Raw genomic sequence first — 72,089 nt, 5'->3', positions numbered from 1 at the left:
CAGTAGAATATGATAATGTCAGTGCAGTGCGTGATATAATGTCAGTGCAGTGCGTGATAAAACCTCGTCACATAGCATAACATACAATCATTATGAATCCCAATGTAGATAGTGCTAGATTGATAAAAATTTTCTGCAGAGTTGTGCACTCTAAGCATCAACCTTGGGGTTGTCTGATCATTTCAGTAAAAGGCACCAGGAATGCTAGAATGAAAGCACAGAAATCCCCCTTTCTCGGCATAAGATATCCATTCTCTCTCAACCTTTCCTTCCATGTTTAATCTTTTTAAAATGTTGACATAGGTGACAGGTGCTCCTCATCAGCTAGCCTCATTTGAAGAACTCTTTAGGAAGATGAACCCTTTCATTTGAAATCACCTTTACACGACAGGTAAGCTGAGGGCATCATGGATTGGAAGTACTTTGCACTCCCAGGCCTTTCCCGTTCAGGTGTGGCTGAGAAGTGGCACGAGAGAAGAAGCAGGAGTGATAGTTAAGGTCTGTCAACCTCTCCTGGTTCACTCTAGAAGGCATTATCCTCATGTAGTGCCTGGCATCCAGCTATTAGGGTACTCAGTGTTTGGGAGTCCTCACGGGATAACATATGTTGTGGCATGCTGGAACCATCATCACAATGTAAGAAGGACATGGAGCAGCCTCTGGTAAGTGATCAGTTGCTGTGTCCCAGGCCACTTACACACCAGCAACAGTGACAACAAGCAAAATAATCCTAACCAAACATGTGACAGAGTCTAACATATCAACATCTGGTATCAACAGTTGGCTTATTGTAGTCTTCCAGCCAACCGGTGGCTGGTGTGCCAATTGCTAGTATGTGTTGTGAACATGTACAATGTTTTTCCTTAGGGTAATTGTGTGTTTATCCAAGAAATTATTTTGCAAGAGAAAAAACATATTTCAGGATAACAGATCTGTCTCTCTTCCAACGGAATGCTTTTGGAGGGATAAACCCAGGGTGTCCAGGCACCCTGCCGGGATAGCAGAGGTACCTGGAATAGGAAAAGACATCAAGGGAGGGAAAACTCGAGAGGGAGAGAAACAGGGTTGAGTGGAGTGATCAGCCATTGGCAAGATGTTGTTTCAGGAATAGGGACTTTAGGTCCTTCCTGAAGGGAAGAATGAAGGGGGCAGTCTCATCTACGTTGGAATCTTGTTTCAGCAATAGAATGCATAGTTGTTTCCCAGCGGCCGTTTTTTTTTTCCCTGTCTGGCAATGTAATGGCTTTGGACAGTGTGCGGGTCTCCAGAGATTGGGCGTTTCTCAGACAGGTAAAGTTATGTTGTTGTACTTTGTGGCAGCTTGGAAGGTGATGCGGCTGACTTGGACATGAAGCATACTTCAAGGGTTAGCCAGTGTGGCTCCCAGAGGATAGGGCAATATGGTCGATATTGTGTAGACCTGTAAAGAGGCATGTTGCAGCATACTAGACAGCATTCAGAGTGGCCAAGGTGGCCTCAAGGCCGCCTTCAAGTAAGGTGTGTGTGCTGCGCAGGTGTGAGATGTCGATGGCTTGGACAACTGTCCAGAAACCCAGGGTGGCGATGCAAGGCTGGAGAAGCTGATGCCATATTGTTTGTGTCTTCTTGGCAAAGTGTTTTTGAATAAGAGGTCACAGTTCCTGGTAAAGTTGTGGGGCTTTGCACTGGATAACTTAAGGGATGCAGACTATAAATCAGATCAGGTGGAATCCAAGAAGGGTGGTGGTTTTACACACAGTGCATTGCATTTATGATTGTCCCCAAGTTCAGTGACAATGGAAGAGGTGGAAAGCCTCAACCTCAGACTATCAAAACCTTTAAATACACATATAGTCTGAGCTCAATTTGAGCGTTTCAAAGACCACCCCTTCTACCATGGTACAAAGGGTTACATTTAAAGCTTGTCTCTTGGTCAGCTGGTGGTAAAGTCAACTTGTTTGAATCATCTAAAACAGAAGGAAATAAACCTTACATTTCCTGCAGACCTGGAAAGTCTAGGACATGGAAAGAAAAGCCTGCAACATGGGGTGGACCTCGGCCAAAAACCTAGAATTGATGGCCCATGTCATGAGGATGGCAACATATCACTTTACCATGAGTGTCATGAATCCCACTTTGTCCCTTTCTCTCTGCTTGGTCTCCCCATCCTGGCTTCTCCTTTGTTCCCTTCATCTCAAAGCCTCCTTTTCCTTAGGCTGAACTCTCAGTTATGAACCTTGGCCTGATTTACTTTCCTTGTCTGCTCCTGCATCTGGTAAATCTTAGCTGGCCGCCCCCCTGGTACATTTACTCATTTCCTGCACCCTTTGTGAGTTTTGAGTACTATTTGGGGTTGCTCTCCCCTGAATGTTTGTCCATGGATTGTTCTTAGGCCATTGCTGTTGCTCACATTTTTTAACTGTGTTTGAACTCCACCAGGAACTCTAAAACTGTTTTATTTGGGAGCTAGACTCTGGGATGCAGAGGCTTCTTAAATTGAAATCATACTTCTGGAATGCCAGCAGACATTATTGGTTTTCCTTTTTTCTCATCATGCCCATGTGCCGGCGGGTAGATTAGGTTCAGTTGCTTTTTAGTTTGTATATGTATTTATTTTATTTGTTGAGAGCTTTTGTCAAACCGCTTTACAATAAGTAAGTAACACACAGTACAATTAAATACTTAATGATAATTGTTTGCAGTGAACTATGCAGAAGATAAAGAGAGAGAGGAATATGAGCTTTGAGTTGAGAACGGAAAATGTTATAAGTAGAAGACACAGAAATAGAACGTGGAAGGGTATTCCAGTACGTTGAAGCAAGAAGTGAAAAAGAACGGAAACAGGAAGAGGCACAACGCGGCTTTGGAACAGAGAGAAGAAATACGGATTCAGAATGGAGAGAACGGGATGGAAACTTAAGCGACAGAAGAGAGCAAAGATATAAAGTAGCCAGACCATGTGGGGCTTTGTAGACAAAACAAAGACAATTAAACCTAAGATAGAGATCAAAAGAAAGCATAGAGGCTGAGCAAAGAGACACAGTCACAGAAGTACGAGAAGGTAATAAAAAGAAAAGATGAATTGCAGAATTGAAAACCTAGCACAGTGATCTAAGGTGAGACATAGAAAGACCAAAAAAGAAGATGGAACAATAATTAAGACAGTTAAAAAAAAGGGTAAGAATTGGTAATTTAGTAGACTGAAACGATAGAAATGGCCAAGCATGCCGAAGTATATAGAGGTGAAAATTAGCAATATGAGCAGTGTTCGAAATATGCAAAGAGAAAGAGAGAGAAGAGTCAAAGAGAACACCTAGATTACGAGGGGAGGAAGAAAACGGCAGAAGAGAAGGAGGAAAAAGAAGACCAGGTGGAGGAGGAACAGGAGAAGGAGGGGGAAATGGGAAGAAGAGTACTTCTGTTTTTGAGGGATTTAAGTGAAGAAATGGGGAAGACATCCAGGACTTAACAGTGAGTAGATAGGAAGAAACAATATCATGAAAGAGGAAGCTAATTAGAAAAAGAGAAACAGATTTGAGAATCTTCATCATAGAAGTGACAGAACAGACCTAAAGAGGAAATGCGATCTGACAATGGAATAGTGTATAAAGAAAACAGGAGAGGACCTAGAACAGAACACTGGGGAACCCTTTAAAGAACTGGATAAGTACAAGGGCACTGACTAGCCAAAGAAACAGAATAGGTATGGTCAGTCAAATAAGATTTAAACCATTTAAGCACAGAGCCAGATAACCCCAATCTAGATGCAGAAGAGAGTAGGATAGTGTGATCAACAGTATCGAACGCATCAGCTAGGTCAAACAAAATAAGTATTGAGGTCAATTTGTCATGCCTAGCATAAAGTAAATAATAGGAAACATGTAATAGTGCAGATTCAGTGGAGTGGGCAAGACAAAAACCAGATTGTGATGAGGGAGAAGAGAATGTAGATGGGAGGGAGAAGAGAATGTAGATGGGAGGGAGAAGAGAATGTAGATGTAAAAAGAAAGTGACCAGAGCATATACCACGCGTTCAAGAAGTTTAGATAGGAAAGGAAACAAAGATATAGGACGGAAATATGAAGAACGAGAAAAATCAAGTGTGGGTTTTTTTAAGAATAGGGATAAGAACAGCATGCTTATAGGAAGATGGAAAGGTAGCAGAGACAAGTCACATGTTAATCTACACCGTAAGATAAAAAAATTAAAGGAGGGTAAATAGAAGAAATCAAGGCAGAAGGAACAAGGTCTACTGGAGATGCAGTAGGATGAGCCCTCACGAAGAATAAGGAAGTGGCAGAATCAGATGGAAGAGTAAAAGAGGAGAATGATGGGGAAACCGAAGAAGAAGAAGAAGAAGAAGAAGAAGAAGAAGAAGAAGAAGAAGAAGAAGCTAAAAGAGAAGGATCGGGAGAGTGGAAAGATGCCCAAAGTGATGTAATTTTTAATCTAAAGAAATCTGCAAAAACATTAGCAAAAAGAGGAGAGGAAACAAAAGAATCTGTGGAACTAGGAGAGAGGATAGAGCATAATAGTTGAAAAAGATGTCTAGGATCGTGAGAGAGAGAGAATGAGTAAGAGAAGAACAGTATTGTTTCTTTGCAGCCAAAAGAGTTGACTCATAGGGAGAATGGAGTAAAGATAAAGTATGAAGGTCAGCATTAGTATGAGATTTCCTCCACCGCCGTTCAACCTTGCGCAGGGCTGAGCGAAGGGAATGAAGAGCTGAGAAAACCCATGGTTGAGAAGGTTTTTTAGAAGGAGTGAAGAGGCAGGAATGATGTAGAAGATCAAGCATTCATTGAGGATACAGCTGAATTAAGATGAGTTGATGCAGAGTCAGCCAAGAAAGAAGAAAATTGATCAAGAGAAGAGAGTTTGGAAGAAAGGGAGGAGGAAAAAATAGTTGAGATAAAAGAACAAAGGTTATGACGTGAGAGAGATATAGAAGGAGGAGAGTTAGAATAAGTGTCAGGAAAAAGAGGATAGAATGACAACAAAAAAATGATCAGATGAGTAGGTAGGCTGAGCGGCCACAACAGTGTCTGGTGAGAAAGAGGTAAAGATTAAATCGAGTGAAGAGCCCAAAATATGGGAAGGAAGAGTAAGAAGCAGAGTTTAGATGAAACAAGATAAGAAGAGGAAACAAGGGTGAAGATGCATGAATAGAAGAAAGATGAAGATTAAAGTCACCAAGAAGTATAAAAGGAGAGGGAAGTGGGAGGAGGGTGGATTAAAGAGAAACAGGATCAGCCAGAAAAGATGAATGACGACCGTGAGGATGATAGAGAATAAGAAAAGCAGTTGAGCAAAGTGATACTCAAATGAGGAAAAAGATGGGAGTAAAACTGTTGGAGCAAGAGACCAAGAAGAGTGAAAAAGAATGCTGGTACCACCCTTACCATGAATACGGGGGAAGTGAGAAAAATTTGTAGAGGAAGCATGAAAGGAAGCAGGAGTAACACTGTTGTCTGGAGTACTCAATGTCAAAGTATGACATAAAAATTGGAAATTAGAGCGAAGAAAATTATCGAGAATAGATTATGACATTTGGCAGGCAGAGTGAACGTTCCAGAGTACAACAGAAAGTAAAAAAGAATTGCTGTAAAACAGGGAAGGATAGAGCAAGTTAGTTGGATCACGAATGTGTGAAGAATGGGAAGCGGTAGTATGGGCAGTGTGATGAACAGGTATGCTTTGGGGCATATCTGCTAGGAGAAAGCAAAGGCACAATATGCTAAGTACAGGCAAGGAGCAAGCCATGACTAAAGTCTAAGAATATGAAACGTCAGTGCAAACATCCAAGACTCGCATAGGCGAACAGGGCAAACAGGAATTAAAAAAGCCCTTCGAAAGATACCCTTTGATTAGGACACCTGGGCTTAGAATGCCCAAGGGCACTTCCTGAAATAGCAGTCACGTGACCGCTCCTGCACATACAGGGGGCGGGGCCAAGCACCAGAGCCCACAGTAATGTTAGTGATTGAAAGTGCCAGTAGATGTTTCTTCAGTCCAGTGCGCCAGGGACAGGGGCCAAGCAACAGATGGAAAGGTGAGAGAGCAGTACACACTGCAGGCCTAAACCGCATAACACACAGCAGAGCACCCAGGGAAGCTCCAGGGCACTTTCTGAAATAGCGGTCACGTGACCCTCACATGACCGCTCCTGCACATCTAGTGGGGCTGGGCCAAGTACAGGATCCAGTGCACGTGAATTGGGGGAAGAGTGATGGACTTGGGTTCAGTTACCTTGTCCGTGCTTGATGTGATCCTGATGATGGCTAGAGAGGGCCAGCGTTTGCCTCTGCCTTCTAACTAACAAACAAAGCGCACATTTATCTCAATTGACTAGGAGAATGTGAATCATAGTTGGGTGACTGAAGCTGGCTAACACACACTAAAACAACCACCATAGACAACAAAGGGAGGCACATCGATTTATCATTTCCCCCAATTCCTGCAACCTATTCATTATTAGTAGACTACAAACTAAGGGGGTCTTTTCAGAGTTAGGTCATTTTTTTTTGTTAATGGAATACTGCTGGAGAAATTTGCCACTTCCGCAAGTGGTATTTTTTGAAAATGCACCCTGTTCAAAGTTTAACACCAGCAGAGGTGATATTTATGAAATGGAGCTATTTCAGAAATACCACCTCAGTTGGTGGTAATGTAAAACATTGTTTTAAACATTTCCTACAGCCATTTTTATCATCGATGTGACAGGAGAAATGGATTATGTGCAGTAGTAGCTCCCAAACACTACTGTACTTTTATGCACTACATTGGTCAGGTGGTGAAAAGAAAGGGGGTGGGGGGGACATTCTGAAAATCCCACATTTTCACAGCCTTGGCATAGCCCTTTCGAAAAACGTTTTTTACTGTAGTTGAAGTGAACACTGCAATGCAACACTGCAACCTGCAACGTTGCCTATCTAAATACTGTCCCTCACAAGCCCTCCGCTCATCTACCTCCAACCTTCTGCCAGTGAGCCGGTTCTCCAAGCAGAGGTTTCGAGGGAGATCCCTATCATCAGCAGGTGCCTCCCTCTGGAATAGCCTTCCTGCCACCCTCTGTCTTGAGCCTGATCTTCTCAAGTTCCAGAAATTCCTCAAGACCTTCCTTTTCTCCTCTTCCTTCGCTCTGCCTCTAGCCTGCTAACCTAGCCATGAACTCCAGCCATCCAGTAAACACAGGGGCAGTACGTTTCCCCCATGATCTGGCTATAAGGTATCTTGCGGTTACCGTGGCCATCCCCAGCAACTTTTTCTCCCCGCAGGGGCCCTGCCCAACCAGCGCCGAGAGCCATAGTTCTGGTGTATAAACCCATTTTGTCGATAACATTACTTTCATAGCTTCCTCAATCCCATTGCGGAAGGGCCGTACTCATGGACACTCCCATGCTACATGATGAAAGTTGGCTGCCTCTTCATTGCATTTTATACAAGAGGAGGACCTTTCAGCGGATATTCTATGTAGCTTGGCTGGAGAATAGTAAACTTGATGGGGAAATGTGTAATGGATTAGCCTAAACCTATTATTTATGGACAGGTTGCGTGTTTGCATGCAAATGAGTTTCCAGTGCTCCTCGCTTATTTCCTCCCCAGAGTGACCTCCAAGTTAGTCCTATACCACTCTCTTACCCCTAGTCAGTTTGTATATAGTGGACACCAGTTTTGATAGTGGCTTGCAGGAGGGGGTGGATGGTGGGCGCCTGGCGAAATTCAGGCCATTTAGATCTTAGTTCTTCCCTAATCCTATCATACATAAGCATGGTCACTGCCACCCACTCCCCCTTTGTTTGTAATGTTTCCCAGGCTATAAACTTTCCTTCATGTACTAGGTCTCCTAGCCCTTGGATCCCCAGCTTTTGGAAGTGGGTCTGGAAGGAACTCTTCTGTGTAAGTGGGAGCCTGTGTATATTGTATATTGAAAAGTCCGGGGAGGAGGTCACATCTGTGTTAGTCAGCGGAACAATCTGTTCCCAGGCTCTACACGTCACTGTATTTGTATTTTATTTTTTATTGTTTTATATAGCGCCTTAATCCAAGGCGCTTTACAGTTAACAACAAGTAACACATAAAACATGGAACAGTAGAAGCAAAACAGTAAACATGAATCAAACCATAAAATCGGTATTTAGAACAATTTGCAAGTAAGACGGGAGAGGAGAGGAGGGGGGGTGAGAAGGATCGAGAGGGAGAGAGTGATGAGTGAAGTGAGCAACAAAAGAGAGGAGATCATAGGAGAGACAGGACAGATAAAGATAAGGAGAACAGAGAGAGTATAATAGAAGGAGGGAGGGGATAGAGAGAGAAGGGCAAGGTATCAGGGAGGGGAGTGAAGAAGAAGTTCTTTCAGTGAGGAGCAGAAAGAGGAATAGGTGGGGAGGAGCGGATAGAGAGAGGTAGGGAGTTCCAGTGTAAGGGAGCAAGAAGCTGGAAGGAGCGGAAACGAGAAGAAACACATGATGGTGGGAGAACAGTAAGTAAGAAGAGATAAGCAGAACGAAGGGAGCAAGAGGGGGTATAGAATGAGGGGAGAGAAGAGAGGTAAGGAGGAGCAAGGTTATGAAGACTGCCGTCAGGAGGGAGTGTGGGAGGTCTGAGGTAGAGGGACCCATTCCGCTATGTATTGTATCTGAGCTGCCAGGTAGTACAGGTATAGGTCTGGGTACTCCAGCCCACCCTGTTCGAATGGCTGGGTAAGAGTTTCATAAGATATCCTGGCGTGTTTGCCCGCCCAACCCAGTCTTATCATTAAGCTTTTGGTTCGAGCGCAGAAGTTTTGAGGGGGCCAGATGGGTAGATTATTAAACATATAAAGTAATTTGGGCAGTATGACCATTTTGGCTAGTGCAATGCGTGCAGCTTGAGATATGGGCTGGAGTATCCATGATTCCACTTTATGTTCCAGCAGTTCTTCTGTTTTTTTGTAGTTGCCCGTATAGAGATCTCACACTGTGGTGGTTACCATGACTCCCAAATAACACATTCCCAGGGGGCACCAGCGGAAGTCCAGACTGATATCAGCCTGCTGCACCTTTGGAGTTAATGGTAGTACCTCAGATTTAAAACAATTAATTCTTAGTCCTGAGAATTCGCCAAATGTACCTATCTCTTGTGTCAGTGGGGGGAGGTTTACCCTTGGATATTTGATATACAACAGAATGTTGTCTGCATATAATGAGATGATATTAAGGTGTGATTGTATTCATACGCCTCGGTGGGCATGCAGTTCTCTGATGTGGCAGGCAAGCGGTTCCATCACTAGCGCGAACAATATCAGTGAGAAGGGGTACCCCTGAGGTGTGCCTCTCATTTGATAGATATAACACAATGCTATCCCATTTGTATACACCACTGCCTTGGGCGCTGCGTACAGGAATCAAATCCACCATATAAAAATTAGTCCAAGCCACGATCGGTGGAGTACCTCAAATAGGAAAGGCCACTTGACCAAGTCGAGGGTCTTCTCGGCATCTAATGATGCTATCGCTATGAGGACATCAGGATTCACATGATGCATGAGTTCAAATAGACGCCTCAAGTTATGTTGTGTTGAGCTACCAGGGATAAAGCCTGCCTGGTCCCAGAGGGCCAATGCAGCCATGTGTGGGAGAAATCTATCTGCCACTATTTTCACAAGGATTTTATTGTCAATGTTAATTAATGATAATGGTCTGTATGATGTACATTTCTGGGGGTCCTTCTCGGGCTTAAGAAGCACTGTTACTAGTGCCGTTCTTGTGGATCCTGGGAGGATTCCAGCCGTTAATGCATTCTCATACGTGTCATGTAGGCTAGGGAGCAAAAGGTCTAGATAGGTTTTATAGAATTCTGCTATCATGCCATAGTTTCCTGGGGCTTTGCCATTCGGAAGGGAGAGAATTACCTTATGAATCTCCTCGTCCGTTATGAGGGCATTTAGTTCTCCCCCTTGCACCAGGTCTATCCATCCCAGAGTCACCTCATCCAGGTATTGCATCATCGAGTCATGACCTGCGCTTGTGTGGGACAAGTATAACTGCTCATAGTACTCTTAGAAAACCATATTGATACCTGCCAAATGTTTAACAAGATGGCCTGATTGATCCTTGATTTCCAAGATGGGGGTTAGTTGTCGTTCATGTTTTATGGCCCATGCTAGCGTTTTACTGGGACGATCTCCTTCATCATACCTTGCACTGCTCTTGGATCCCCTTTAAACCTTTCATCCCTAATTGCCAGTTGGCGTAGTTCTTCTCTCTACTTTCTAAGTGAATCTCATATGTTCTTGGTATCCCATGTCCCCTGCTTGGTTTCCAAGTCTTTAATAGTTCCTTCCAGTTTCCAAGTCTTTAATAGTTCCTTCCAGTTTATTCATGGATCTACGTAGGGATGTCAGTACTCCCCCTTCTTTGGACATACAACATCCCCTAATATATACTTTACAGGCCTCCCATACTATGCCTGTGTCCGGACCTGAGAATACGTCTGTATGTCTTGGCAAAGTTCCTAAACCTCCAGCTCAATTGTCGTGGGGGACCCATCGGGCCTGCCAGGCGGCCTAGGACCAGTGAGTGGTCTGTGAGTGTACGGGGAAGTATTTCCGCCTCAACTACATTTGTAGCCACGGTGGAATTAGTCATAATGTAGTGAATTCTAGACAAGCTGCCATGGACACTTGAGCAGAAGGTGTACTCCCTGCTGGTTGGGTACATTTCTCATCATATGTCATGTAGGTCATAATATGCTGCTATACCTGGCCACGTTTGTGCAGCGCAAGGCAGGGATTGCTGTACAGTTGAGGATCTAACTTGTTCTAGCATGAGGACATGGCAAAGTCCCTGACCCAGATGATGTCATACCCCGGGAATTTGTATATATGGTTGGCACATCTATGAAAGAACTCGGGAGAGCCATTATTTGGTGCGTAAATGTTTATCAGCAGGAGTTTTAACCCCCGGATTTCCACGTCCAGTATCATACATCTCCCTTCTTCGTCACCTATTCCCTTGTGTAATCTAAACTCCAGGGAGTAATGTATATATATTTGCACTCCTCTGGAGTGTGTAGTATAGGAGGAACCGTATCAGTGTATACCCCGTCCAGGCAGTCAGGGAGGAGGTGCTTCTCAGGCTAGATGTGCATCCTGTATGCATAATATATTCATGTCATGGCTCTTACTGTAGTTTACAATTAGCCGGGATTTCTTCTGGTTCGTGAGACCTCGTACATTCCAGGACCTTATTGACAACAGGTTATTCAGTTTCCCGCTTGTGGTGGATGTACCTTTTGTATGTATTTAAGGATAGGTGGTGCACTTTTTTTGTTTGTTTGTGCCCCAACTGTAACGCTCACCTGGTATCCACGGGGACGTCACTCAGCCTGTTCTGACCTCTTACGACCTCAAACCCTTACCTGGAGTCTACTCGACTGGAGACTGGGCCTGAAACACAGGATTGGTATAGTTTAACTCCCTATTGTCTCTGTGTGCTTGAACCCCTTCTTCCCCGCGGTCCAACCCTTCCCTTCGATCTACAGCTCACCTTGTTTTCTTGGAAAGTGTGCTCCCCATCGTGCTTTCAGCGCAGGGGCGCGTTGAGTGATGCAGGCTCGTTGCTGCCTAGTTACTTCACTGGCATGAATCCGACAGGTAAGTATAATGAGTCTTTTGAACAGTTCTCTAACTTCGTTCCTTTCCTTCCTTAGATGATGGCCAGCGTCCGGGGATGGCGACGTGCTGCTGAGATGAGTAGCGCTGAAGGTTAGTGAGAGCGTGATGTACGATGCAACTCTTTCGTATTTGTATTGAACTGAGTTCTTTTTCTGTGTCTTTTAGGTGCCGCAAGGTTTTCAGCGTGGATGCCGGTTATGAAGAAGAAATGCGGTAAGTAAGCCCGATTTGCGGCGCCTCTAGATGTTTCCACGCTAAACTGGAGTGTCTTTTCCCTCTTGCAGATGGATGAGAAGTTCCGGAGACAGAGTTCCGCCCAGAGCAGCTGGGATTCAGGTGAGCGTTTGAAGCTCGTACAGTCTTTTAAAATAAGATTTTCTGAATGCTTACTAATGCCTTTTCTCTGTTCTTTTCCCTTTTCCTTAGGAAGCGGCGTGCCGGGATGGGAATGACACCGCCGAAGATGCCCGCAGAACAGAAGGCGCGATGAATGATGGGCAGAAGTGCCACAAGGTAAGGCTGTTCCCTAACAGTGTTCTTGTTCTTGCAGGAGCTGATCGCAGAAGAAAGATGCAGGCCTACTGGAGACCGATCCGAACACGGTGAGTGTCACGCTGCAGGTGCAGAAAACACAAAGCATGTGTCTCAGCCTGGGCGTGGCTTAAATAGTCTTTGGATATCCCAGGTGTCTCTGGGCTGAACCACACACAAAAGACTAGACTGCACATGCGGTTCTGGGAACTGAAATATGTGGGGCCATCCATCTTGTCCCCATCAAAGCACTACAAGTCCAATCCCTAATGTTATCCTATGGGAGTGAGTGGGTCTGGTGCCACAAGCGCTAAGTCTCACTCCAGGTGGGTCTTTGGAGGGATGGAGAGGCCATTGAGCCATTGAGGGCCATGTAGGTGATCATGGCCTGGCTCCAGCCTGACATCTTGGAGGGCTGGGGACATGAGGGCAGGAATCATGACAGCACTCCCCCCCAAGGCCCCTCTCAAGGTGACTCTTCTGTCTGGTCCTGGTTTGTTTGGATGGTTTTGATGAAATTGTCTAAGCAAGCGAGGTGCATGGATGTACTCACAAGGCTCCCATGTCCTGTCTTGTGGACCATACCCCTTCCAGTCTACTAAGTAGTATAATTTGGTTCTGATGTACTTTGAATCCAGGATGTCCTTGACTTCGAATTCTGGCTCCCCGGCGACTACTACTGGCTGTGGTGACATTGCTACCCGGGTCCCAGGTTGAACATGATTAAGGAGAGACACGTGGAACACAGGATGAATCTGCATGTTTGACGGCAAAGCTAGTCTGACTGCCACAGGATTTATCACGAAGGTGACGGTGAATGGACCCAGGTATCTTGGACGGAAAGTTCGGGTTCCTTTAATGGACACATGTTTAGACGCCAGCCAGACTTTGTCTCCCACTTGGTAGTTGGGGGCCTTTGCTCGGTGTTGATCAGCAAACTTCTTTTGGCGATTCTAAGCTTGAAGTAGGTGTTCAGCTGCCCTTTTAAAGGTTTGAGAAATGGTTGTGTGCAAGGTTTTGACTGCTGGCATTTCCAGGGTTGTAGGACGTCCTACTCAGAAGTACGTGGGTGCCTGCCATACATGGTATAAAGGGGTGTCTGCCCAGTGCTGGTGTGTAGGGAATTATTATAAGCATATTCAGCTATCCATAATAGGTCGAACCAGCTTCCTTCAGCTTGGTGTAACATTCAACGGAGATACTGCTCGAGCGTCTGATTTGTCCTCTCAGTTTGACCATCCGTTTGGGGATGGTGACTGGTGGATAGCCGGATGTCGATCTGGGCCATAGAACAGCATTTTCTCCAGGAGTTAGATACAAATTAAGTACCTCGGTCTGAGACTAAAGCTGAAGGAAACCCATGGAGCCGTACAATGCCTTCAAGAAATACCTTTGCCAGAGTGGAAGCATTTGGGAGCCCCTTAAGAGGAATGAAATGTGCCATTTTTGAAAATAGGTCCACGACCACAAGAATAGTGTTAAACTCTTGACTGGGTGGTAACTCAGTAATAAAATTGAGGGACAACTTGTGCCAGGGTGCTGGTTGGATTTCCAATGGTTGTAATAGCAAAGCCGGTTTCTGCTTGGATGACTTGTTTTGAGCACACACTCCACAAGATAGGATGAATTGGATAATGTCTTTACGCCACGTGGGCCACCAATAATTTCGTTTTACCTTGGCTAGGGTTTTAGCGATTCCGGGTTGGCCCTCGATCAAAGAATTGTGATAACCGGACATGACTTGTTCGCGTATAACAGAGGTTAGGAGATCTCTTCACTGGCTTCTGATAGAAGCCCGGATGGTCTTCAGAGTGCTGGATATCACTTTTAAGTGTAGGCAACAAGTTGTGGCTATATACCTACAGAATCACATAAAAGAGAAATCTAACCAACGATCCCTCAGATCAGGAACACTTAACCTGATTGTGTAGCCCAGAAGCAGGACTGCTAAGGCAGAAAATGGGGCTTTCAACGTTAGGGCGCCTTTTCTGTGGAATAAACTTCCTGTCAAATTAAGGAGTCAGAACTCATTGCAAGTCTTTAAGAAAGAATTTAAAACACATCTCTTTGCTTAATCTAAATTAAGTGAATTCCTCGATATGACTTCTCTCTCTACCATTACCTAGTACCTGCGATTTGATCTCTAGGGTTGACCCAGCTGTACATACTCTGGCTGTCCCCTTATGCCTCTTTCCTTCCCGTCTCTGAGAGTAAGATGTGTTTTGTGTCCTACTGTTGTATATTACTTGTCTTTGTCTTGTCTGCGCCTTCATGCCTGAGGGGCAATAGTGCGCATTACAAATGTAATGTAATGTAATACTGATCTCAATCTTAGGCCTTGGGGATGGCTTCCTTCTAATTCACGCAGGACTACAAAATGTTCCCTCAAACTTGACTTAGCCTCAGGCATTCTCAAATTATAATTAGCCTGTTTGGCGAAAAGATAGCTTGCTTGTAATTCGTCAAAACTTTCTTATATGAAAGCAAAGTAGCAGAACAAGGATTCTATCACCAAGCACGTTCATAAACTCATTTCACTTTCCTATGCGTGATAACTTCAATAGTAAACCACTTATTTTTGTTTGTTTCGTCTTTTTTAGTTTTCCCGCACACTAGCGTAAGAATGTCAACAGCCTCCCGGATAATCAAGTTGCTAATGTCAGAGGTTGGGGACAATCTAGACACTGCTGTAGTACCACAGGTGCGAGCACATCCAGTGTGATTTAAAAAACAAAACCTAAACTTTTTAATTCTTCTGAGAGGAGCGTTAAAATGCAGTGGGATTGTCGGAAGTAGTAAAATAAAAGCGATTAGATAGTCAGCTCAGGGACAAGGGGTGAGTATATGGGTGAGTTTTCAAAGTTATGGGTCCAAACCCAAACGAGGATATTACCTTCTCTATGTGTAGCAGTCTTAAGATGCTGAGAAATACCTAGTGCCCCACAGACACTCATAAGAGATACTGTAAGTGGAACCAATTTGCCACTGTGTCTAACAATAATCTAACAATCGAATAATCTAATAATCTAACAATAATAAATACTGATGAACAGGTTTAGGAAGCTATGAAGCAACATTCCTCATCCATGCCGCCGCCAGGTATGACAACACCCATAATATCTTTTCAAAAGGTTTCTCTCTGGTTTAATGATAACATTGTGCCTTAGTTGCACATGTCTGATTGAATCATCTAGTACATTCGGAGCCGCTTCTGGAAATTTAGTATGAAGCACTATATTTGAATGTGCATTCGTTATTGTCGCTGCTTTTGCATTCTTAATTTTTATGAATTCCTCAGTTTTACTCATCTATGAAGTCTTCTGTATTTATGCTTCTCTTTATTCCTTCCTGCCTTTTTCTGTCCCTTTCCTGGTATTTTCTTCTTGGGCTCCTGTTCACATCTTTATTTCCTCAATATGCTCTCCCTTTACTGATTTGGTTCATGTGCTGGGTTGAGGCTATTTTCTCCATCTGTGCATTCTCCATTTCATTCTTTACACCATTTACTTCTTTCTCTGCACCTAATTTGTTTAGTTCTTGGGGGTGCTGTTGCATGGCTGTCAAAGATGGCCACTGCATGAGAAGCTCCGGCGAGGGCATAAATATCCTTTACAAATTACTACTTCTAGCACAACAGACCAAACCCGGGGCCAGCAGTGTGGTCATATGAAACTTCAAAGCATACTCTGATGTATTGGTGACTCAAGAAGTGCCTCTGGTAAGAAGCTACAAGAACGGCGAGGTGGAGATCCTCTGTGCAGGCTGAGAGAGTGGAAGAGGGGCTGCTTCGATTTGAGGCATGGGCGTAATTTTAGGCGGGGTCGGGGGTGTTTGTCCCCCCCGACTTTAATGACACACCATTTTGTCCCCATTCATTTGGCTGGGGCACCTTTTCTTCAGATGCCATGTCCCCCCCAACATTTTCAGAAAAGTTACTCCACTGATCGAGGTGGTGAAATCTGCAGCAAAAGGAAATACCAGCCCACAGGGACGCCAGCAGCGACAGAGACAGTGCACTTCCCTCCCTTCTTCCACACAGGAGAGAATGGTGGAGGGCGGCGTAAGAAGGTCGCACCAACGCCTCCCACCAGAGCTGCCCTTAACCCCATGGCAGAGCTGCTTGCCTGAGAACCAGTAACCAGTGACAGGCCAGGATTGCAGGGAAAGAACAGCTTCACAGACGATGCTCGGAGTAAGGAGGTGAGTCCTCCTCCACCCCCGCTGACATCACGCAGAAGGAAGTCACGCAAGCCAATGAACGCTGCCTGTGCAGTGCGGGGGAGGGGGACACACCCTCTACGTGTGCTGCTGGACAACTCCCGAGTCAGAGGCAACATCAGCAGCTGGCGTAACAAATCTGGCGGGCCAGGACAGGAGACCACGTCAAGCCCATAAGGGAATTCGGGCACATAAAAACATGTGGAGACCACACAAAGAGAAGGGAACCCCAGCATGAACCTGCACCTCGGGGACATCACCCACATAAACCGGGAAAACCCGAAATAAGGGGGCGACATCCAACAACTCAAGACCCTAAATCTAACTGTCTGGGCTGACGTGGCCCCACGGCAGTTAGAGATGGTCTGACACCTCTGAAAGAACACGCTGAGACCGCAGTGATAGAGGCCTAAGCAATATAAGAGGGCCTCAGTAACACAGAGTGTGTCTGTCTCCCCTCACATCTCCCAATACGAACAGAGCTAAGTGCACTCCCTAAAACACTGTGCACAGTGGTGAACTGCCAGCGACAGAACCCCGGTCTCAACCAGGCAGAAAAGACAGGGTGCAGGGTGTCCCCCCTAGGCACCCAGAACCCCCGCAGTAACAACCGCTGTGGTTCAGCATAACACTCTACCCCTCTGGCCGATATAGAACCCCGGGGCAGTCCCCTGTGGACTATGCTGAAAGCTCAGAAATGCTCTTAAGAGCCCTGGTAGCAAAGAGGGAATGACACAAAGAAATAAGCACTAAAGTGAATGGCTGTAGTGGGAGACTGCACCAGAGACCTCAACTAGGGATTAAACCAGGTGGTTCCAAGCTTTGTATGGGAAACAAAATCTGACAGGCGGGTCTCCCAGGCCAACCATAATATCTCCCCTAAACCAGACCAATAATCCCAAGGCAATGCAGTGACCAGCAACAATCACACAGGACCGGCCAAGCACAGTTGAGACTCCAGGGCACCCAGAAAATACATTACTGGCCCGGAAGAACCATGGTCAGTTGGGTAGGGGACTCTGGGCACCTTTGCGGCCGAGGCAAGAGCCAGAGTCGCACCTACCATCCATAATCAGGAGCCTCAGCAGTGGATGTGAACAACTCCCCCAGGCAGTGCAGGAGGCTGAGGCACTACTGACAACAGCACACAACAAGGGCAAGACATTACTCCACGTAAAGTCTGAGGTACAGATTCAGTAATAGAATGGTCAACCCCAAAAAGCAAGTGAAAATGGACCAGTTCACACATGCCAATCAACGCAGCCAACCACATCCCCTCAACGGAACCAATCAATGGCCCAAGTGGACATGACGGCCCTGAACCAGATGTTGCTGGCTCTGAAGATCAGCACCGACAACTTGGGGGTGAAGATTGACGCACTCACATGCAAGGTTGATATATATCTGCAATACAAATTGACAAATTGTGCGAGTGGATGACAACGGCAGAACAGATAATCGGAGAGGGCGAAGACAAAGTGGCTATATTGCAGCACGAGATGGCGTACCTACAACAATATGTCAAAAAAAGTAATAGCAAAGAACAAGGACTTAGAGGGGTGCTCCAGGCGGAATAACTGTTGTATTCTGGGAGATCCAGAGTCAACGAAGATAGAAAACATGGAGAAATTTGTGGAGCAGTTGCTAGTTGAGATCCTAGAGAATCCACCTCTTTCAAATATGTACATGGTAGAAGGGGCTCACTGGGCACTAGCAGCGAGGCTGCCCCCAACCATGGAGCCCTGGAACGCCCTATCATCGCAAGAATCTTCAATTACAGAGACAGGGACACCCTACACTGGGCAGCAAGGGAAAAGAAAGAACTGAAATGGGGATCATCCACGATTAGACCCTTTCCCTACTTCAGCCCGTCTGCCCAAGAACAAAGGAAGACCTTCCAAGCCATCAAAAACATTCTTCGTAAAAAGGAAGTAAGATACTCAATGATGTACTCGGCAAAACTTTGAGTACACCACAACGGCTCAACAAAATTTTTCACCTCCCCAGAAGCAGCAGAGCGTTTGCTACAAATATTCCAGACCCGGGGGATCACCAGGACACTCACCCTGGGGTCACTGATATATCCTTTACAGTAAATGCAACAATGTAATCTGTACTAGAGCCTAACTGCATGGGGACCCAGAGCACTAGACGGGGGCGTGGACCGCTAGACAAAGGCTGTCACAATGAGGAGTGTACTGACCGCCTTCAGTGCCACATTTCCCGCATACACTGCAGACCTGTTAAAACATGTTATTGTGGGGAAGTTATGGGGGGGGGGAGGGAGACGGTAGGTTACTGTTTCTGGCATAGGAGGGGACGGGTGGGAGCTGGGGTTGAGATGAAGGGAAGTTCACAATGTTCCGAGACACAGGAATTCAGGGGAACAACTTGACGACACATGCACAACGGAGGTATCTTACTGACATTCTGATAGATTACACTGTAAGGTCGGAAGAACTGCACACAGTTGGTGTCATGATTCCTGCCCCTCATGTCCCCAGCCCTCCAAGATGTCAGGCTGGAGCCAGGCCACGATCACTACTGGAGCCAGGCCATGATCACATACATGGCCCTCAAGGGCCTCTCCATGCCTCCAAAGACCCACTTGGAGTCAGACTTGGCGCTTGTGGTACCAGACTCACTCACTCCCATAGGATAACATGGGGGAATGGACTTGTAGTCCTTTGATGGGGACAAGATGGATGCCCCCACATATTTCGGTTCCCAGAACTGCATGTGCAGTCTAGTATTTTGGGTGTGGTTCAGCCCAGAGACACCTGGGATATCCAGAGACTATTTAAGCCACGCCCAGGCTGAGAAACATGCTTTGTGTTTTCTGCACCTGCAGCGTGACACTCACCGTGTTCGGATCGGTCTCCAGTAGGCCTGCATCTTTCTTCTGCACTCAGCTCGTGCAAGAACAAGAACACTGTTAGGAACAGCTTTACCTTGCGGCGCTTCTGCCCATCATTCATCCCTTCTTCTGTTCTGCGGGCATCTTCGGCGGTGTCATTCCCATCCTGGCACGCCGCTTCCTAAGGAAAAGGGAAAAGAACAGAAAAAAGGCATTAGTAAGCATTCAGCAAATCTTCGCTTATTTTTAAAGACTGTACGAACTTCAAACGCTTACCTGAATCCCAGCCGCTCTGGGGGAACTCTGTCTCCAGAACTTCTCATCCATCTGCAAGAGGGAAAAGACACTCCAGGTTAGCATGGAAACATCTAGAGGCACCGCATACCGCGCTTGCTCACCGCATTTCTTCTTCATAACCGGCATCCACGCTGAAAACGTTGCAGCACCTAAAAGACACAGAAAAATAACTCAGTTCAATACAAATACGAAAGAGTTGCATCGTACATCACGCTCTCACTCACCTTCAGCGCTACTCATCTCAGCAGCACGTGGCCATCCCCGGACGCCGACCATCATCTAAGGAAGGAAAGGAACGAAGTTAGAGAACTGTTCAAAAGACTCATTATACTTACCTGTCAGATTCTTGCCAGTGAAGTAACTAGACAGCAATGAGCCTGCATCAATCAACGCGCCCCTGCGCTGGCAGCAGGACGGAGAGCACACTTTCCAAGAAAACAAGGTGAGCTGTACATCGAAGGGAAGGGTTGGACCCCAGGGAAGAAGGGGTTCAAGCACACAGAGACAATAGGGAGTTAAACTCTACCAATCCTATGTTTCAGGCCCAGTCTCCAGTCGAGTAGACTCCAGGGAAGGGTTTGAGGTCGTAAGAGGTCAGAACAGGCTGAGTGACGTCCCCGTGGATACCAGGTGAGCGTTACAGAACACAAAGCCTCACATCAAAATCCACCTGGGCGTCATGGAAATGTCAGAAACCAACCAGTTAGCCCACATGTTGGGGCAGCTACGTTCCGAAGTACATGGAGCCAGACAGGAGACCAACACCCTGAGGAGAGAGCTGATAGTAGCCAAAGAACGCACTGATGATTTAAGCCGGCAACTTCTCCAGTCACAAGCAGGGCATGCACCATTGCTGGGAAGCGTGCCCTCGATGCCAGCACCATCAGCCAATCCCGTTCAGATAACCCTTCCTGGGGCAGTTCCCTTGGCCCTGCCCGAACGATTTACGGGGGATCCCAAGAGGTTTGCAACATTCATGAACCAGTGCCGCCTGCACTTCCTTTGTAGACCAGGGGCTTTTCCGAGTGACCAATCACGGGTCGCTTTTGTGCTATCCTACCTGAGTGGTAGCACCACGGACTGGTCTGTACCCTTTGGGCCCAAGACGATCCTTTGCTGCATGACTTCAGGGGCTTTCAGCAGGAGATGGAAAAGCTGTTTGCCCGTCGTACTCATGGGCAGGCATTAGACAACAAACTTCTGTCCCTACGCCAAGGGAATCAAGACCTATTAACATACATAGCCACGTTCAATAGACTCGTAGTTGAAGCAGAATGGCCAGTGGAGAAGAGAACCACGTTATTTCATTGGGAGTTACGGGGGGAGCTCAAGGATGTTCTCGCACAAGTAGTGAAGCCCCCGAATTACTGCTCAGAATTCATTGACCTTGTTGTTCAACTGGATCATAGGCTGCAGGACCAAAGAGCAGATTGAACCAGACCGGAGCCTCGCCCTATGTATGTGTGTTCAAAGGACAATATTGCCCGCACAACGGAAGGTTCAGGAGAACCAATGCAAATCGGGGCGGTCAGATCCCCCTTGACTAAAGCGGAAAGGGATAAAAGGAGACAGTAGCAGTTATGTCTGTACTGTGGAAGGTCAGGTCATTTCCTTAAAGAGTGCCCTGTGAAGCCACCGAGGAGGACGGTAGGGGCCACGGACAAGGAAGATACCATCAAGGAATCGGAAAACTCCCCAGCCCGGCAAGTGTAGGGATCCACTTGTCGAGCGAAGAAAGTGAACTACAGACCTCCCATTTTGCACTATCTGTGGTCTTCATCAATCACCAAAATCCATCTCGGATGCACGCAGTAAGAGCGTACATTGACAGTAGAGCCGTTGGGAATTACATCAACCAGGATCTTGCGGCAAAGATGGGGCTTCTGTTACACCCTAAATCAACCACCGACACTGTTACCACTGTCGACGGCACGGAAATAGCTTCTGGTCCAGTATTACAATGCACTGCAGCTTTAACTATTCTGTGCCCGAATGGACACCAAGAATCTATTGTTTTCGACCTCATTAAGGCACCACAGTTCCGGTTGATTTTGGGAATGCCATGGTTGGTAGCTCACAATCCTCGAATCGATTGGCGAGCAAAAGAATTGGCTTTTCCCGAGACTTGTGCCCACACATGTTATCGCCAAGAGAAGCAACCAATAGACACCAGAACCTCCACGCTTGTGACTGTGGCAATCGGCACCCTACCAAGTGAATACCAGGACTTTCAAGATATCTTTCAGAAAGAACAGGCTAATACCCTGCCACCGCATAGACCATACGATTGCCAAATCGACCTGATACCCGGCGCACAAATCCCTTGTGGGCGAATTTACGCACTCACGGAACCAGAAAACCAGCACCTGAAGGCCTATCTTGACCAATACCTGGCCAACGGGTTCATCCGTCCCTCGAAGTCTATTCTTTGTACTGAAAAAGGAGGGGGACTTGAGAATGTGCATCGACTATTGCGCACTGAACATGATTACTGTAAAACATCGCTACCCCTTGCCACTGATCCCTGAATTGCTTGATCAAGTCAAAGATGCCCAAATCTACACCAAACTAGACCTGAGGGGAGCATATAACCTTGTTCGCGTAAAACAGGGGACGAATGGAAAACCGCTTTTCGCACCAAATACGGCTTGTACGAATATCTAGTAATGCCCTCTGGCCTTTGCAACGCGCCTGCTGCATTTCAATATTCATGAACGATGTCCTACGGGAATTGATTGATGTCTGTTCTTTAGTGTACATCGACGATATTCTAGTACATTCAGCATCAAAGCAGGACCACGTTAAACACGTCCGATCCGTATTGGAGAAACTCTGTCAACACCAGCTCTATGCCAAGCTCGAAAAGTACTCATTCCACGTCTCCGAGAGGGAATTCCTGGACTTTATTCTCAGCCCGAATGGAATCCGAATGGATGTACACAAAGTAGATGCTATCCTGAACTGGCCATCCCCAAATCATTCAAGGGGGTTCAAAGTATGCTGGGTTTTGCAAACTTCTACCACCGGTTCATCCCAAGATTTTCGCAAATCGTGCATCCCATCACGTTATTGCTAAGGAAAAGCAACAAAAAGTTCCAGTGGACAACAGAAGCCGAGGAAGCTTTCCAGGAACTCAAAGCAAGATTCACATCTGCCCCAATCTTACGCCACCCTCGCCCTGATCTCCCATACCTGGTGGAAACGGATGCCTCAAGCATGGCTATGGGAGCTGTCCTCTCACAAAAGGACCCCGAAATGGGCCAGTTACACCCTGTTGCCTTCTGGTCACGTAAATTCACACCCTCTGAACTCAGTTACGCTATCACAGACAAAGAACTCCTGGCCATTAAGTCAACCTTTAAGGCATGGCGGCACTACCTCTTGGGCGCCAGACACACAATCACCGTAATAACAGACCACCGGAACCTCCAGTACCTAAAAACGGCAAAGGCCCAATCCTCACGACAACTACGTTGGGCTCTTTTTTTTGCTGAATATGACTACGTGATTATATTTCGACCAGGGGTGAAAAACGGGAAGGCCGATGCCCTTTCCCGTATGGGGGTGGAATAGCAAGGTTATCAGACCCCTGATCCAATAGCAATCATCCAGAGTGACAAGCTCCTAGGAATCACAGCAACCATAACTCAGAAAGAATTACATGAAGAAATCCAAAACCTGATGAGTCTGGAGCAATTACAAGCGTGGAGTGCACAAGGAGAACAGTACATGATAAAAGATCAGTTGCCCTACTTCAAGAATCGTTTATTCTTACCAAATCAGTGAAGATATCTCCTAACCTCTGTTATATGACTATACTTGGGGAGTCTGAGGACTACTCTGAGCGACGTGTAATCTGCGTAATTCGAGTTGACTAATGCCTAGCAGAAGACTGCAGCAGTAGTCCAACTTTGCCCCAATTATTGCCCTGGGATAGTCTTGGCGCATTCCATTTGTTTTTGGTAGAGGAGAGATGAGGTCATCTCCTAGTTTGAAGGAGCGATATGCTATATCAAGGTTTTTTAGATCCCTTGAACTACCAACGATCAGAAGCTCTGTCTTGCTACGGTTCAGTGCAAGGAAATTTTCCAACATCCACTTTTCAATTAAAGTGAAAATTCTATTTACCTCAAGCTCGTCCCTCTCGTGATGTCCTGTTAATGAGATGACACATTGAGTGTCATCTGCATAATTTGAAAATATGACCCCCTCTTCCTCAAGCATGAAGAAAAAGGGTGCCATAAATAGGTTATATAGACAAGGTGACATGCTCGCCCCTTGGGGAACTCCATATAGCACCGATATGGGAGTGGCTTCTGCCGAGGCCGAGCAAACTCTACTACTTCTATGCTCCAGGAAGGACTGAACCCACTGAGCTGCTGAGGCCGAGAGATTGGCCACATCTTGTAATCTAGGAATAAGAATATAATGTTAAATCAAATCAAAAGCTGCTGATTGATCTAAGGAGATTATTAATGACAAACTCCTTCTATCCATATCTCGCAAGTGTTTAGTTTTAAGCTCCAAAAGAGGTGTTTCAGTCCCAAATTTATTTCGAAAACCTGACTGCTTAGGGTGGAGAATGGGGTATTTCTACAGGAGTTCTGCCAATTGGCCGTATGCCACCGTATCTAAGATTTTCAATAGAAAAGGAGTATTGGATGTCGGTCGAAAATTAAGTGGATTGTCCATTGGCAGGCCCGGCTTTTTGAGAATGGGAGTGACCATAGTGGATTTAATCTCGTCTGGAACTGTCATGATCTCTGCTTCCAAAAGGTCAGGGTTTTCCCAACTCCCTTGGAAGCAGATCCATAACCCAGGTTCCGAGTGCAAACCAGTCCCAATTGGGACCTTTTGGACCCAGTCCTGGCGCCAGTGGCACCAGGCTCATAAATATGCCCAGTCCCAGCGCTGGAAGCGCCGGGCTCATAATGCTTGGGTGGACTTACCTGCAGCAGACCATGCTGCTTACTTGCCTGCCAGTTGAGCCTCTGATCCTCTTCTGTTTGGAACTACTTTTCCTGTTGGGTGGGGCAGGAGCCACTCCCTAGATTCAGAACACTGGAACTCTTCTGGAAAGCAGGAACTCTTTTCTTACCTAGGCGTGGCTGTGGAAGGAGACACCTAAGCACTACAGGAGGCTATTTAAACCACACCCGATGGATGAATCTTGCTTTGCGTTATTCTGCATCCTCTGCAGCAGAACGCTCATCGTGTCTTCTGCATCTGATCCTGGGCCTAAGGAAAAAGGCTTACCATCCTGAATCCAGTCTTCAGCAACATCTATAAAGACAAGAAAAAACAGGTTAGCATTACGGTCTTCAGTGACAGCTCTTCACTTACCTGGTCCATCGGCTGTCACCGACGCCTCGCGCTGCATTCCGGCATCTGAAAGACAAAGGCTTACCTACTCTTCGTGCGCTCCGGAGGTCTTCACACTGCATTCCGGCATCTGAAAGACAAAAGCTTACCAACTCTTCGCACGCTCCGGAGGCCTTCGGCGCTGCATCCCGCATCTGAAAGACAAAACAAGGTGCGTTTAAAGACATTGGGGAACTTTAATACTCACGTGCCATTACTCCTTTCCACATCTAACCCAGTGGGTATTCCGGCACCCTGCAGCCGCTCCGAACTTGTACCTGCAAAATAAAAAGACAGTTAGAGCGCATCGTGAAGCAGGCAACAAGCGCTTACTTACGTGCTTCCAGGCGCTTCTATTCATCACACGGGCTCCATCTTCAACTCACTTCAGCCCATCATCCGCCATCGCCGGAACCCTGCAAAACAAGAAACATCATTACTAAAGACTTTAAAGACATTAGAATTACTCGAAACTTACCGTTCGTGCAGTAGACGACGGACAGCAGTCCTCTGAAGTCAAGAGGCCTGCTCCCCTTATCCAGTGAAGAAACTGGTTACAGCACCCTGCCCCGAGGCAGATGGAGAGCACGGCGTTCACTTACCTAAGGTGAGAGCGTTAACCTTTGGGGTTCTACAGGAGAAGAGAAAGAGAAGAAGAGAGAGACATTCAATAACCCAGTTCCTTAATCCCATATTTTCTATCTGCAGACATCTTACCCTTCGAGTCAGACATACAGTGCACAGAGGTCCAGCCCAAAGAACCAGCCGTGTGTTACACATCACCTTTGAAGATACGGTATACGCCCAGTCAAGACGGGCGCCTCTACGGGAATCAGGTGAGCGTTACAGGAACGCTATTTTCCTTTAAGTAAGTATTTATGAATATACATATTGGGACAAGGAGCCGTGGTGGACATGTTAGCCGGTCAAGTGGCACAGCGAGTAGAGCGCTTGCTTTGACAACCATGCAGAGCCTGCTGACGCAGGTTTGAATCCCGGCAGGGCCAAACTCAGCCTTTCATCCTTCTGCGGTCGATAAATGAGCACCACACACTGTGGGTAAATAATAAGCAGCACTCAGATACTTGAGGGTTCGTAGCAATATATAAATTATTATTATGTCTTTATGATCATCGAGGAGCAAGAATCTCCTCTGCATTGAGAGGATTTCATGTGTTCGATGATTTTTTGAAGCTCACTCATCGTAATGGGATAAAAGTCAAATTGAGGTATCGATGGATCATGACTGAAACCCATATTAGAAGCCTTACATACTGCAGTGGAGGATTTTTTTTTCTAACATTGTCGTTTGAGTATTGTGTAGCTTATTAAATAAGCCATCTTGTATTAATTGCCACCATATAGCGTTGTCTTTCGCTAAGTTGCCTAGGGGGGCTGGGGTACATTCTTGTCCTTTTAGTATCCGAAAAATTTCCCTTGTGTTAGATTTAGCTGTATTAATCCGGTTGTTGTGAAATTCTCTTTTTGCTTCGAGAATCGATTGTTTATACTCATTTACTAGGTTCTTATACCTTACTAGACTTATGGAGGTGCATTCCTTTTTCCACACAAAGAATGCTTTACTAACTTCGTTTTTTTTTATCCGTAGCTCCTTTGAGAACCAGGCCTTACTTTTATGTTCAGGAGACTTTATACTTTTTAGCTTAAGCGGCGCTAACTTCTCTGATATGTGAGATACATTATCTATCAGAATTGTCGCCATGACCTGAGGGGACCGTTCTGTATGAATATTGAGAAGATTGTTGTTAAGCAATGGGTCAATATTATCTAACGTAATACGTTTAAGGTTCCTTAGCCATACTTTGGGTGGCTTACTCAAAGGTTTTACTGGAAAGGGCACGTGCAAGGTGAAATGCACAAATGAATGATCAGACCAAGGGCAAAGGCTGGCAGCAACATTGCTGCAATCTATATTTAGGCTTCCAAGCCAGTCAAGTGTATGACCAGATATGTGGGTTGGCATTGTCATAAGTTGGGAAAAACCCAAGTCATCTCGAGTTTGTTTCATTTCTATGGCATGGAGATCCGTATCTACTCCCAACCAGTAGTTGAAGTCACCCAAGATTAAAAATCTAGTAGCTGGCTTCAAAAGAGGTAGGATGTAGGAGTGCAGTCCCTCGGCCAAATGTAGCTTTTAGGATGGTGGAGGATATAAGAGCAAGATGTTTATCGTAGACTCAGAGTTCATTCCAATCTTCATGTCAATCAGTTCAATACCTTCAGTTGAAAGGCCCGGTGTTTTCCAGACAGTGAGAGAGTCCTTTAGAATTATTGCGACTCCCCACCCCTCTACTATCCGGTCTATCTTTACTCAACAATACATAACCAGGTGGTATAGCTAGGTTAAGTGATGGGGAAGAGGCACAAGAACTCCAAGTCTCAGTTAGAGCACAAAGATCAAGGTTATTTGCTTCAATGTAGTTAATTGTTGCCAGTCCATTCAAGATTCATTTACAAGGGAATATCTTGTCACCAGCGATCCATTAGCAATTGACAACTGCTTCTGGAGAAAGCTTATTCTTCTCTAGTCGCATCCTTGGTGTTCTTAGGAGCGCCCTTACAGAGAGGGAAGTACTCACAATTGTGAGGGTATGAAACCCACTACCTGCTTGGGAGACTCCTGTCTGACTAACATTACCAAGGACTATTTAGACTTCCTTTTAACATGGATCACTAGCATTGTCAACATATCCTTTTCTGAGTCTTGTGTGCCTGACAACCTCAAGAAGGCATGGATCACCACCCCCTCCTGAACTGCTAATAACTTGTTACTTTATCCGAGGTTCAAACTGAAAAGGTTTGTGGCAGTCAGATTTGACTCTTGGGGGCCGATTCATGGAACAAACGTGCGCCGAAAATCCATGCGCAAGCAGGCGCAAGGGAGCGCAAGCGTGAGAAACGCAGCGCACGCGCACGTGTGCGATTCAAGTAAGACGCTGCGCGTGTTTCCCGCTGTCCATGCGCCCAATCCAGCCATGGCGCACGCAGGCATACACCGCGTGCGCTACGCGCACAGCAAAAGCGCACATAGCTCGGCGCACATAACCAAAGTGGGCGGAACAGTGGGCATAACACGCGGAATGGGGAACAACGCGTGAAAAAGAAGGCGTAACTGGGGAAGTACTGCAGGGAACTACACGGAACGCCCACACGCACGCGAACAACCCGTATTCATGGATCCGAATACGGGAAACCCGTGCACGGCAAAAGACGCACACAGGCGTCAACGCGTCCGCCACACGAAGGCAGGCGGAAGCGTCCCCGCGCACAGTACAAAAATACGCGCAAACAACAAACACGTATATACAGCTACGATGAATGCCCCATTTGTCGCAGCACTGATCGTGGGACACCGCAGGAGGAGGAGAATAGCCAGGGCACGCATTTTCGCACCACGGACAAGCCTTTTTGGGATGCCTGACGAACGGGTCTATGGCAGGTATAGGTTTCCACCCCACATCATCCTAGACCTGGTCAGGGAGTGGGAAGATGACCTTACATCCCCCACCCTTTGCTCCCAAGCATTGAGCCCCTTGGAGAAGGTGCTCAATGTCCTGCATTTTTTGGCCACTGGGTCATTTCAGCGGACTACTGCCATAGTGGGGGGGGGTCTCACAGGCCACGCAGTCACGCTGCCTACACCAGGTACTGGCAATCATGACAGCGCGCCCCTCAGTCCGCAGGCACATATACATGCCCAGAACACCCGCAGAAAGGCAGGCCGTTGTCCTGGATTTTTTCAGGGTGGCACACTTCCCCAAAGTGCTCGGTGCCATAGATTGCACCCATGTGGCCCTACGTCTACCTAGGGCCACTGAGCACATCTGCCGAAACCGCAAGCACTGGCATTCCATCAATGTACAGGTGGTATGCGATGCAAAGGGAATCATCACCTCTGTCTATGCAAACTTCCCTGGCTCCACCCATGACAGTTTCATATACAGAATGTCCGCCCTGAGTCGGGCCCTGGAAGCTGGGCAGCATGGCGACACATGGCTCCTAGGTGAGTACAAATGCCCTTGCACATGCATGCAAGTCACACACAGACAAATACCCAAACCCTAATAATCTCAACTATTATCACCTCCCCAGGGAACAGTGCCTACCCTCTGAGCAACCACATGATGACGCCAATCCGGAACCCCACCACACCACCCCAGGTAAGATACAACGCCGCCCATATTGCAACCAGGGCCATAGTGGAGCTCACATTCGGAGTGCTCAAGTCACGTTTCCGCTCTCTTGACCGCTCTGGCGGGCAACTACTCTATGCACCACCAGTAGTGTGCAGGATCATTGTGGCAGCATGTGTCCTGCACAATGTTACAACACGGCAGGGCGTCCTGGTGGACATGGTGGTGCCCCCACATCCCCAACCACAGGCACATGCGCTGCCCATGGGAGGGGACAGGGCACGTCGCGAGGAAGCCCGGAACCAGCTTGTGGCCACATTTTTCACCTAAACTCCCACCCCTGCGGAGTGCACACAGGCCTGGCACATACCAGGTGACAATCGATGATGACAAAGAGACAGTCAACTGTCACAACCCTACCACCCTGAGATAGTTGCCATGGAAGTGCCACATCGTCTGCATCCCTAGCTACTTAAACACAAGCTATCCTGTGTGACCAAAAGGCACACATATGACATATGACATGATATGGTCTATACACAAGTATTTCAAGGTGCGATGAGGCAGGGAGGGGGGAACAAGGGAAGACAGACAACGGTACTACTAGGCCAGGTGTCATTTAGATTGTGCAAGTGCAGCGGTAGGGGGAAGGGAAAAGTGCAAGGGGAAGGGGACGGGGGGGAGTGCAGTACAGGGTAAGTAGACCAAAAAACAAATACATAGGCCAGCTGGTGGCAACTGCAAAGGTAAGTGCAGACAAGTGCTGGGAAGGGGGGGCTGTAGGGATAGAGAGACAGTACCGCAGTCCAGATGTTGCCAGGGAGGCAGTGCAAGTGGAGAGTGGCTGGGCCAGAGACCGAGGTCGGTGAGAGTGGCCCAGTTGCAGATCCAGTGCAGTTCCAGTGAAGAATTCCGCAAGGGAGAGGCAGAGAGAAAGCAGAAGCAAAGAGGAAGGTCTTGAGGTGCTTCCCGAACCGGAGATGGTTCTTCTCAAGTTCAAGTGAGGCGGGAAGGCTGTTCCAGAGGGAGGGCCCTGCCGCGGAGAGAGATCTACCCCCAGCTAGTTGCTCTGAGAAGCGGATGACCTTGACATGCAAGGTGTGCATCACACACACCTGCAAAACAGGCCATGGCCATCACTGTTATGTCACTCAAACCCTCCCAAACCACAACATGACATGGCAAGCAATACCCATACACCAACACAGTAACAATAAGGTACACATTGTCATGTCCAAAATGTACAGTGGCATCAGACAATGATGCCTGACCTGGAATCAGATGAAATGACAGACCAACAACCTCCCACCCAAAATAAGTAATTTCCAAATGCATTACAAGAGTTGTAGACGTAACATAACAATGAATGCCTGTCTACATGCACATTGTGCATTGCAAAAACAACACTGCAGCTTCTGTGTGCTGTGTCCTACTCCTGCAACACACTGCTCAGCGCACAGCACAGTGAACAGCCATTGTGTGTGATGCACACCCTGAGCATCACATCTAAGCGACAGACCACATCAAAAAGCAAATTAGGCATGTACAGGATCCATTATTGGTCACAGAATATGTGCTGCAGGGACACAGTGGCCACCAGAAGGCAAACAGTGTACACGTGGATATGCAAGGGTGGGAGTACATGTAGTGCATCAGAGTGCAAGCGTGTGGGTCTGCAAGGACATTCACTCAACATATGCATGTGCACTCAGGTGACCATCAGTGTTCTATACACATCACATGTGAACATTCACCATGTGTACACCCCAGCATGTCAAACCACAACTATCCCCTCGCACCTGAAAGGTAAACACAACACATGAACAGGCATTGATCAGCAGAACACAACATGTACATAGGATACCACCATTACAATGTCAGAGTCCCCATCACACTGCAGGGCAAGGCAACTATCAACAACAACCCCCCCTCCCTCACAAATGACCATGACCCACTGAACAACTGCACCTGGGTCATGGAGCCTTCAACCCTCAATTCCACCTGGCCACAGGATCACCTTTACCCTTCGTCACCATCTCCCACCTTGTGTGTAAAAAGGTGCCTGCACCCTCAGAATCCACACTCATTTCCAAAATCACAAAATCCAAGGCATAAAAACGAACCAGAACACCCTCCAGTAGATGACTTGACGTAGCAGTACCTCACAAAGGCCAAGTACTACCACAATGATGCAACAACCAAGGTAGCACAGTAAAACAATGTCACAACAGGATATGAACCATGTGTGGTACATAACATAGGATAATGCACCATGAACGGATGTGTACTGTCACAGGTCCCGTGTACAGGCGCGGGAGTGTCACGAAACAACCACCCACACCGTGTCCCGGGTGCATGCAAGGTCAAACTCACACAGGCCCCTGATACCCTGGTGGGGAAGGAGGTTCAGGGATATGCAGTCGGGACAGGTGTTGGCACACTGGATAACTGGAATGAGTGGCAGGAGAGGGGAGGAGGAATGACACATGAAAGTAGGGAATGCACGAAAATGTACTACCTGCATGAACACATACACAATCCAAACAAACCTGGACATCATTTTCATGGCCTTCTGTAGTCCAGGCTTAGGAGTGGTACGAACCAACCACCCCCTCTAGGGTTTTGGCGCCTGCATGTTCGGGGCTTACACAGGCATCCGCAATCCCAGCGGGGAAAGAGGGTTAGGGAACGTTGCTTGGATAGGTACGGGAAGCAGGAACACCGGGTAGAGGGTACAGGGTTCAAAATTGCATAGGATTCCGGGTGATTAGGGGGAAAAAACATACCAAATTGAATCACACATACATGCATGCATTAGTGCACCCCCCAGCAAGCCCATGCAGAGCAGTTTGAAAGAAAAACAAAACACTTAGCTCTGGTTTTGAGTGCTGGCCTCCTGCCTGCGCACTCTCAGGTCCGGTCACAGGAGCACTGCAACGCTGCAAAGAGAGCCACAGTCAACAACCTGTACGTGCCAATTACACAAAAACACACCACCAAAGATGCCCCATAGCAACAAACTACTCTACAAACAGACAATCTGGTGTAGATGCTTCGTACCCATATATAACATTACCCCTGTGACGGGTCATACACAGTCAATGCAGTAAGTCAGCCGCCGGTGGGTGCTTGGCAAATGGAACACCGATGTGTCACAATTCACACAACATGCAATGTTCCCTGGGTTAGCAGACAGACCCATATAGCAAACCATGACTTCAGAGCAAGTTGCGTACCACGATGACCGAAACAAAGTTGGCAGTGCATTTATCATAAAGTACATGGAAATGAAATGCACTGCACCCGAGTATGTCCCTTGCTGTATGTCCCTGTGAGCTGCCCCTTTCCATGTCTCGGAAGTCTACATGGTTGATACAAGGGCCTCAATGGACCTTGGTGTACAGGAGGGTATGTGCCACTGCCCCTGCAGGTGTCCCAGACAACCTTACAATCAACAGCCATCAGTCCACCAACACATCTGAGCTGCATTGTGCGCTTCAACACCAATATTCGTCCAAGCTCACCCTCAGTGCTGTGACTAAGCCTGCATGTTCAACTCGCCTGGTGCAAGCCTTGCTGTGTTGTGGCCCCCCTGTGCTGCTCACCTTGCCTGGAGTTCCTTGGAACACGTCAGCAGTTCTAGGATGTAGGTCTGCAATCCCTGTGCCTCTGCTTGTGCACACATGTGCATGTGGGCACCAACTTACGTGTCCAGAATTCTGTCGTCCAATGGGCTATGTCTGCTGGCAAAGGTGCTCTGGAGGCTCATCCCCCTGCAGAAAGGGCATGAAACACATGATTAATGCATCAGAGTCATCTGTGTGTGTCTCTTCAGGCATTTCATTACTTGACCATGTCAGAGAGTCACATCATAAATCACACCATCAGTCCGTCTTTCACATCCAAAGTGTGGAACACTATCTACAGCATGAATTGCAACAAGCACGTGTACAGTAAAGATAAGAAACATACTACACAATGCATAGCAATTAATGTACACATTAATCATGAAACACCCCATCTAGCAAAAGCTGAACAGTGGACAATAACACCAAAATCATCCCCACTAGGGGTGTAAACACAAGTCACACAGCACCAGACATGCCAAAGATATGACAGTCCAAAGCCCTTGTGTAAAAGTTTGTGACACCAAACCCGAACCATCCTTGCGAGCCCATGGATAAGGGAGGCAGGAGTGGCATATGTGAGTCAAGGACCCCAAGCAGCAAACACATACACAAGACAAGCCTGAAGGGCCCAGCTGGAACAGACAGTGGATGCCTTCAAAAGCCACAAAGCACCGCACCATCACATGAAAGCACAATAGACAAGCAATTTTAAACTATATTAACTATTAACTAATTACACTAACTATGGAAAACCTACATTACCTAATTAAACTAACTATCAAACAGAAATTTAACTAACTAAACTAAAAGAAAAATAAAAAATGGCCACATACGACCCGGGAGGGAGGGGAGGCACCCAGGAGGGGGGAGGTAGAGGGTGCTGCTCAACATCCACATGCGATGATGCTGAGTCAAAAAAAAACCTCCATGGGCTCAACGCCTGCACAGCCCGACCTATGTGGGAGATAGATGGTCGTCCGAGTCTGGCTCATCCTGGAAAGGAGGACGTGGCACAGTAGCCTGGCCACGCCTAGCCGCAGCTTGCCCCTCGTCGGCAGCAAGTCTGCCGGACGGGTGAGCCTGGTTCTGTGTGGCGATGTGACGTAGGTCTGCATGCAGAACCTCACGTGATACACATGCTTCCTCTTGCAAGGTAGCACGTGTAACACGGAGTTCCTCCTGCAAGGCCTGGCTGGACAACCGCTGCACCTCCCGGCAAGCCTGTAGCTCAGCCGAGATGGTACGCTCAAGCTGTGCAAACCTCTCCTCTGCCTGCTGCCTCTGGGACATCATAAGGACACCCAGAGTGGATCTGAGGGAAGCATACTCCTCCCTCAGGGCATCCATGTACGCCTCTGCGCGAGCAGCAATTGCTTGACGCAGAGACGACATTTCAGCCTGGCGTGCCCTGTCTGAGGCCGCCATGCCCAGCCTGAGCGAGCGGGCTGTGGACCGTGCTGCCTGCTGCTGGAGAAGCACCTGCCTAGCAGAGGGGAGCACAGATCGGGCCACACGCTCCATGCTCTCAGCGATGTTCTCCATTGCTGCCCCCTGCCGTTCTGAATTGGCAGTCATGTCTTGCTCCCACTCAGTATACTGCGGTTGCACGCGGCGACTGCGTTGCCGGGCTTGACCCCTGCGGGACCCAAGGACCAGGGGTCCTCGCTGTGTTGGCACCGCCCGCGGCTGCACGACTACATGCCCCCGTCGACGTGATGTCCCAGGCACATCAGTGACTGGTGTGGAGGGTGACCCTGCGTCCCGATCCACCATGGGCGGAGGAACCAAGACTGTCTGATCCCTCAGTGCAGGTGTCGCAGACAGAGGAGTGTCCACATCAGAATCACTCACCCCTGACACATGGACTTGATGCTCATCCAACTCAACATGGACGTCAGAGTCGTCATCAAGGCTGGACTCATAGGCAGCCAGAGACAAGATGGACTGTAGCACTTGGGGGTTTTCGTGGCCTACTACCCCACGACCCCCACTAGTGCCGGGTTGATGTAGTGGTAACAACACTGTGTCTGGCATGACAACATCATCCTCCGCCTCCATTGCGTCATCACCTGAAAAATAGAGAGAAAAAAGGTCACTGCACATTTCAGAAGCACACAACACACACACACACCAACAGCAAATGCATCAGGCAGACATGTGACACACAACATATAACCTGGCATGCATGCTGGGTCAACTTTGAATTGCTTCTGTGATCAGACCTGTTGAAAGGTGGCAGTTTCCATGGAAGTGGGTCTATGCAGTGCAGAAAATGTGTACGCCACTCACTACCTACATGTACAAGGAGTCCATGTTGTGTGCCAGGAAATGTGAAGGCAGTGCAATGTCAAATTCAGACATCACGTGCATTGTGCATTCAATGTGTACCATATCTAGAAGCCAAGCACCCCTCCACCCCAGTACCAAAGCAGGGATGCCTAGCATGTTATCAAAAGGCTGACCATACACCTGTGTATTGACAGGCAGTGTTGACTGGCATCAACAGCTTAATGTGATTCAAGTGACAACACTGCAAATGATGCTGGGACAGTAAGCAGGACACATGATGAAAACTCTGCATTCCGCCCATCTGTGAAGAAGACACAACAACAGTTGGACAGAGTCATTGGCCATTGAACAGGCTGAGGCCTGTGAGCCACACAGATTGTCAGACCCTAAACATGTGTGCAACGCAGGACTGAGCCACCGTTAACATGGGAAGGCTGATGAGATGGCAGGCAATGTATGTAACCAAGGACTTGTATTACAGTGATCATCCAGTCAAGGACACATAGGGGCATGCGTGGAATGCACATGGAGCATGAATGGGCACTCATGTCCCTGCAGGACATCTGACCTATGCACAGTACAAGTGAGATACCCTGCATCAAGTACTAAGGCTGTACCACACGGCATATGTTTGGCAGATTCTACGCTGGAAGTTAGCATCTACACAGGACGCATGAACAAGAAAGTACACATTGGCAAGATTGAAGAACACCAGTGCAAAGGTGGAACTGGGGTGCAGAGTGGCGGAGGAGGGGCAAGGGAGCATGCCTACATGGAGTCCCCGCATGCAGGCAGAGGAGACATGCATGACTGAAGCATTGCATTACTTACACATCAGAACCATGTACACGTCACATGTAGTGGCAATCATGCACAACACATCCCACAAGTGAAACACACACGTCCTCAACAAACACGCATCAACACTCACTGGACTGGGCATCAAAGTCCAGCATCTCTCCCACTCCTTCGACCAATTCAGGTGGTATGAACTCCGCAACGAGTGCCTCATGCGGAGTGAGCTCTTCCTCCTCTGGTGCAGGCCCACCGCCAGTCACCAGAGTCAAGTTGTAATTAGAGGCACGCTTAGCCTTAGTGCTGCGTTTGATGTCATTCCAACGCTTTTTGCACTCTTGCGCCGTGCGCACCTCATGGCCGAATGAACTGACATGTTCCGCAACATGCTTCCAGTGGGTGTCACGTTGGGCAGCCGTAGTCTGACTATTGGCACCCACTAGCATGTCACGGCTGTGGCCCTGCACGTAGTCCACGAGGAAGTCCAGTTCCTGCTTACAGAAAGGCTTCTTCCTCGACGTGCAGGAGGTCGTGGCTGTGTGTGGGGTCCCAGCCTGTGCTGCAGGTACAACCTTCCTCCTCTTGGACTGTGGCGCAGACCCTGGCTGGCTAATGCCGCCCTGACCAGTATGGCCAGTGGGTTTGGTGGATTGAGCCAAGGGAGTGGCAGGTGGAGGGATGACCAAAGGCCTGACTTGTGTTGGTGGCAGCTGGGTGCCCACTAATGGACCCTGCGCAGCAACATCAGCTGTGGCAGGGTCATTGACCACAATGGTCCTGGTTGGCAGACTCACAACCGGGGTGCTGTTGGGTGCATCTGCCCCTGCACTTGGCAACACCCTGCTGTTCGGGGCAGCAGATGACATGACTGCCCCAGGGACACGTGTCTTGGTCTGAGCAGCCCGGCATGCCCCTATGGTTTCCCCCCTGGCCTGTTGGAGATCTACCAAGGGCTCTTCAAGTGCCAACGCAGCCTGCGCTGGCAGACCCCGAGCCTGGGTGGCGGTGTCCACAGCTGCACCTGCAGCTACCACTACCCTTGGGCCCGTGGCAGTCGATGGAACGGACTGCCGGGTCACACGGGCGCCAGTGCCAGAAGCTGCATCCCCCAGAACCACAGGGGGTGGTGGCATGACTGCACCGACACATGGCACAACATTGTGCTCAAGTGGCGCACCCCTGCCTCTTCCCCCTCTGTGGCGGCCCTGGACACCCTGGAGTCCCCCTACTCCTTGGTCATCACGGCAACGTCCCCGACCACGCCTGCCACGAGGAGCACGCCCAGCTGAGGTGCCCCTCACCTTTGGTGTCCTCCCAACCATGGCACAGATGTAGTAGTGCCGGCACAGATGGAGTGGTGCCAATGGGAGGTGTACACCACAATTGACCTGGGCAATTGGGGTGAAGGGGGTGGGAAGCAAGATGTTAACAGCCCCCCTGCACCTGCAAAGCTGTATGTGACCCCGGTGATGTAGTGACGGGTCACGCAACGCTCAGGCACCCCAAAAATGCAGTAAAACTGTGCACGCAACCCTGCAGCCTATGTGCGTGGATTCAACCTCCCGCAGTACGCGGTGGCACCCAGTAACACGAATAACGCGTACGCATGGGACACGCAGGCTACTATGACATGGAAAATGGGTGCGATACACATGGGCACCTGCAGTGGGAAAAAGAGCGTGTGCGACTCACCGTCTGACTAGCGCGATGCAGAAAAACACGCGTAGCCAGTACCCCTGCCAAAAGAAGAGATACGTCCTTGATAGCTGTGAAGTTGTGATGGCGCGCGAAACAACAGGAAGCAGCAACACATGTCGGTCTCCACGAAAGGCACGTACAGCGAACTGCTGGGCCCGCTCAACTTTAACCCGTGCTGAGGGAAACGCACGCGCGCGTCACGTCACTTACGCGCATGGGCCCTTTCCTCGTATTACACGCGGACGTGCAGTTTTTCACGCGCGCTGAAATGCCCATGCACGCCTGTGCGCGTCACGTCACAGGGGCGCTTGCGCTTGAGGGGCCTTCTGTCCAATGAAATTGCGTATGCGTGCAGACGCGCTTACGCTCTAAGGGCCTTTCCTCGAATTACACGCTGACGTGCCGAATTTTCACGTGCCAAATCACTCCGTATCAAGCTGGCCACGCGTAAGCACACGGAAGACCACGCTCCTGCCCAGAAGGCCGAACTACTGCCCCCCAGAGCCCCGAGCACGCTCCCACCTGCCATCTGCTGCTGCCTGACTGCCTGCTGCCCACGTGCCCTGCCATTTGCTGCCTGCACATCAGCCAGGGGTGCTGTTGCTGTGACCACCCCTGCTGGAACCGAAGACTCCCGACTGGGATTCCATCGCTCCACAGCCCAGCCCCAGGACCCAGTTGACCACCCACTCCTGCCTCTGGGGTTGTCATGTCGGGCACTGCAACATCTGGCACCACTGACAACCCCCGACCAGAGAGGCAGAGGGGCACCAGCTTCAGTGCCACCGAAGTTGGTGTCCTGGTGGAGCAAGTCCTGGGGCAGTATGAGGCCCTCTTCGGAAGTTCCTGCTCCGACAAGGAAGGACGGACTCAGATCTGGACTGACATCGTGACTGCCATCAACGCGGAGGGGGTGGCAGTCTGCGACTTCCAACATGTCAAGAAGCGCTGGGAGGACTTCAGGTCCAGGACCCTGAACAAGGCCCGGCGCCTCTTGAAGGCAGCGGATGCCAAGGGGCGCTGGGGCCACTTGTCGGAAGATCAGATGAGGGTCCTGGAACGAATATCCCCAGCGCTCCACGTCCAGGTCCTTGAGAGGCAGACCCATCTGGAGTCGAGCGGTAAGTGTACATGCATCCTGATTGTGAGCTGTGTGTGTGGTGATGTTTCAGTAGTGTGCAGGTTGCACATCTGTTTGTATGGGGTCGAGTATGGGTGGGGGTGTACAGGGCCGTGGGGCTAACACATGTGAGGGCTGTAATGTGTGAGACATGGATGGTGTTTGTGTGTGTAGGCTTGCATGCCAAATGCAGTTGTGTGGGCACACATGTTTGGATGAATGTGTATGTAAGTAGACATGTCCGTGATGTCAAGCATTTATGTTGTTTTCAGCTGCATGTATCAGCACTGTGTACATGTGCATTTGTGTGTATTTGACAAGGGTGCAACAGTGATGCAACATGGATGCATGTGACAGTGGGATTTGGAAGCCTGATTGGCAGATGTGACATGGATGCCCATCTGAACACTGCGACACTTGGCAGAGGTGTACACATGCATGCAAGTGTGGTGGTGTGTGTACATGTGTGGTGCACTTCCTGTGTTGCATGTGATGTCTGGCTCAGCTTTGCCTGCTCATGCTGTTGTATGGGTATGGATGGTGCTGGCAGTTGCGATATGGTTGTGGTATGGCTCATGTGTGCGAGTTGAAATGACATGTGTGTTGGGGATTGTGATGGCATGTCTGAGGTTTGCCAATGCCACTCATGTACAACTGTCATGTGTGTATGTGTCCATTGTACAGTGCCCTGATGCCTGTGTTTTATTTCTCCCTGTCTGCAGCGTCAACTGATGAAGAGGGCGGAGAAGGTGCTGTGGAGCACAGCCGCGGGGATCCCACCGCCAGTCGGAGACGCAAGGCCCGGCTCCCCTCCCATGTTGTCATCTCGTCGGGGAGTGAGGAGTCCGGTGCCGCGTCCCAGGCCACAGCTGCCGGGGGGGGGTCCAAGAGGCGGAGGTTGGAGTTGGACTCCTCGGCAGCAGAAGGGGCAGCTGGGACCCCACAGGGCCCAACGGGGGAAGATGGCACTGAGTCATCCAGGTTGGTGGGGGGTTTGGTGGAGGAGGAGGCCGTGCAAGCAACAGAGACGGGATCTGGAGGTGGGGATCCCACTGGTGCTAGTGGTGCAGTGCAGGACCAGGGACAGGAGGCAGCACAGGCCGCCACGGAGGTGCCTGTGTGCAATCCTGTCCCTGATCCTGTCCCTGCATCATCTTGCACCAGCAGGGATGCCTACGTCCAGACCTGTTTTCAGGCAGGGGATGAGCAAACGACAACTGGCCTTCCTCTGCCTGCGGACGTGGCTATCCCGGTCCGGGTTGAGCCTGTCCTGACTGGTGTGGCGTTGCATCAACGGGCCATGCGAGGTGACCTGCAGTCTTTTCATGAGGAGACTGCACGTCATCTCGAATGGCTCGTTGACCATGTCAGCCTGCTGGGACAGGTCACCCAGGCCGGATTCCTCCGTTCGATGGGGCTTACTACGACCCCCTCCTCAACTGAACCCCCTACGCGCCAGTCGTCCTCCGTGCCATCTTCCCACCCATCAGTCACCTGGGTGCCCTGTGGAGCTGCCTCTGACGGTGTGGCCAGGCTGGTGGAGGAGGCATCCCTGCCACAGTCGGGAGTCGGACGTCCAGCAGGGGTGGCCACATCAACGACTGCACCCCAGCCGGCGGAGGATGTGCAGGCAGCAGGAGGCAGTGCAAGGGCAGAGGCACAGCAGCAGCAGCAACGTGGTGGCAGCCATGAAGGCTCGGGGCCTTCAACATCGGAGGGGCAGGCATCGGCCGGAGGGCAGGAGGACCCAGGACAGAGAGTGTCTTCCTTGTGGCAGCGGTTGGGCCACGCATAGATGCGGAGCGGCAGCGGGCGGAAGAGGCACGGCTCACAATGGTCAGGGCGGAGAACTCCACGCGGAGGGCCCTGAGGAGGGCCGAGTGCCTCGAGGCAATCCGCAGGGGGTTGGAGGTGGACACGTCGACGGCCCTGCGGACCCTCGGGGCCATGGAGGAGGACCGCCTCCGGGACATTGAGCAGGAGTTCGATGATGCCCTGGCCCGGGACATCCAAAAGTGAGCCGTCAGACTAGCCCGCTGCCCTTGTACATAGTTATGTAGGTAGTGTTAGGTTTCCTTTGTTTTTTTATTTATTTTGGACCTTTTGGACATTGGCCACATTTTTGTATATAGTTTATTTTATTAGTTAGTGTTGTTAGATAGGTTTCATTTCTTTTGTTGGGATAATGGACCCTGGCTTGTTCGTCTGTACATAGTTCACTGTTGGATTTTATTTTTCTTTCACAATTTACCCATGGAGCAATGGCTTTCAATTATTATTTCCCATTGGATTTGCTTTTGTGGACAGTGACTTTGGACACCATTACTTTGGATTATGATTTTTGGTTTTGCTTTTTTTCACGGACATGCTTCTTTTCATTTTTGTACATTCCCATTTCTGTTTCTTTATTTTTGAATCTATTTATGTTTCCTTTAATAAATATTTTTTTATCGAACTTCAATGTGTAGTATCATCTCATTGGTTTCATGCATATCATGATATGGGTTTTGAGATTCACTGACACCCATTGGGTGTATGTGAGGGACATGTGTTTGTTTCGAAACTTGCAATTGGTATTCTGTCATGTAATTGCCATTTCTGATTGGGTGGATGCAATACTCGGGTGGGTGTTTTGCATTTGGAGGCTGACCATAGGGACCAGGGATCTAGATTGTGATGACATGTTGGCTGGGGAACATGAGTTGGGGCCTGCTGGCAGGTGCCCCACAGTGCTGGGGGGTGGGGGTGGTGGGGACATGAGTTGAACATGGGTGGGGGCCTGCTGGCAGGTGCCCCACAGTGCTGGGGGGTGGGGGTGGTGGGAGACATGGGTGGGGGCCTGGTGGAGGGTGCCCCTGCACTGCTGGGGGGTGGGGGTGGTGGGAGACATGGGCCGGGGCCTGGTGGAGGGTGCCCCTGCACTGCTGGGGGGTGGGGGTGGTGGGAGACATGAGTTGGTAATGGGTGGGGGCCTGCTGGCAGGTGCCCCACAATGCTGGGGGGTGGGGGTGGTGGGAGACATGGGTGGGGGCCTGCTGGCAGGTGCCCCACAGTGCTGGGGGGTGGGGGTGGTGGGGAACATGAGTTGGACATGGGTGGGGGCCTGCTGGCAGGTGCCCCACAGTGCTGGGGGGTGGGGGAGGTGGGGACATGAGTTTGACATGGGTGGGGGCCTGCTGGCAGGTGCCCAACAGCGCTGGAGGGTGGGGGTGGTGGTTAACATGAGTTGGACATGGGTGGGGGCCTGCTGGCAGGTGCCCCACAGTGCTGGGGGGTGGGGGTGGTGGGGACATGAGTTGGACATGGGTGGGGGCCTGCTGGCAGGTGCCCCACAGTGCTGGGGGTGGGGGTGGTGGGAGACATGGGTGGGGGCCTGGTGGAGGGTGCCCCTGCACTGCTGGGGGGTGGGGTGGTGGGAGACATGGGTGGGGGCCTGCTGGAGGGTGCCCCTGCACTGCTGGGGGGTGGGGGTGGTGGGAGACATGAGTTGGACATGGGTGGGGGCCTGCTGGCAGGTGCCCCACAGTGCTGGGGGTTGGGGGGGTGAGAGACATGGGTGGGGCCTGGTGGAGGGTTCCCCTGCCCTGCTGGGGGGTGGGGGTGGTGGGGAACATGAGTTGGACATGGGTGGGGGCCTGCTGTCAGGTGCCCCACAGTGCTGGGGGTGGGGGTGGTGGGATACATGGGTGGGGGCCTGGTGGAGGGTGCCACTGCACTGCTGGGGGGTGGGGGTGGTGGGGAACATGAGTTGGACATGGGTGGGGGCCTGCTGGCAGGTGCCCCACAGTGCTGGGGGGTGGGGGTGGTGAGGACATGAGTTGGACATAGGTGGGGGCCTGCTGGCAGGTGCCCCACAGTGCTGGGGGGTGGGGGTGGTGGGGAACATGAGTTGGACATGCGTGGGGGCCTACTGGCAGGTGCCCCACAGTGCTGGGGGGTGGGGGTGGTGGGGACATGAGTTGGACATGGGTGGGGGCCTGCTGGAAGGTGACCCACAGTGCTGGGGGGTGGGGGTGGTGGGGAACATGAGTTGGACATGGGTGGGGGCCTGCTGGCAGGTGCCCCACAGTGCTGGGGGGGGGGTGGTGGGGAACATGAGTTGGACATGGGTGTGGGCCTGCTGGCAGGTGCCGCACAGTGCTGGGGGGTGGGGGTGGTGGGAGACATGGGTGGGGTCCTGGTGGAGGGTGTCCCTGCACTGCTGGGGGGTGGGGGTGGTGGGGAACATGGGGTGGACATGGGTGGGGGCCTGCTGGCAGGTGCCCCACAGTGCTGGGGGGTGGGGGTGGTGGGGACATGAGTTGGACATGGGTGGAGGCCTGCTGGCATGTGCCCCACAGTGCTGGGGGGTGGGGGTGGTGGGGAACATGAGTTGGACATGGGTGGGGGCCTGCTGGCAGGTGCCTCACAGTGCTGGGGGGTGGGGGTGGTGGGAGACATGGGTGGGGGCCTGGTGGAGGGTGCCCCTGCACTGCTGGGGGATGGGGGTGGTGGGAGACATGGGTGGGGGCCTGGTGGAGGGTGCCCCTACACTGCTGGGGGGTGGGGGTGGTGGGAGACATGGGTGGGGGCCTGGTGGAGGGTGCCCCTGCACTGCTGGGGGGTGGGGGTGGTGGGAGACATGAGTTGGACATGGGTGGGGGCCTGCTGGCAGGTGCCCCACAGTGCTGGGGGGTGGGGGTGGTGGGAGACATGGGTGGGGGCCTGGTGGAGGGTGCCCCTGCACTGCTGGGGGGTGGGGGTGGTGGGAACATGAGTTGGACATGGGTGGGGGCCTGCTGGCAGGTGCCCCACAGTGCTGGGGGGGGTGGGGGTGGTGGGGACATGAGTTGGACATGGATGGAGGCCTGCTGGCAGGTGCCCCACAGTGCTGGGGGGTGGGGGTGGTGGGGACATGAGTTGGACATGGGTGGGGGCCTGCTGGCAGGTTCCCCACAGTGCTGGGGAGTGGGGGCGGTGGGAGACATGGGTGGGGGCCTGGTGGAGGGTGCCCCTGCAGTGCTGGGGGGTGGGGGTGGTGGGAGACATGGGTGGGGGCCTGGTGGAGGGTGCCCCTGCACTGCTGGGGGGTGGGGGTGGTGGGAGACATGAGTTGGACATGGGTGGGGACCTGCTGGCAGGTGCCCCACAGTGCTGGGGAGTGGGGGTGGTGGGAGACATGGGTGGGGGCCTGGTGGAGGGTGCCCCTGCACTGCTGGGGGGTGGGGGTGGTGGGGAACATGAGTTGGACATGGGTGGGGGCCTGCTAGCAGGTGCCCCACAGTGCTGATGGGCGGGGGTGGTGGGGACATGAGTTGGACATGGGTGGGGGCCTGCTGGCAGGTGCCCCACAGTGCTGGGGGGTGGGGGGGTGGGAAACATGAGTTGGACATGGGTGGGGGCCTGCTGGCAGATGCCCCACAGTGCTGGGGGTGGGGGTGGTGGGGACATGAGTTGGACATGGGTGTGGGCCTGCTGGCAGGTGCCCCACAGTGCTGGGGGGTGGGGGTGGTGGGAGACATGGGTGGTGGCCTGGTGGAGGGTGCCCCTGCACTGCTGGGCAGTGGGGGTGGTGGGAGACATGGGTGGGGGCCTGGTGGAGGGTGCATCTGCTATGCTGGGGGGTGGGGGTGCTGGGAGACATGGGTGGGGTCCTGGTGGAGGGTGCCCCTGCACTGCTGGGGGGTGGGGGTGGTGGGAGACATGAGTTTGACATGGCTGGGGGCCTGCTGGCAGGTTCCCCACAGTGCTGGGGGGTGGGGGTGGTGGGAGACATGGGTGGGGGCCTGGTGGAGGGTGCCCCTGCACTGCTGGGGGATGGGGGTGGTGGGGAACATGAGTTGGATATGGGTGGGGGCCTGCTGACAGGTGCCCCACAGTGCTGGGGGGTGGAAGTGGTGGGGACATGAGTTGGACATGGGTGGGGGCCTGCTGGCAGGTGCGCCACAGTGCTGGGGGGTGGGGGTGGTGGGGAACATTAGTTGGACATGGGTGGGGGCCTGCTGGCAGGTGCCCCACAGTGCTGGGGGGTGGGGGTGGTGGGGACATGGGTTGGACATGGGTGGGGGGGTGCTGGCAGGGGCCCCACAGTGCTGGGGGGTGGGGGTTGTGGGGAACATGAGTTGGACATGGGTGGGGGCCTGCTGGCAGGTGCCCAACAGTGCTGGGGGGTGGGGGTGGTGGGGACATGAGTTGGACATGGGTGGGGGCCTGCTGGCAGGTGCCCCACAGTGCTGGGGGGTGGGGTGGTGGGAGCCTGATGGAGGGTGCCCCTGCACTGTTGGGGGGTGGGGGTGGTGGGAGACATGGGTGGGGGCCTGGTGGAGGGTGCCCCTGCACTGCTGGGGGTGGGGGTGGTGGGAGAGTTGGATATGGGTGGGGGCCTGCTGGCAGGTGCCCCACAGTGCTGGGGGGTGGGGGTGGTGGGAGACATGGGTGGGGGCCTGGTGGAGGGTGCCCCTGCACTGCTGGGGGGTGGGGGTGGTGGGGAACATGAGTTGGACATGGATGCCTGGTGGAGGGTGCCCCTGCACTGCTGGGGGATGGGGGTGGTGGGAGACATGGGTGGGGGCCTGGTGGAGGGTGCCCCTACACTGCTGGGGGGTGGGGGTGGTGGGAGACATGGGTGGGGGCCTGGTGGAGGGTGCCCCTGCACTGCTGGGGGGTGGGGGGGGTGGGGGACATGAGTTGGACATGGGTGGGGGCCTGCTGGCAGGTGCCCCACAGTGCTGGGGGGTGGGGGTGGTGGGAGACATGGGTGGCGGCCTGGTGGAGGGTGCCCCTGCACTGCTGGGGGGTGGGGGTGGTGGGGAACATGAGTTGGACATGGGTGGGGGCTTGCTGGCAGGTGCCCCACAGTGCTGGGGGGTGGGGTGGTGGGGACATGAGTTGGACATGGGTGGGGGCCTGCTGGCAGGTGCCCCACAGTGCTGGGGGGTGGGGGTGGTGGGGACATGAGTTGGACATGGGTGGGGGCCTGCTGGCAGGTGCCCCACAGTGCTGGGGGGTGGGGGTGGTGGGGACATGAGTTGGACATGGGTGGGGCCTGCTGGCAGGTGCCCCACAGTGCTGGGGGGTGGGGGTGGTGGGAGACATGGGTGGGGGCCTGGTGGAGGGTGCCTCTGCACTGCTGGGGGGTGGGGTGGTGGGAGACATGGGTGGGGGCCTGGTGGAGGGTGCCCCTGCACTGCTGAGGGTGAGGGTGGTGGGAGACATGATTTGGACATGGGTGGGGGCCTGCTGGCAGGTGCCCCACAGTGCTGGGGGGTGGGGTGGTGGGAGACATGGGTGGGGGCCTGGTGGAGGGTGCCCCTGCACTGCTGGGGGGTGGGGGTGGTGGGGAACATGAGTTGGACATGGGTGGGGGCCTGCTGGCAGGTGCCCCACAGTGCTGGGGGGTGGGGGTGGTGGGGACATGAGTTGGACATGGGTGGGGGCCTGCTGGCAGGTGCCCCACAGTGCTCGGGGTGGGGGTGGTGGGGAACATGAGTTGGACATGGGTGGGGGCCTGCTGGCAGGTGCCCCACAGTGCTGGGGGTGTGTCAAATGTACTCCCACTTTCTTCTAACTTCACCCCTGATCCCCCTCTATCTTCAATACCTTCCTGCTCACCTTGGGGTATCTCTTCCGGTTCAGCTCCGAATCTCCTTTTCCAGACTTCCTGTTCTCTGGTATGATGAGATGACCTACCCCGAGAGGAAGCCACCCTGCCCCTCAAACTCGGGGCAAAAAGGGGGCCCCCGAACCGGGGCAGACCGGTGTAGGGGAAAAAGCCTAAAAGGCACAAAAAACCCCTTCTTTGCAGGTCAGTAGTGGTTCTGGTCAAGACTGCAGGACATATCAGGAGAATGTCGAAAGGGAGCTCGAGGAGCCCGCTAAATAGGGCAGAGGCAGGAGTGTCTACCTAGGAAGGCAGAACGGCAAGCAGAGTAAGGAGCCAGTAGGGAACGCGACACAATGAGAGAGCTTAAGAGGGGGGTCCCAGTAGTCAATGAGGGAGAGACACAAAGGGAGAGGACGAGGAACGGAAGGAGGAACAAGAGAGGAAGGAGAAAAGCAGCAGGGGGAATGCGGTGGCGAAGCCACGGAAAGGAAAACTGTAGCGTACCAACCCGGAGCCTGACGCGAAGGTTGCAACGCGCGGGCTTCCGGGTTAGGTGACGTTACATAGACTCCGCCTGGGAAGCGCGGAGAAAACTAGACCGCTGGATGCGGACGCCGTCAGCGTGACGTCCAATTCAATGGCCGCCCCATCGCCAGCGTCTCCACAGCCGCCAAAGCGGCCGAGCGTGACAGGGTGGGGGTGGTGGGGACATGAGTTGGACATGGGTGTGGGCCTGCTGGCAGGTGCCCCACAGTGCTGGGGGGGTGGGGGTGGTGGGAGACATTGGTGGGGTCCTGGTGGAGGGTGCCCCTGCACTGCTGGGGGTTGGGGGTGGTGGGAGACATGGGTGGGGGCCTGGTGGAGGGTGCCCCTGCACTGCTGGGGGTTGGGGGCGGTGGGAGACATGGGTGGGGTCCTGGTGGAGGGTGCCCCTGCACTGCTGGGGGGTGGGGGTGGTGGGAGACATGAGTTGGACATTGGTGGGGGCCTGCTGGCAGGTGCCCCACAGTGCTGGGGGGTGGGGGTGGTGGTAGACATGGGTGGGGGCCTGGTGGAGGGTGCCGCTGCACTGCTGGGTGGTGGGGGTGGTGGAGAACATGAGTTGGACATGGGTGGGGGCCTGCTGGCAGGTGCCCCACAGTGCTGGGGGGTGGGGGTGGTGGGGACATGAGTTGGACATGGGTGGGGGCCTGCAGGCAGGTGCCCCACAGTGCTGGGGGGTGGGGGTGGTGGGGAACATGAGTTGGACATGGGTGGGGGCCTGCTGGCAGGTGCCCCACAGTGCTGGAGGGTGGGGGTGGTGGGAGACATGGGTGGGGGCCTGGTGGAGGGTGCCCCTGCACTGCTGGGGGGTGGGTGTGGTGGGGAACATGAGTTGGACATGGGTGGGGGCCTGCTGGCAGGGGCCCCACAGTGCTGGGGGGTGGGGGTGGTGGGGAACATGAATTGGACATGGGTGGGGGCCTGCTGGCAGGTGCCCCACAGTGCTGGAGGGTGGGGGTGGTGGGGACATGAGTTGGACATGGGTGGGGGCCTGCTGGCAGGTGCCCCACAGTGCTGGGGGGTGGGGGTGGTGGGGAACATGAGTTGGACATGGGTGGGGGCCTGCTGGCAGGTGCCCCACAGTGCTGGGGGTTGGGGGTGGTGGGAGACATGGGTGGGGGCCTGGTGGAGGGTGCCCCACAATGCTGGGGGTTGGGGGTGGTGGGAGACATGGGTGGGGGCCTTCTGGCAGGTGCCCCACACTGCTGGGGGGTAGGGGTGGTGGGAGACATGGGTGGGGGCCTGCTGGCAGGTGCCCCACAATGCTGGGGGTTGGGGGTGGTGGGAGACATGGGTGGGGGCCTGGTGGAGGGTGCCCCTGCACTGCTGGGGGGTAGGGGTGGTGGGAGACATGGGTGGGGGCCTGGTGGAGGGTGCCCCTGAACTGCTGGGGGGTGGGGGTGTGGGAGACATGAGTTGGACATGGGTGGGGGCCTGCTGGCAGGTGCCCCACAGTGCTGGGGGTGGGGGTGGTGGGGACATGAGTTGGATATGGGTGGGGGCCTGCTGGCAGGTGCCCCAAAGTGCTGGGGGCCAGGGGTGGTGGGAGACATGAGTGGGGGCCTGGTGGAGGGTGCCCCTGCACTGCTGGGGGGTTGGGGTGGTGGGGAACATGAGTTGGACATGGGTGGGGGCCTGCTCGCAGGTGCCCCACAGTGCTGGGGGGTGGGGGTGGTGGGGACATTAGTTGGACATGGGTGGGGGCCTGCTGGCAGGTGCCCCACAGTACTGGGGGGTGGGGGTGGTGGGGAACATGAGTTGGGCATGGGTGGGGGCCTGCTGGCAGGTGCCCCACAGTGCTGGGGGGTGGGGGTGGTGGGGACATGAGTTGGACATGGGTGGGGGCCTGCTGGCAGGTGCCCCACAGTGCTGGGGGGTGGGGGTGGTGGGGACATGAGTTGGACATGGGTGGGGGCCTGGTGGAGGGTGCCCCTGCACTGCTGGGGGGTGGGGGTGGCGGGGAACATGAGTTGGACATGGGTGGGGGCCTGGTGGAGGCTGGCCCTGCACTGCTGGGGGTGGGGGTGGTGGGAGACATGGGTGGGGGCCTGGTGGAGGCTTCCCCTGGTGGCTGGGGGTGCAGGGGGACATGCGTTGGTGGGCAGTAGTGCAAGTTGACATGTGGGTTGGCTGGGGGGCATGGCCATGGTGGATGGGGTGCCTGCAGGACATGTGCAGGGTAGGCCCCTGTGGTGTGAGCCACCTGCAGGGGCCGTGGAGGGTGTAGAGGGAACACCTGGGAGGACCCACACGTGCAATTCACATGTGGTGCTCCCCGCGCACCCCTGTAATACACGTACCCTGCTGAAATCGCGTGTGGAACTTCCCGCGCACCCCGAAATACACGTAGCCAGGACATTTGTGTGTGGAACTTCCCGCGCACCCCTGATCTACACGTACCCTGCTGACTTCGCGTGTGTGACGTCCCACGCACCCCTGGAATACACGTACCCTGCTGATATTGCATGTGAAACTTCCCGCGCACCCCGAAATACACGTAGCCACGACATTCGTGTGTGGAAATTCCCGCGCACCCCTGATATGCATGTACCCTGCTGATATCGCGTGTGAAACTTCTCGTGCACCCCGAAATACACGTAGCCAGGACATTCGCGTGTGGAACTTCCCGCGCACCCCTGATATGCACGTACCCTGCTGATATCGCATGTGAAACTTCCCGCGCACCCCGAAATACAGGTAGCAGGGACATTTGCGTGTGGAACTTCCCGCGCACCCTTGATATACACGTACCCTGCTGAATTCACATGTGAAAATTCCTGCGCACCCCGAAATACACATAGCCGGGACATTCGCGTGTGGAACTTCCCGCGCACCCCTGATATACATGTACCCTGCTGAATTCACGTGTGAAAATTCCTGCGCACCCCTGATGTACACGTACCCTGATGGAATCGCGTGTGGAACTTCAAGCGCACCCCTGTAATACACGTACCCTGCTGAAATCGCATGTGGAACTTCCCGCGCACCCCTGGAATACACGTACCCTGCTGATATCGTGTGTGAAACTTCCCGCGCACCCCGAAATACACGTAGCCTGGACATTCGCGTGTGAAACTTCCCGCGCACCCCTGGAATACACATACCCTGCTGATATCGCGTGTGAAACTTCCCGCGCACCACGAAATGCGCGTAGCCAGGACATTCGCGTGTGGAACTTCCCGCGCACCCCTGAAATGCACGTACCCAGCTGAAATGACGTGAGGTACTTCCCGCACACCCCAGTGATACACGTAGCCCGCTTGCCGTGCTGGTACAGGGTTAGCGCAGCCCTTTGCGCTGGATTGGGGATTTTGATGGCTTTTCCCTGCGCGAGAGGCGTTCTTGGGGGCGTAACTGGCGCTGCTGCAGGGTCGCTGCGCCACTGTGCGCCACAGCTGGTTTTGGTAGCTGGAATCCATGAATACGCTGTGCGCGGAAATGGGTTTTGGCGCACGCGGCTGGCTCAAGGATTCGCCCGTGCACACTGTGCGCCAGCCGCGTGCGCCACTTGTGCGCTGGATTCTATGAATTACCCCCTTGGTCACCTAGTCTATGGAATGTGCTTCCAGCCACACTGAGGCCTATCCTTCCCTTGAATAGATTTAAAAGAACGATTGAGACTCATCTTTTTAACAGAGGAGTTGATTAGCTGTACTTCCATATTGCACTTCGCCTGGTTCTGTTGTACTGCTCTGTGTTGTATTGTCTTGTATTTGTTTTATGGGTGTTCTGAGACCCTCAGAAGTGCAGCGTGTTACAAATAATAAAGTAAAGTTAAGTAAAGTAAAGACTGTTACATTTTGGAACCTTCCTTATGAATATGTGAGTGGCAGCGTTGTGCAAGCATCCAAAAACAGTTCAGTTGGAATTCAAGCATTTACTTGGAATGTACCTCTAACAAATACATTCTATGCTCTGTTGTTAGGCAGTATGTTATTACCAAGAGTGCCTTTGTTTGTCACAGTTTAATGTGTATCGAGTTGTGTTACCAACATTAGAGAATGCTATTATTGTGATGCACTGCTCTTTTAGTCTTATTTTAAATTTCAGAGTTTTTGATTACATCAGCTGTCATTTTCTCTGGAAAATTCTTTTTATTTTGAATATATATTTTTATTAGGATGTGTATCTGTTATTTTTCTTTTTTGTTTGGTTTTGTATCTTGTATTGCATTTGCATGATATCTGTAACTTTATACTGCTTCGTTTTTCTAAGTGACTCAAAACTTTCGGATAACCAGCTATTTATTATTTTGGACACTCATTTTATGTTTTTCTGGAACATTCCAATATTGAAATAATGTCTGCCACTTCACAATGTGATGACTCCATCATGTTGCCACATGTAATACATATGCACTAAGAATTACGCATATAGTTATTGTAATCTCTTGTGATTTACCATTTTGTTTCCCAGAATAAGTTTACTTTGGAATTTTCAGTTTAATTTGTCTCAGTTGTGTCCTCATAATTATTTGTTGTATTTCATAATATCTATATTTTTTATATTTCTGTTTTTTTCGATTGAACTAGTAACTTAACCACTGTAGGCTAAATAAAGTTGTGTATTATTATAGGTCAACCAAAGTACATCTCACACGCTTTCTCATAACACTCTTAAAAATTACATTAGTTGCATAACTTCATAGCATGATGATGTAATCACGATATAGTGTCACCTACGTGGACTCCATTTAATTTTTTTGCAGTTTTGGGACAGCAAACTCTGTAATGTTTAACAGTTGCGGCAGCAAACACAGCATCACACAGTCATGACACATTGAATCTCATGGTAGTTTTATCCCAAGTAATCTTGCTTTTTGTGGTTTTTGATTCTCAAGCTTCTCTGTATGGCTACATAACTACTTTTTATCATAAACATGTTTTACTTTTTTGTTTTTTTGACATTTACCATTTCCTGTTTTTTGCAGCCTTGGCTTCCGTAATTGCCATGTAAACATTTGTTCTCAAATGGTTTTCTTAAAGAGCATGTCTAAAAGGTATGGATTTAGTCCAAATAAGACGATTTAATGAACATTGTATCCATTTTTTTCATTCCATTACTGATGGGCGACAGACATTTTTAGGGTCATAACATTTTTTTCAGAATGTTTTTGAAGATGCTCTGAGAGAAAGCTACATTTTCAAATGATCACTGAGACTGGATGGCTGACAATGTAGGTAAGGTATGAACTTAATGGGCCTCATTATAAGTATGGTGGTAAGGCAACAACAGTGCCGGTAGCGCTACCGGCACCGTTGTTACCGTACCGCCATACTACGAGTCCTGGTCGTGGGTGCCCTTGCAGCCACCAGGTCTGACCTGGTGGCCATACCGGCACCTGCAAGAAGAACATGACGGTAGCAGCGGTACCGTTATTAACAGTACTGGTGCTACCACCCTCCCCATTATGGGGCTCAATGTGGAATAATTTTTTCTGCCGCCCAGAAAAGGGCAATTACCGGGTCTGACAAGGTCGTAATGACCTGGTAATTGCCCTTTTCTGGACGCCGGAAACAAATGAATACCAGCGGCAGCCGTGCCTGTACTACAGGCCAGGCTACTGCCAGCCTCGTAATGAGGCCCAGTTACTAGCTTGGGATTGATGCACATATATTGTGACTTTTGTTGTTTCACTTTTGATAGTTGCTTGTAAAGTTCGAGTTATAAATGAAGTGTGGGTTGCATGTAGGTTATTATTGTTATTCACAGATTTTCCCTGATGATGTGGACCTCAGATCCAAAATGCATTGGTCAATATAATCTGCCCTCCTGAGAACAATAAGGATTTGTAAAACATGAATAAACCACTATTCTCTTTACATATACACAGCGGTGATTAAGTTTCAATGGGCCTCATTAGGACCCTGGTGGTAGCTGTGCTCTTATTAAGGACACGGCTGCCGCCGGTAATGATTTTTTACTGGGTCCATGGAATGGGCAATTACTGGGTCATGCTGACGTTGGCGGAACCGGTAATTGCCCATTTCATGGACCTGGTAAAAATTAATCCCCATTCCCATTTGAGCCCCATAGGGCTCAATGGGGATGGAGCTAACAACGGGCCCGTTAATAACGGGTCAGTTGTTAGCATGCTTGTCCCCTCGCGGGACCCGCAAGGGACTTCTGGTAAAACCAGACGTCCAGAGCGGGTCCCGCGAGGGAACCTCGTAATAGGGCGGAATGGGTTTAACGGCACCCGCTCCATTACCAGCGCCGTTAAACCCATTCCGCCCACCTCGTAATGAGGCCCAATGTTGCATCTTAGCTATATGTTGACTGAGCAGTGACTTTTTGTCACAGAGAATTCCCCAGCACGGCAGAGGGTCCTGCGGCTTTATATTTATTTGAGTTGCCTGTTTTGCAAAAAAGGATTCTAGGAAAAATGAAATATAGATTTGTAATTAGAAGTAATTGGGCACTTTTGACCTAAGCAAGTGGTGCCCACTGTTTCCTAATTCTTTCATGGTGGATGCCTCCCATTTGTGAGCACTATCATAAAGGATCTTAAAGGATCATAAAGGATCTTAATATTACCCACGTTCATTACAATCAAAATATCGAACACAGATGTCCGGGGCCAGCTCCTAAAAACGGACCTATTTTATGGGCTCGAGAATAGGGCACTGAGGCTCAGTTTACATGAAGTTCCAATTGCATGGTGGCTACTGCCACTGTTGCCACTGGGTCCCCATTGGGTCCCCATTCAACCGGGTCCCCTCCATGATAAGTTCTTGATTTGCAAAACAGAGAGCAAACACAAAGCCTCACAGCACGTGAAAACTCCTCAATGCTTAGATGTTCCATTCCATTTGTCAAAAAGTGTAAATACTGTCTGCCGGAAGACAGCATTTACAATGGGTTCTGATGGGACCTGCCTGCTTTTAAGGAATTCAGGTGGGGTTTGCTACAATCAACTTCTTATGCCCGGCGACCAATTTCCTTATTGTTGCGTGTAACGAGTGTCGCATATGTGAGGAACACGGAGGTCAATGCCCCACCTCTGATGAAAGTATCAATTGTTTTGTCCTCACCAAGAAACTGTGCCACAGATCAGATTCCGTTTCAAACTATTTATTGTGTTCAAGTGTTTTTACTCCTGTAGATGAGCCCCTCTGGTGACACGTGTTTCGGCACTGCTTGCTTTTAACAGTTGGATTACATGGGAATCTATTGGTTTTACGCCAACACAACAATGCCACGACGGTGTAGAGTCATGGGGCACTTGAAGATGGAGGAAGAACGTACAGCAGAAATGTTAGTTAAATTCTTTGCCCCTCTAAATCAAATAAAAATCTCCCAGAGGATAAATTTTAGGCTGGACCACGTACACCTTGGTTTTACGCCTCATTTTTATACTCCTGGACATGACCAACAGTGTGCAAAAAAAGATGTGGATTTAGACAAAAACGAGTATGTAAAGAAAGACAGAGGGATATGCAGGGATAAAGAAACATAGCTGCTGGGTGTGTAATAGAGAGTGTACCACATGCAAACCAGCAGGGGGCATTCAGGAGTCCAAGGCAGCACAGCACCATCCATGCAACTTATCCTTGGGTGTTTGCAGTATCTTGTCTTTGTCGTAGTAGGAAGTCAGTGCTGTGTCTGCAAACGTTCATTGGGATGCTAACCGGAGCTGAGTTGGGATGATAGCCGGAGCTGCGCTGGGATGCTAGCTGGAGGTACATTGGGATGCTAGCCAGAGCTGTGTTGGGATGCTAGCCGGAGCTGTGTTGGGATGCTAGCCGGAAATGCATTGGGATGCTAGCAGGAGCTGTGCTGGGATGCTAGCCAGAGCTGTGTTGGGATACTAGCCAGAGCTCTGTTGCGATGCTAGCCACAGCTGTGCTGGGATGCTAGCCGGAGCTGTGTTTGGATGCTAGCCAGAGCTGTATTTGGATGCTTGCCAGAGCTGTTTTGTGATGCTAGCCACAGCTGTGCTGGGATGCTAGCCAGATCCGTATTGGGATGCTATCCAGAGCCGTGTTGGGATGCTAGCCGGAGCTGTGTTGTGATGCTAGCTGCAGCTGTGTTGGAATGCTAGCCAGAGCTGTGTTAGGATGCAAGCCACAGCAGTGTTGGGATGCTAGCGGAGCTGTGTTGGGATGCTAGCTGGAGCTGTGTTGGGATGCCTGCTGGAGCTGTGTTTGGATGCTTACCGGAGCTGAGTTGGGATGCTAGCCAGAGCTGTGTTGGGATACTAGCCAGAGCTGTATTGGGATGGTAGCCGTAGCCATGATCGGATGCTAGCCGGAGCTGTGTTGGGAAGCTAGCTGCCGCTGTGTTGGGATGCTATCCGGAGCTGTGTTGGGATGCTAGCCAGAGCCGTGTTGGGTTGCTAGCCAGAGCCGTGTTGGGATGCTAGCCAGAGCTGTGTTGGGATTCTAGCCGTAGCCATGATCGGATGCTAGCCGGAGCTGTGTTGGGATGCTAGCTGCAGCTGTGTTGGGATGTTATCCAGAGCTGTGTTGTGATGCAGGTCGCAGCTGTTTTGGGATGGTAGCCAGAGCTGTGTTAGGATGCTAGCCGGAGCTGTGTTGGGATGCTTGCCAGAGCTGTGTTTGGATGCTTACTGGGGCTGAGTTGGGATGTTAGCCAGAGCTATGTTGGGATGCTAGCCGGAGCTGTGTTTGAATGCTTTCCAGAGCTGTGTTGGGATGCTAGCCAGAGTTGTGTTTGAATGCTTTCCAGAGCTGTGTTGGGATGCTAGCCAGAGTTGTGTTGGGATGCTTTCCAGAGCTGTGTTGGGATGCTAGCCAGAGCCATGTTGGGATTCTAGGTGGAGCCATGTAGGGATGCTAGCCGGAGCTGTGTTGGGATGCTAGCCGGAGCCCTGATTGGATGTTAGCCGGAGCTGTGTTGTGATGCTAGCTGGAGCTGTGTTATGATGCTTGCCAGAGCTGTGTTGGGATGCAAGCCAGAGCTGTCTTGGGATGCTAGCCGGAGATGTGATCGGATGTCAGCCGGAGCTGTGTTGTGATGCTAGCTGGAGCTTTGTTGTGATGCTAGCCACAGCTGTGTTGGGATGCTAGCCAGAGCCTTTTTTGGGATGCTAGCCGGAGCCATGTTGGGATGCTAGCCAGAGCTGTGTTGGGATGCTAGCCATAGCTGTGTTGGGATGCTAGCCAGAGCTGTGTTGGGATGCTAGTCGAAGCTGTGTTTTGATGCTAGCTGGAGCTGTGTTGGGATGCTAGCTGGAGCCTTATTGAGATGCTAGCCAGAGCTGTGTTGAGATGCTAGCCGGAGCCGTGTTGGGATGCTAGCCAGAGCTGTGTTGGGATGCTAACCAGAGCTGTGTTGCTTGACTACAGGAGCTCCTTTGGGTGCATATTCATATTGATATTTTATTTGTAGCACGATCATACACAAGTGTTTCAGAGCGTGACGAGGCAAGAAAGGGGAACAAGGTAGAACAAAACAACGACCTTACTAGGCCCAGTGACAGTGAGAACGTGCAAGTGCATGGGAGAGGGAAAGGGGAAAGTGCATGGGAGGGGGAAAAGTGGAATGTGCCGAGCAAAGTAATATAGATAATAAATCAATAAATAAATGATAAAAAGTAACAAAGAGTGGTAGTGCAGCCAGCAAGTCGCAAGTGCTAGGTTTAAGGCAACAGACAGGGTGTGTCTGATAAGTGCATAGAAAAGGGGGGGCTATATGGTTACAGATACAGACCCCAGTGCAAGGGATTGCCAGCCAGGAGGCAGTGCGGATGGGTGTCAGGTTGAGCAGGTACCTCAGACCAAAAGTCAGAGGGAAAACCAGCTGCACTGTGCCGAGACAGAGCAGATCAGCAGGGAAGAGGAGGAGCGAAGGCGGAAACAAAGAGGAAGGTCTTGAGGTGCTTCTGGAACCGGAAATGGTTCTTCTCATGTTTCAGAGTGGCAGGAAGGCTGTTCCAGAGGGAGGCCCCAGTGGAAGACAGAGATCTACCCCCAGCTCGTTTCTTTGAAATACAACTGACCCTGAGGGAGTTAGAGGAGGAGGAGCGAAGAGCTTGGGAGGGAAGGTATTTACAAAGGGACAACTGAAGGTATTTTGGACCCAAGCCCCAGAAAGCCTTGTGGACAATACAATGGGTTTTGAATTTAATCCTTGCAGAAACTGGGAGCCAGCAGAGAGATTTTAGGGCTGGAGAGATACGATCCCAGGGCTTGAGGCCAAGGACAGGTCTTGCAGCCCTGTTCTGAATAAGTTGCAAAGGGCGGAGAGTAGAAGCAGGTAGATTTAAAAAGAGGCTGTTACAATAGTCCAACTAGAGAGAACCAGGGCTTGAGAAACAGTGAGTTTCTGAGGGAAGGAGAGGAAAGGCAGAATACCTCTGAAGAGGTGCAGTCGGAAGTTTGACGTTTCAGAGACATCAGAGATGTGGGCAGAGAAGGAAAGCGTGGAGTCAAAGATGACCCTGAGGTTCTTAGCCTTGCATGTGGGGGGGGGGGAGGAGGGCCAAGGGAGGATAGCCAGAGAGTGACAGAAAAGGAGGCTGAATGTGTACCGAAGTGGAGGATCTCTGTCTTGCTGGCATTCAGGCAGAGATTGTTAGCGGCACACCAATCCTGAATGGCAGATAGGCAATCAGAGATGAGAGAAGGAGAGTAGTAGGCAGAGGGAAGCCTGAAAATGAGTTGAGTGTCATCAGCATAGCACTGGAAATTGCAGCAGAAAATGGCAGTGCAGTGTGCGAGAGTTGCCAGGTATTGGTTGAAGAGCCAGGGTGAGAGGTTAGACCACTGGGGAACACCACAGGTGAAAGGGAGATAGATGAAAGGAAGGACCCAAGTTGGACCTGGGAGGGTCGATCAGAGAGGAAAGAGGTCAGCCAGGCCAGAGCATGATCAGTGATACCCAGATTGTCATGGAGATGGTTGAGCAGGAAGGTGTGTTTGACCATGTCAAAGGCAGAAGAGAGATCGGGTAGGATGAGGAAACAGGGGATGTTAGAGTCAAGGTTGGAGAGGAGATCCTCACGGATGTTCAGGAGAGCAGTTTCTGTGCTTCTGGCAGCTCTAAAGCCAGACTGATGGTCGTAGAGACAACCAACAGAATCAGAGTGAAGGTTAAGCTGAGAGATGGGCTGTTTTTCCAGGAGTTTGCCCAGAAAAGGAGTGATAGAGATTTGGTGATAATTAGCCTGGCAAGAAGTGTCAGCAGTGGGTTTCTTGAGAAGAGGTTGCTTTGGAGGGGAGGGGAAGGTTCCTGAGATGAAGGAGAGGTTGCAGAAATCAGCCATGGCAGGAGCGAAGGGTGTCAATGTGGTTCTTGAAGGTTTTTGGAAGAGCAGGGCAGAACCTGTTTTGACAAGACTTTCCTAGATCAGACTTGTCTAGAGACCTGGTCAGGGGAGAAAAGAGGAAAGGACGAACAAGAGGGTGGTGGGGTGGCTGTGGGAAGGCCAGAGTTCACAGAAGGAGAGGGGAGGAGAGGTGGAGGGGACGAGAGGGTGGACAGGATATCCTGGGTTTTAGAGATGAAGTGAGAGGCAAGGGCCATGCAAAGGACCTGGGAAGCGACAGGAGAGGTAGAGACTGCAGCAGAGTTGGCCAACTCCTTGCAGATTTTAAAGAGTTTGGCGAGTTGTTAGATGCCGCAGAGACACAGGCTTGAATGTGGGCTCTCTTCTTAGTGTGAACAGAGATTCAGTATTGCCTTTGGATCAGGTGACAGGCGACAGGCCAGTTTGTCAGAGGGTGAACAAGAAGCCCTCCATTTCCTCTCAGCCACCCTACACTTACGTTTAAGTGTAGCTAGGTAGGGTCATACCAAGAGTTGCACTTGGCTTTGGGCTTCAAACAGATCCTCATGACAGGGGCAAGAGCATTAAGGGTATCGGAAATAGAGGAGTGGAGCATAGACAGGACTGTGTCAGGATGTGAATCAGCCAGAGGTGGAGGTGGAAAGCTTCAACTGACACACGCTTCATGTGCCGGATATCTGAGAAGGTAGGTGGCAGTGTTGAGGTAGGTTTGGCCTGGGGGGAAGAGAGCAAGAGATCAGAGGAGAGGAGAGGGGGGAGTGATCGCTCCAGCAGAGATGGGTGATCAGAGGCATGGAGAGGGGGAGGTCAGATATTGAGGTCACCAAGAAGGAGGAGTTGAGTGGTTGAGGCCAGGAGAGAGGAGGAGAGGTTCACCCATTCAGAGAGAAATTAGGTGATCTGACCAGGAGGCCGGTAGATAGTAGCCAAGTGGCTAAGAGAGAAAGAAAACCTGCAGACTAGGCATTTGAAAGAGGAGTATATCTGTGTGGGAATGATAAGGCAGGAATCCACTCAGGAAAGAGGAGGGCTACACCCCCTCCGGACCGGGTGAATCTGGGTGCGGAGAGGATCTTGTAGCCATCAGGTAGGAGAGTGTTAAAGCTTGTGACAGAGCTGGCCGTGAGCCATGTCTCGGTAAGACCGAGGACATCGAGGTCAAGTTCTTCCAAGAGGTGGCAGATTTCATAGGAGTGTTTCACAGAGGAGTGAGAATTGAGAGTGGCAAGATGAAGAAGGTTGCCATCCTTAAAGGCCTTTCTGGAGAGGGGTACACATCAGAGGTATGCCCTACAGAGGCATAGAAGGAGCCTGAGGTGGGGCAGAGGAGGAGGGAGGAGAGGGCAAGGTAGCCAATGGGGTGAGGGGGTGGGGGGAACAGCAGTACATGAAGGGAAATTGACAAGGTGAGGGAACTGCCTATTCAAAGAGGAGGAGATTGGCCTGAGGGCCTTGGACCATGACAGTGCCATTAAGGTAGACAATAATGATGGCTTTAGAGGAGTCGAAGGGAGCCATGAGAGCTTCCCAGCAGGTGCCACCATTAATGGGAGAGGAGGAGACAGGACAGAGCTCAGAGATCATATGAAGAGTCCATAGATCTGGCGAAGGAACGACAAAGAGGATGTCAGTGAGGGTCTGTCTGGAGGAAGCGCTGGAATAGGTGCCAGCAATGGGGAGACCAAGGTTGGAGGCCAAGAAATCCTTTTTGGACTTCTTCCTACCAGACTTAGTGAGAAGGGAGGGATAGTCAATGGCGAAGCAGTTGGAGAAAATATGAGAAGCAGAAAGAGCCATGGGTGTGGTAGCGAGAAAAAGGGGGAAGAAGCAGGGGGGAGGTGGAAAGCAGGTAGGAGTGGAACAAAGAGAACAGTGAAGTCACTGGGCCAGCAAGTTACAGAGTGGCTACAATACAAGCAAAGTGCAGAGCAAGTTAGCAAAATACAGCAAGACTTGATTTTTAACCAGAAATGCAAAGCACAACAAGACTTTGGGGGGTAATTCATGGAATAAATGTGTGCCGAAATTAGTGGCGCAAGCGTGAAAAAGCCAGCGCACGTGTGCAAATCGCTCGCGTGCGATTCATGGCAGGCCCTGCGCATGTATTTTCTGGGATGTGCGCCAAAATCGCGTGTGGCGCACACCGGCACACACATCACTTCCACATCCAGAACACTGTGCGCTACGTGCACAGCGAAAGCACACAGCGTCAATGCACACATCAAAAAGGGGGCAGAACAAGGGACAGAACACGTGGAATGGGGAACAACGCGTGAAAATAAGGGCATAACTGGGGAAGTACCGCTGGTAAGTACACGGAACACCCACACGCACGCGAACTCCACGTATTCATGGAATCGAATAGGGAAAACCCGCGCACGTCAGAACACACGCACATGCTCAATTACGTCCACCACATGAAAGCAGGCGGAAGCGCGGCCACGCAGCATAAAAGTGCGCGCAAACAACAAACAAGCATATACAGCTACGATGAATGTCCCGTTCCTCGCAGCAATGATCGTGGGACACCACAGGAGGAGAATAGCCAGGCCCTGCATTTTTTTGCCCAGGACCAGCCTTTTTGGGATGCCTGATGACCAGGTCTATGACAGCTATAGGTTTCCACCTCATATCATCCTAGAGCTGGTCAGGGAGTGGGAGGATGAACTCACATCACCCACCCTGTGCTTCCAAGCATTGAGCCCCTTGGAGAAGGTGCTCAATGTACTGAATTTTTTGGCCACTGGGTCATTTCAGCAGACAACTCCCATAGTTGGGGGTGTCTCACAGGCCACGCAGTCACGTTGCCTACACCAGGTGTTGGCAATCATCACTGCACGCCCCTCAGTCCGCAGGCACATATACATACCCAGAACACCTGCAGAAAGTAAGGCCGTGGTCCTGGACTTCTACTGGGTGGCACACTTCTCCAAAGTGCTTGGTGCCATAGATTGCACCCATGTGGCCCTACGTCCACCTAGGGCCACTGAAAACATCTATCGAAACTGCAAGCACTGGCATTCCTTCAACGTGCAGGTGGCATGTGATGCCAAGGGAATCACCACCTCTGTCTATGCAAACTATCCTGGTTCCACCGTTGATAGTTTCATATTCAGAATGTCCGCCCTGAGGCAGGCCCTGGAAGCTGTGAAGTATGGCGACACATGGCTCCTAGATGAGTACAAATGCCTGTGCACATGCATACATGTCACACACAGACAAATACACCAGCCCAACTAATGACAACCATTATCACGTTACCAGGGGACAGTGTCTACCCTCTGAGCACCTACATGATGACACCCATACGGAACCCCACCACACCCTCTCAGGTAAGATACAACGCAGCCCATATTGCAATCAGGGGCATAGTGGAGCACACATTCAGAGTGCTCAATTCATGCTTCCGCTCCCTTGACCGCTCTGGTGGACAGCTACTATATGCACCCCCAGTAGTGTGCAGGATCATTGTGGCAACATGTGTCCTGCACAACATTGCAACACGGCATGGCGTGCTGGTGGACATGGTGGTGCCCCCACATCCCCAACCACACGCATGGCAGCTGCGCATGGGAGGGGAAAGGGCATGTGGCGAGGCAGCCCGTACCCAGCTTGTGGCCACGTTTTTCCACCTAAACTCCAACCCCTCCGGAGTGCACACAGGCCTGGCACATACCAGGTCACAATCGATGATGATAAAGGGACAGTTAACTGTCACTACCTTACCACCCTGAGAATGTGTACACGGAAGTGCTACATTGTGTGCATCCCTAGCTAATTAAACACAACCAATCCCATTTGACCAGAGGGAACACATGCAAGGCATTCCCCCCCCCCCTTGCTAAACAGGGCATGAAAGGACTGGTATGCCACGCAAACCCTCCCAACACTCCTGAACCCCGACTGCGACACCATACAATGGTATGCAACGGCAAAACATCGAACCATATGCACAACACATGACACAATAGTCATAAAGTGCCACGTGAGAAATGTAAATAGGCACCAGACAATTTTACCTGACATGGAATCGGAAGAAATGGGTGACCAAAACCTCACACCCTGAAAACGGTGGCATAAATGCATGCCACCAGTGGTGCAACCAACAAAAGTCACAATACCTGTTGCCATGCATATTGGACAATTGCAAATTGCCATATCAAACACAGCACAGTGCACAGCACAGTGAGTGTGCATTGCATTGGTGAAAACCCTCCTGCATCATTTAAAAAAATGGCATTCAACCAAATAGTACCCTGTCATGCATGTACACGATCAATGACTTGGAAGTGAACATGGATTGTCGTAACACAGCATGCTTGAGAAGGCAATCTGGGTGCACGCATGTTGTCAATGTAGTTGTGGGGGTGTTGCCTAAGTGGATTTGTCTGTAGGGACATGCCTAGAATACATGCATGTGAAATGAAGTGAGTGCCAATGTTCTGTACACAGCACATGTGAACATAGCACCAAGGACCCCCCTGTGTGTCAAACCACACCCTTCCCCTGATACCTCAAAATAAAGCACTACATTGCTTCAGCCATTGACCAGCAGAACATGTCATGTACAGAGTACCCCACATCGTCAATGCCAGACAGTGACCCATTACTGAATCATAGAAATCCATAATACTACCTACGCACAAAGTTCATCAAAGCGCATCAATGAGGGAATGAACAAGGGAGAAGAACAGTACATTCCTACATGTCCTTCAAACAGGCCACAGTGTGATAATGAACTGGAAAAGCAAAGTACATATTACAAGTGCCTGGAACAATAAGGGAGAGTCTAGGGAGGCAATGTTGGATGACATAACTAGCATCAACATTCCTATGCCTGACGGCAATAGTTGCAGTGCAGGAGTCACATAAGGGGGTGAGTGAGGGAAGAGGAGGGAAGAGGTGAGGAGAGTAACAAAACAAGTGACAAACTGTGGTAGGTCTACAAAGAATCAAGATAGTGCTGGGGAGGGGGAGAAGAAAGACGGAAGGGAAAAGGGGAATAAATGACCTGTAATCAGTGGTGGAGGGACTAATGATAAAAGTAACTGGCAAAATCATACTTAAAATGTCGAAGGTGGGGTGTGGAAGGACGGAGGCAGAAGGGCAAATGTCTGCAAAGAACAAGCACCTACGTATCACCATGGCCGATGGCAATTGGGGTAGTGGTTGAAAATGACAGCCAGAGTACAAGGGAGAGGCTAAATGGTGGTGGAGAGGGAGAGAAAGGAGAGAAGGGAGGAGGGGCCAAGCTCCAAATGACTAATGGGGAAGATGGTGAAAGAAAGCACACACAGGGGGCAGAGGGAAACCTGACAGTGCAGGAGAGTAGGGATGTGATGATGAAGGGGGAAGACAGAGGGACACTGACAGGTGCAGGGGAGACAGGGGGGCATTCAAGTGACTGAGAAGGCATGTGGGCAGGTCTAGACAGGGCTACCTGTGTGGCCTTTTGGTAGTGGTGGCAGGCTCAAGCATCCTGGTTGGCCGGATTGCCACAAGGGCCAAGTAAAAACAGTGGGAGGGGGAGAAGGTCCAGGACACAAACAGGAAATTCAAATCACAAACAATGTAGTCATAACTCAGATGGCACATTCAAACACCAGCCAGGGCTGGAAAATGGCCAAAGATGTGCTGGCAAGGAATGGGTAGTTGTGGAAATGCATGATGACAGGAGTAACACCGCATGCAGTCTTCATGTGGCATTTCAAAATCACTGGTGGGAAACCGTCCCAATTCAACATTCTCAGCACACGGACCCCTCCCACCATCAGTGTGTTGTACACAGCCAAAGGGTGCATGGTACCAGCTACAGCAGGAAGTGCATTAACATAGAAAGTCACTACATAACAAACATCTCAAGCAACATGATGAAATGCACAGTCAGCATAATACTCACCAAAGTGAAGTGCAGACATGCATTGGAGAAACCATCTGGAATACCCGCTATGGGTGTACACACAAGTAGAACTGCAGGCTGGCCACATATATGACGGAAGCCCAATGCCCATGTGTCATATGCTGTTACACCGAGCCATCCTTGCGAGCCCATGGAAAAGGAAAGCAGGAGTAGCATATGTGTCAGGACCCCAAGCAAAACACGTACACAAGACAAGCCTGAATGGACCCCGCTGGAACACACAGTTGATGCCTTCCGATGCCACAAAGCACCACACTGTCACATGTATGCACAATAGACAAAATAAAATGGAAAAAAACAATTCTAAAGAAAATACAAATTAAGTCAAATAATCAATTGAAATTAAAAAATGAAAAGAATAATGAAAGAACGAAAAACAAAATCAATAAAATTGAAGAAAACCAGAAAAAAACATAACAAATAAAAAGCAAAGTGAAATCATTGAAAAAACACAACAAAATAAAGGAAAAGGAAAAAAAATGAAAAATTAAAATTAAAAGATAACATACTTACCAAAAACCATACTTACCAAAAAACATAAAATTTGGATGAAAAATCAGAAATATTTGTAGAAAAGAAAACTGCTGGAAAAAAAATATGCAGGAAAAAAACAAAAACAAAAAATTAAAAATGGCCATATCTGACCCAGGGGTGGGGGGGTTACCCAGGAGGGGGGAGGTACAGGGTGCACCTCAACACCCACATGTGTAGATGTCGAGGTAAACAAAAAAGAAACTCACTGGGCTCAGCGCCTGCACGGCCTGATCTATGTGGGAGATAGGTTGTCATCGTCACCCTCTGGATCTAAATCAGAAGGTGGACGTGGTGCAGTTGAATCACCACACCTAGCCACGCCTTGCGCTCAATGGCAGCAAGCATGCGGGTCTGGTAAGCCAGGTCCTGGCAGGGCAATTAGACTGAGGTCAGCATGCATTACCTCACGTGTCACACGTGCTTCCTCCTGCAGGGACTGATGTGTGAGACAGAGTTCTGTTTGCATGGCCTCACATGACAAATGGTATGACTCCCCGCTTGCACGGAGTTCAGCCGAGATGGTTCTTTCAAGCTGTACCATCCTGTCTTCTGTCCACCTACTCTCATCCATCATGAGGTCAGCTAGAGTAGTTTGCAGGGCTTGTTGTTCCACCCTCAGGGCCTCACAGTGTGCCTCTGCTTGAGCATTAATTGTTTCACGCAGAGCCACCATTTCAGCCCGGCATGCCCTGTCAGAAGCAGCCATGCCCAGCCTGAGTGAGCGGCATGTGTACTGCGTAGCCCGCTGCTGGAGCACCATTTGCCTTACAGAGGGGAGGATGGAATGGGCCACACTTTTCATACCTTGAGCAATCATCTCAACTGCTCCCCCCTGTTGCTGTGCTATGGCAATCATGGAATGCTCCCACTCAGTTGACCCCGGTGGCACACGGCCACGACGTTGCCGGACACCACACCTGCTGGGCCCAAGGAGCTGCGGCCCTTGCTGGTTTGGTGCTGCCCGTGGCTGCAGGACTGCATCCCTCCATCAACCTGATGCCCCAGGAACATGGCCAACTGGTGTTGAGTGTGACCGTGCACTTGTAACGACCACAGGTGGATATTCCAACCATGCCTGGCCCCCTACTGCAGGTGTTGCAGACTGAAGATCATCCAACACAGGATCACTTACCGGCAACGACATGTCATGATGCAGATCCGGTTCAACATTGTGGTCAGAGGATACATCAGAGCCTGACTCAGAGTCAGCTCTGGACATGATGGCCTGGAGCACCTGGGTTCTCGTGGGCTGGCACCCCACGACCACCACTGGTGCTTGGTTGGTCATGTGAACTGACCACCGTATCTGGGATGACATCTTCATCCTCTGCCGCCAGTGCGTCATCACCTGCAACAGAAAGAAAAGAAACAAGGACACGCATGTCAGTAGCACATACCACACACATACAGTTCACCACATTGACAGCCAAATAATGAAACAGCCATGTCACAGGCAACTCAAACCCCAACATGCATCCAGTGGCATTGCAATGCAAGGCCATCCGAAAAGCAGAAAATGATGTGTGCAAAATGTGAAGGCAACACATGTATTGCATGTTGCACATCACCTGCATCACACACAACCTCTAGAAGGCATATATTCAATGCCAAAATGAGAGATGGGAACAAATATTCGGCACCTAGCATAAGAATGTGTGAACACACAAATAGACACAGATAGAAATCTAACCTAACACACCATGATACATGTAACATGCATGTTCATGTGCAGCACTCAACTACAATCAACTATGCACAGCACATGTGTCATTCATAGGATGCACCTACACTAGTGCCTTTCCATACTGTGAAAGGAGGGACATGGGTACATACATGTCAGGTCAACATCACACAGCACCATCATGATTGCATGTTGAAGGGCTTAACTTGGCACAGGAGTGGGTGTGTGCAGTGCAGTGCATGTGTATCCCCTCAACATACAACATCACCACATATGTACTGATGACAATATTCAAACATTATGGCAGTGTAACAGCAATTGCAGCCATCATGTGCAAATGGCATGCACCAGGTAGCATGGTTTCTGTGAAACACCCGCCCTCTGGCCAATAGCAGGGAGGCACTGCATGGCAATGACATGTTCCACACAGAACTGTGCATTGCCAGACAGTGTAGGCGTGCGTCTATTGCATTTCGTCATTCAAATGTCACTACAGCCGATGAGAAGTGGACATGATGGAGGAGAGGTGAGGAACCATCCATAGTACATCCATGCGTGCAGAAGACAACACCAGTTGAAAAGAGGGCGTGGGCCTGTAACAGGGGGAGCCATGTGCATGATACAGATGTGCACAGCCTAAAGTCATGATTGATGACACACAGACCTACAGTGAGCATGACATGGCTGTCCAAATGAGATGACACTTGGATCATCCTGGACAAATACAACAATGAGCAGGTGGTCAAGGACACCTAGGGGCATACATGGAATGCACATGTAACATGATCGTTCACATATGTGCATGGGGAGCCACTGCCATCAGCACACTCAGAGTGAGCCACACTGCACCAAGGACAAAGAATGTATATGACATGATGTGACATCTCATCAAGCTTGCACTCGTACACAAGTGGCTCAGAGCGCAAACAAGCAAAGGGAGGGGAACAAGGGAGAAAAGGAATTCCAAACAACTATCATACTGGGCAGTGACATTGAGAACATGCAAGTGCATGGAGAAGGGATAAAGGGTTGAAGACCCAGGAAAGAGGAGAAGGGGAACGTACCAAACAGAGGAGACCAAAGAAGGAAAATGAAGTCCAATGATAGAATGTCCATTTAAAAAGCGGTAGTGCAGCCAGCAAGTGGCAAGTGCAAGATGATTTGGACAGGGCAAATATGATGAGTGCAGACAAAGATTGCTGGACTGTATGGGTACACGCACTGGACCCATTGATATGGGAGGCCTGTAGGCAGTGCTGTAGGGAGGCAGGGTGAGCAGGTACCTGATCCGATGGACAGAGTGTGTTCAGGGGCACAGTGCCAACAGAGGAAACTGTTCAGCTGGGTAGAAGAGGGGCTAATGCAGGAACAAGAAGGAAGGTGTTGAGGTGCTTCCAGAAGCAGATATATTTCTCCTCAAGTTTCAACGTGGCCAGTTGGCTGTACAAAAGTGAGCTCCCAGCTGTACACACAGATGTGCTCCTACCTCATTTATTCAATGAATGACTGATCTTGAGGGAGTGTGGGGTAGAGGAGCAAATGACTCAAGAGGGGAGGAATTGGTAGAGGGATTGTTGAAGGTATGTTATACCCAGTCCCAAAAAATACTTGTGTACAATGCAGAGGGTTTGAAGTATCATCCTTGCATCCACTGGTAGCCAAAGAAGGGGTTACACAGCTGGAAAGATAGGATCCCAGGGCTTGAGGCCAAAGACAAGTCTTGCAGTCCTGTACTGGATTAGTGGTGGAGGGTGGAGTGTGGAGGCAGGTCAAATATTGAAAGAGACTGGCACAGTACCCCAACCTTTAGTAAACCAGAGCTTGGCAGACTGTGAGCATGTAGGAGAATGTTAGGAAAGGCACAGTACCCTTGAGGAGGTGGAGCAAGAAGTTAATCCATCTCAAGATACGTCACAAATGTGTGTGTAAAAGGAATGTGTTGAGTCAAAGGTGACCCTGTGGTTCTTGGCCTTGCAGGTGGAGGCAGGAGGAGGGCCAAGTGGGGCTGGCCAGAGATTGATGCCAAAGGATGGCAAAGGTGTATCGATGATGAGGATGTCAGTCTTGTTGGCATTCAGACAAAGACCGTTGGTAGTACACCAAAAGCAAACGGCAATGAGGCTATCTGAAATAAGGGTGGGACAAGAGGTTCCCAAGGGCAGCCAGGAAATGAGTTGGTTGTCATCAGCATAGCACCGGAACTTGTACACAAAACTGATAATGCAGTAGTCAAGAGCTGCCAGGGGCTCCCTATGAATTGAGGCCGAGAGGTCAGACCCCTGGTGAACAACAAAGGTGGAGAGGGAGATTGAAGATAGGAAAGAGACACCTTGTAGCTTGGAGGGTCACACATGCCAAACGCACCTGCCATTGAGTTACACGCATCAATACTCACCAGATGAAGCATCATAATCCATCCTCTCTCCCACTCCACGGATTTGTTCTTCCGGGATGAACTCTGAAGTGATCTCCTCATGCTGAGTGAGTTCATCCTCCTCTGGTGGTGGCCTACCACCAGTCACCAGAGACATGGTGTAATTGGAGGCACGCTTTTGCTTAGCACTGCGTCTGAGGTCATTCCAGCGCTTGTAGCAGTCCTGAGCTGTGCTCACCTGGAATCCCATGGATGTCACACCATCCGCAACATGCTGCCAGTGGACCCAACGCTGGTGATGCGTTGTATTGCACTGTGGGCCGACAAGCATATCGCATTGGTGTTCCGACACGTAGTCCACAAGGAAGTCCAGTTCCTGATTGCAGAAAGGCTTCTTCCTTGATGTGCCGTAGAGCAGAGCCGTGTTTGGGGTCCCAGCTTCTTGTGCAGGAGCACGCTTCCTCCTTTTGGCCGGTGGTACTGACCCTGAGTGGGCAAGGTGGCCCTGATCAGTGGGGGCAGTGGCGCTGGAGGACTGGACCAAGGCAGTCGGTGTTGGTATGAGGACAGAAGGTCTGGCTTGCGTCTGAGTCACTGCCGGGGTGGTGTTGGCTGCATCTGCACATGCAGTTACCACCACCCGGCTGCTTGGGACAGCAGATGTCATAACTGTCCCAGATACATGTGCCACTGTCACAGCCACAGTGGACACACATGAGTCCAATCTCTGGACAAGATGGAAGTCGTCCTGGGAGTCCTCCTCGCGCAATGCAACATGCGCTGCCTGACCCAGAGCCCGGGTGGAAGTGCCCACAGCTGCACCTGCAGCAACCACCACTGGTGGGCCCGTGACAGCAGATGTAAATTGATGTTGGTTGACATGGGCGCCAGGTTGCGATGCAACAGCTGCATGACCACAAGCCACAGGGGGTGGTCGCATGTCTGCACCAGCACATGGCTGGGCATCCCATCCCAGAGTGGCACCCCTGCCTCTTCCCCCCCCTGTAGCCACCCTGGCCACCCTGGACTCCCTGTCCTCCCTGGTTTCCTTGCCCACATGCCCGACCATGCCCAGCCCTGGGAGGACGCCCAACTTTGCCACCCTTAGCCTTTGGTGGCCTCCCAACCATGGCACTGATGGAAAATAGGCTATGGGAGGTTCACTCAACAATTGTCCTGGGCAATTGGCTAGAATGGGGCAGGGTACTTGATGGAATAGGTACCCCAGTGCCCCTGCAAGGCTGTCTGTGACCCCTGGGGAAAAATGACAGGTCACGCAACGCTCAGGCACCCCCCAACAAATAAAAATCTAAAATTCAAAAAATCACATTTTTCTTTATAAGAACAGGAAATTGAAAGAAAAAAAAATGTGCATGCGACCCCGGTAGCCCACATGCGTGAATTTTACCTCCAGCAGTACAGTGTGGCACCCAGGAACACAAAAAACATGTACGTGTGGAACACATGGGCTACTATGACCTCAAAAACGGTACGCATGCACAGAAGGTACCACAAGGGGAAAAAAGGGTACACGAATCACCGCCTGCCTTGCATGGAAAAAACAAAAAAACACACGCGCTTGTGCGCGTAGGCAACACCCCACCAAAAGAAGAGGTATGGACTTCAGATGCTGTGAAGTAATCGCATGTGATTCCAGCAGAGTAAACACATGCGTCCGTCTCCACGAACAGCACGTACAGTGGTGTGCTGGCCCGCACTCACCTTTAACCTGTGCTGAAGGCAACACCTGCGTGTGTAACATCAAGTAAACCATTGATCCATGGGAAAATTGAAAATGAAAGTATGTACAAGTCTTCAACTATCTACAATCCAAGTCCAAAGGGTCCATGATTCCCAAAGCAAAAGAAACCTACAAAAAAGCCCTATGAAGAAAAAACTATATACATGAAGTGGAGCAATGTCCATTTACTCCAAAATAAAATAAAAAATAAAGGAAACCTAACACTAATGAACTATGTACAATGGCGGCGGGCAAGTCCTACGGCTCACTCTTTGATGTTCTGGGCCAGGGCATCATCGAACTGCTCTTCAATGTCCCGGAGCCGGACCTCTTCCCTGGCCCCGAGGTCTCGCAGGGATGCAGTCATGGCATCCTCAAACTCCCTGCGAGTTGACTCGAGGCACTCAGCTCACCTCAATGCCCTGCGCATGGCGTTCTCCGCCCTGAGCATAGTGAGCTGTGCCTCCTCCACCCGCCGCCGCTCCGCATCAATCCGCTGGGCCAACCGCTGCCACACGGAAGACACTCCCAATCCGGGGTCCTCCTGCCCTCCGGCCGATGCCTGCCCCTGTGATGTAGATGGCCCTGAGCCATGATGCCTCCCATGTTGAGCATGCCCCTGCCCCTGACGCAACTGCCTCTGCCACCACGACAGCATCTGGGATGATGGAATCCACCAGCACCGTCGTGCACGTGCCCTGCCCGATGATGCCGGCACATCCTCCATTCGCTGGGGTCCAGTTGGTGGGGTGTCCACCCCTGCTGGACCTCCTACTCCCGACTGTGGCAGGGACGGGATCTCCACCAGGCTGGCTGCATTGGTTGGGGCAGATCCACAGGGGGCCCTGGTGGCAACTGGGCCACAGACGGCACAGGGAATGACTGGCATATGGTGTGAACAGAGGAGGAGAGGGCCGCAAGACTGGCCGACACATGGAGGAAACCCCCGACCATGGACCCTCCCAACTGGGCCACATTGGCACACAGCTCTTTGTGATGATGTGCGTGGTCCCCTCAGGAAGCACGCACGTCATCACGAATGTCACGTGTGCGCAACACAACACCAATCAGGACGGACTCCATCAGGTCACTGGTCCCCTCGTCCGCAGGTAGAGGAGTGCCAGATGATGTGGACTTCCCCCCTACCTGCGGACGGGCCTGGGACGGGGCATCCCTGCTGGTGCATAGTGATGCAGTCACAGTGTCAGGGACAGAGACATGCGCAGGCACCTCTGCGGCAACCTGTGCTGTCTCCTGCCCCTGCTCCTGGACTGCACCACTTGCACCAGTGGTACCACCCCCACCAGGCCCCATGTGCGGCTCTGTAGTGGCCTCCTCCTCCTCTATACCCACCACCAACCTGAATGGCTCTGCACCGTCTTCTGCCATTGCAAGCCCCTGTGGGGGCTCATCCGCCCCTTCCGCTGCAGCTGTAGTGGCAGACGTGGCACCCCCTCACTCCCGGATGATGGTATTTCCTGAGAGGGTGACTGGGCCTTGCGTCGCCAGCTGGTGGAGGCATCCCTGACGCTTTCCTCCACAGTGCCGTCTCTGCCCTCTTCTTCAATTGCCGCTGTGTAAAGGGAGACATTGAAAGCAAGCATCAGGGTACTGAACTATAGTCCCCTAGACACAAAGCAATAGCACATGAGCACATGAGTGGCAATGTCAAACGTCACTTCCATCATGTCCCTTCACAACATATGGGTCAGTGCAGGCAACACACATCCAGGAACAGGCATGGCACATGCAACATACATTGGCATCCATGTCCAAGGCACCATAGTTGCATCCAATGGTGGGCTAATTCTCACATGCACCATGGGACATGCTGGTCACATGCATCACACATCACTGGAGGGTCATGCATTTGGCC

The sequence above is a fragment of the Ambystoma mexicanum genome, chromosome 14 (genome assembly GCF_040938575.1).
Source record: "Ambystoma mexicanum isolate Mex_15411 chromosome 14, UKY_AmexF1_1, whole genome shotgun sequence".
Lineage (NCBI taxonomy): Eukaryota > Metazoa > Chordata > Amphibia > Caudata > Ambystomatidae > Ambystoma > Ambystoma mexicanum.
This window is presented reverse-complemented; position numbering follows the sequence as displayed.